Raw genomic sequence first — 72,089 nt, forward strand, 5'->3', positions numbered from 1 at the left:
TTGCTCCCCTCCATCCAGTGCCCCTCCTTCCCTCAAACAAACCCCCTCCCCCTTTAGTGCAAATAGTTCTTTGGCTTCACCCTTTCCTATGTTATTCTTAACTTCTCCTTGTCTATTTTGTACCAACCAATTATGCTTCTTAATCCCTGCACCATTTCCCCATTTCTCCCCCTTCCCTCTCCCAGCTGATAACCCTCCAAATGATCCCCATACCTATGGTTCTGTTCCTATTCTGGTTTGCTTAGTTGGATTTTATTTTTATATTTTTAGATTCAGTTTATTGATAGTTGTGAGTTTCTTGTCATTTTCATGTTCATAATTTTGATCTTCTTTTCTTAAGTAAGTCCCTTTGACATTCACATAATAATGGCTTGGTGATGATTAACTCCTGTAGTTTTACCTTGTCTAAGAAGCACTTTATCTGCCCTTCCATGCTAAATGATAGCTTTGCTGGATAATCTTGGTTGTAGGTCCTTGCTTTTCATCACTTTGAATACTTCTTGCCAGGCCCTTCTTGCCTGCAAAGTTTCTTTTGAGAAATCAGCTGGTAGTCTTATAGGCATCCCTCTGTAGGTAACTCTCTGCTTTTCTCTTGCTGCTTTTAAGATTCTCTCTTTATCTTGAACCTTTGGCATTTTAATGATGATGTATCTTGGTGTGGTCCTCTTTGGGTCTAGCCTGTTTGGGACTCTCTTTGCTTCCTAGACTTGTATAGCTATTTCTTTCACCAAATTTGGCAAGTCTTCCTTCATTATTTTTTCACATAAGCTTTCAATTTCTTGCTCTTTCTCTTCTCCTTCTGGCACCCCTATGATTTGGATGTTGGTATGTTTAAAGTTGTCCCAGAGGTTCCTAAACCTTTCCTCATTTTTTTCAGTTATTGTTTCCTAATTCTGTACTGATTGGCTGTCTTTTCCTTCCTTATATTCCAAATCATTTATTTGAACTCCAATTTCCTTCCTTTTACCATTGGTTTTGTGTGGATTTTCCTTTGTTTCTTAGCATAGCCTTCATTTTTTCCCTTATGCATTTACCATACTCAAGCATATCTGTCAAGCCTGTGAGCATCTTTATCAGCAGTATTTTGAACTCTGTTTCTGTTAGGTTGGCTATCTCCTCATCGCTTAGTTCTCCCAATGGGACCTTGATCTATTCCTGCTTTTGGGCCATACCTCTCTGTCTCCTTTTCTTGACAGGCTCCTGTGTTTGTTTTGCCTCTGTGTCTTAGGTAGAGCTGTCACACCTGTTACATTTTAAGGGGCAGAGCCTTAGGTATTCATCAGTACAGTGTGACCCATTTCACCACATTGTGGCACTGTGTGTGTGGGAGGGGTCTCAGAGGGAACAATGCCACCTGCTTAGTGCTCATCCCTTTTTCAGGCACTTCTTCCCTTCCGTATGGGACTGGTGCCCCTCTCTAGTTGTTGCTCTAGCTGTCGTTCCCAGAGTGGGTGGGTCTGCAGACGTTCTAGGACCATGGGGACCCTTTAAACAAGTGGACTCTGCTAAGAGACCGGCAGCCTCTTCCTCTTCCTGTGCTGGTTTGCACAGTCAGAAGCCATGAGTCTTTATTTTCCCCTGTGCTGAGACCATGAGCCATGCGGTCTGGTCTGATGCTGGAACATGTGACTGCACTTTCTGTTGACCTGCCGCCACTGCTGCTGCCACAACAACTCATCCTTTCCACCCCAGCTCCGCCCCTCCTACCTGTCTGGATGAGTATTTCCTTTTTATATCTTTGTTTATTGGACTTCCATGCAGCTCGATTTTCTGGAACTTCTGATTGCCTCTAGTTTTAAGGTAGTTGTATTCCTTCTTAGTTGCGGAGGGAGATACAGTGTCTGTCTAGGCCTCTATCTTGGACAGAATTCCCCTAAAGATAACTCTTAAAACAAAAATAAAAATGTACACAGAAAATATACAATTCTAGGATTTTAAAGAAATATTGTTTATATCAGAAATATCTAAATCCTCATGAATCTTGTGTGTAAACTGTATTTATGATTTACAAATATTAATTAAAACCATACAATGTTCTTTGTACTGTGCTGTGTACTATAGGACCAATTATGACTAATAAAGCCTGGTGTCTATCCTCATGATGCTTATGGTGCAGACCAGAGATTGTCAACCCTTTCCATCTCGTGGCACACTAATTACTAAAATTCTGCAACAGAACAAAAATATTTTTTTTTTGCCAATCTGACCGAAAAATAGGTATAATTTTGATTCATTCACACCCAGATGGTTATTGCTGTATTGGCTGTTGTCATTTTTTTATTTGACAATCTAAGGGAAAAGAGGTTAGTGCCCCTCACTAAATAGTCAGGTACTATTGAATATTTTAAAAGTACCTGCAGCACACTGGGTGAAAATCACTGATCTAGACTTGAGACAGCATCTGTTTTGCTACCCTGGGACTGGGCAGGGATATCTGCACATATAGCACTGTATGCCCTTAACATATATTATTACCTATAAATGCAACATACTGATGCAATTATCCTATACAATATAATATCCAATTTATCATGATGTATTTGTGCATTTTCTTTGTGTATCAGTTATAGCTCAATAAAGCTAAAAATCCAAGTCATTCGGCTAAAATATAAATGGGAAAGACTGCTAGACTTAGAGCAAGAAGAAAAAATGTAGCCTTGGGCAAGTAACTTAACCACTCTGAAGAAATTTCAACATTACTGGGTTTTGGTTAGTTTTAAAGATATACTATGCAAGAGTACTTTGATATACATATATGTATGTGTGTGTATGTGTGTATACATATACATATACATGCATATCAGCGTACTCTTGCATAGTATATATCAATACTTTGCATATATCAATACTTTAATATACATATATGTGTGTGTATATGCATGTGGTAATGTGGTACATATACATAAACACACATTCTAGACATGATTTTTATTTTAATTTACAGAAAATTATGCTTTTGTTATTTTAGAGAAATTTTTCAGAAAATGATGTATTTTCATTAAAATTTATACTTAAGAGATATAACAATAAAATGTGCTGTGGGATAAGATGTGCAAGTACAATGGTTCTATATTTAAAAATCTACATCACCTACAGCAAAAATATTGATACTACATTCATTATATACATAGCCCAGAAGAGGCTAGAAGATACAAGTTCTCTCAACTGCTTTCCACCCACTCCTGCAAACTCAACTGCATTTTACCTAGTCTTTCATTCTTTCCTCCTATCTCAGCCTGCAAAGGGACTTTCCTTCTGACTAATACTCCCAGCTCAAGGAATTTATCTGATCAATTGTCCAAAAAAGGATGTGAACTTCTCTTTGACTTTATACTGTCCCTTTAACTATAGATTTTTCTCTTTTTTCCTTCACAGCTTAGATTTTTCCACAATTTTCTTTTCACCTGTTGACCCCTTTGCCCTCTTAAACTTACTGAAATCTGAAAACTGCTATATGGGATTCCTCTTGGCAAAGAAAACCAATGACCATCTTGCCCCTAGAGTCTGTGGAAGCTTCATCTTTATCTTATTTGATTTCTCTAGAGTTTAATGATAGAATAAATATGAGGTACATTGGGGACATTCAAATGGAGATATGAGTAAGTAGTAACATTTGCAGATCTAAAGCTAAGGAAAGACAGCTGGGCTCTGGAGACAGTTTGGTGAGCCTTCACCGAAGCCATGGAATGTATATAGTGTAAGAAAGAAGAGCACTGAGAAAGCAGATCAGCAAAGGAAGTCAGTCCATGGAGAAATTTGAGGATGCGGTGTACTGGCTTTAAAATCAATTTTTGATTCTTTGATATACCCTTTTTTTCAGTAAACAGATCTTAAGTTCTCTCATCTTGAGTGTGGGCTGGACTTAGTGACTCCCTGCTTAAAAATAGAAGGTGGCTCAAGTGTTGCTAAGTGACTTCTGAAGCTGCATCATGAAAAGGATAGGTTTTACCTTGTTTTCTCAATCTCTGACTCTCTCGTTCTGATTGAAGCCAGATACCGTGTTGTGGAGAGGCCAATGCATGGAGAGGCTGCATGGAAAGGAACCAACTCACCAAGGAGATCAGTGAGCCACTGTGAAAGCAGATCTTCCTGCCTAAAGATGATTCCAAGTATTTCAGCTAGACCACAAAAATGTGAAGAAACAAACCATTCCTGCTTTGCCCTGTTTGAATATTTGACTCACAGAAACCATGAAATAAATAATTATTGTTGTTCCAAACTACTGTGTTTTGGGTGATTTATTATACAGCAATAGATCATTAACACAGAGGAGCCAGAAAGGCAGGAGAGAAATAAAGAGTGTTTGGTATGGTAATTTAAATTAATAAACAAACAAACTTTACTTTTTCTATTGTTAATGAGTTGTGGCTACACAGTGACTCCTTGTAGTTCTCTTTTTATTACATTTTTCAAAATTGAGGTATCATTACATGCAATAAACATGCACAGACCTTAAATGTTGTTCAATAAGTTGTTCAATTGTTTATACTCATATAACCACCCAAGGCAAGATATAGAAAGAAGACTTCCATCACCCCAGTGAGTTCACTCTCTTCCTTTCTAATTGGTTCTCTCATCCCAAGTCCAAATCATTTTTTAAATTCAATAATAATAAATTAGTTTTGCATTTTTATTTTTATATAAATGAAATTATGAAGATTAAAACTAGTGAAATTGAAGCAGTAATAAAAAAAAACTCCCAACAGGTGAATTTTACCAAACATTCAAAGAAGAATTAACACCTGTCCTTCTCAAACTATTTCAAAAAATTCAAGAGGAGAAAAAACTCCCAAGCTCATTTTATGACCCTAGCATTATACTAATTCTAAAACCACGTAAAGACACTACAAAAGAAGAAAATTTTATGCCAATATCTCTGATGAACACAGATGCTAAAATCCTCAACAAAATATTAGCAAACTGTGATCAAATGGGATTTATTCCAGGCATTCAAGATTTGTACAATATCTGCAAATCAATAAATGTGATATAACACATAAACAAAATAAAGGATAAAAACCACATGATCATATTGATAGATGCAGAAAAAGCATTTGATAAAATCCAGCACCCATTTATAATAAAAACTCTCAGCAAAGTGAGAACAGAGGGACATACCTACACATAATAAAGGCCATACATGACAAACCCACTCAACAGGCAACAAGACAGGAATGTCTGCTTTCACCACTCTTATTCAACATAGTACTTAAGTACTAGCCACAGAAATAGGACAAGAAGAAGAAATAAGAGGCATTCACATTGGAAAGGAAGAAGTAAAGCTGTTCCTATTTGCAAACGACATGATACTGTACATAGAGAACCCCAAAGATTCCACCAAGAAACTACTAGGACTAATAAATGAATTCAGCAATTAGCAGGATACAAAATTAACATCCAGAAATCAGTTGCATTTTTATATGCCAATGACAAACTAACAGAAAGAGAAATTAAGAAAACAATCCCATTCACAATTACCTCAAAAAGAGTAAAATACCTAGGAACATTATGCTGTTACAGTTGTCCCAATTTTTTTTTCCTTTGCCCCCCTCCACCCAGTACCCCTCTTTCTTCCAGCAATCCCTCCTCCCTTAGTTCATGTCCATGGGTTGTGCAAGTAAGTTCTCTGGCTTCACCCTTTCCTATACTACTCTTGACATTCCCCTGTCTATTTTGTTCCTACGAATTAGGCTTCTTGCTCCCTGCACCATTTTCCCCTTTCTCCCCCTTCCCCTTCCCAGCTGATAACCCTCCAAATGATCCCCATACCTATGATTCTGTCCTGGGAACAAATTTAACCAAGGACTTAAAAGAACTATACTCAGAAAATTTTAAGACACTGAAGAAAGAACTGACAAAGATTCAAATAAGTGGAAGCATATACCATGCTCATGGACAGGAAGACTTAACATCATTAAAATGTCCATACTACCCAAAGCAATCTATAGACTGAATGCAATTCCTATCAAGATACCAATGGCATATAAGAAACTATAAGAGTTAAAAAATTTTATATAGAACACAAGAGACCTCAAATAGCAATAGTGATTCTTAGAAAGAAGTACAAAATTGGAGGAATCACACTACCTGATATCAAACTATACTATAAGGCCATAGTAATCAAAACAGCATGGCACTGGCATAAAAACCAACATGTACTTGTAGATCAATGGAACAGGATGGATAGCCCAGAAATAAATCCATGCCTTTATAATCAATTAATATTTGAAAAAAGGAGGAAAAAACATACCATGGGGTAAAGATAGTCTAGTCAATAAATGTTATCGGGAAAATTGGACAGATACATAAAAAAAAAAAAAAAAAAAATGAACTTGACCACCTTCAAACACCATACACAAGAATAAACTCAAAATGGATTAAAGACTTAAATGTTAGACTGAAAACCATAAAAATCCTAGAAGAGAACATAGACAGTAAAATCTCGGACATTTCTCGTAGCAATATTTTTTCTGATATATCTCCTCACCGAAGGGAAACAAAAGAAAATAAACAAATGGTGCTACATCAATCTAAAAAGTTTTTGCACAGCAAAGGAAACCATAAACAAAATGAAAGGGCAGTCCACTGAACAGGAGAACACATTCACCAATGATACACCTGATAAGAGGTTAATATCCAAAATTTATATAACTCAACACCAAAAAAACCCCAAACAATCCAACTAAAAAATGGGCAAAGGACCTGAATGGACACTTCTCCAAAGAAGAAACACAGATGGCCAACAGACATATGGAAAGAAGCTTGCACGCGCGCACAAACACACACACACACACACACACACACACACACACGTACCACATGATCAGCAATATTTCTAGACTCATTTCGTGTATGGAGGCCAGTGAGACACATGGACCAATGGTGTTTTCAATTGTCCTCTGTGCAGTATTTGATACGTCTTTAAATCAAATCTAACTAAATGTTTCTGATATATTTAATTACACATTAAAGAGACTTGATACAGACCTTGGAACTGTAATGATTTTTCTATGAAATCTTTTTGTTCTTGGTGAGTCTAAGATTATGTGTTTAGAAATACGTTGGTTTGGAGACTACTTTAGTCGGGTTTCGGGTTTCCCAAGGACATTATGTTGATGACACAAGTTCAAAAAAAGTTACCATCTTCCCAGTTCTAAACTGAGGCATAAATACTTCAAAATAACGTTGAATTTGAGATACGGCAAAGAGAAATACTAAGTTTAATTTTGTTATTTTCCCAGAGGATCAAAATAGTCCTGAACCATATATATTAACTGCTCTCCTGCACTCTAATTTATAATCTCTGTCAGTTTTGAGTTATGAGAGCAGCCCATAGAGTATCTGAAAACACTTTGTTTCTACTCTGCCTTTCTTCCCGGTAATATAAATATCTGAAGAGGTTATTGCTTACCCTATAAAATAGAGACATTATAATTTATGAATACTTAAAAAAAAAAAACTGTGTTCATTTCTGTTAAATTATGTGACGAGCTGGAAACGGTGATTTTTCTCAGTGGAAAAGATATATTAACGGAAGAGCTTTCCTTGTATCTTTAAGGTCTCTCTGATCCCCTTTTAGCCTTGATTACTCTCTATCACTATTTTTGACAATTTTCTTCACCCCATTCTTTGCTTCTGCTTTCCTGTATCAATTAAGTGAAAATATTGTCCTCATCCATATCATCTCATGGTGTTGCCAAAGATCAGGCCCCCGCAGGCACAGAGTCAAGCGTGCAGCCGGGTATTTGAGCAGGTGAAAGTAAGGCTCCCTATACTGCTGCCTTCTTCGCTGGAAGCTGAAAATTAAAGTTGGCAGCTGTAATCAGACTAGAGGATTACAATTTATCTCGGCTGTTGCTCACTGCTACTAGTTTCAATTGTAACTTGTCTCAGCTAGACAAGTAAAAGTAAGCCTTTGTTATAAGACTTTATGTATAACTGTTTTATAACTGTAAACCTCACAAGTTCTGAAACTTAGAAACCAAACCTACAGGAACATTCTATTATTTTGTTTAACTATTCTAACTCACACCTAATTTAAGGTTTTGAGGAATAGGCTAGGAATATTTTATTCTTTACTAAACGACAGCCCAGTGGTATGGTCAGCAAATATAGCCTGTACCTAGTTATAAATTTGTAATGGAAATAATGGTCTCCATCAACTAATTTATATATTATGGTGGTGAATCAAGATATTTTTGTAAACTTCTCAGGTAGCTATAGGTTTAAGACTAATAGCTAATTCTGTGATAGATAAAATACTATCCATGGTCATCAAAAATCACAAACAGTCCATCCACTAGTTTGCCTATAGGAAGTAATTAATAAAGCAAGTAATCCCTAAGAGTTCACATTTGGTTACCTTCACCTCCATCTCCAGCTAGGCGAGTGGCTTATTAATATGGTTACTTAATAACTCTGATACTCATTTTTTTCATCTTTAGAAGTGGAAACTATAATTATAAGGTGGTTCTAAGGAATAACAGTAAAGTATATAAAACACCTAACATGTATTTGTTACAGGATAGTCAATAATTGGTAGCTATCTTATTCATAACAACAAATATTTCCAGGCAGTCAATTAGCTTCCTAAAAACATTTAGTATATTTACATAGAAAAACCAAGTGTTGTTTATTCTATTTTTGTCACTTAGGTTGTTTTCCGTCAGGCCCAAGTGAGGTGGGTACCTCGTGTTAACACTGGTCTTTATGTGAGGGTCCTCCCTAGAAATCCTAGTAGCGGAATGGCCCCAAAGCTGAAAGTGACCCTTTGTCAGCCCTTCTGCAGCTCTCGTGAGTCTGAGGGCTGTTTCTGCTGCTCTAGGTGGAGCTGGGAGGCATGGTTTGGATTCTGCTTCCTAAGCTACTGCATTTGTTCCATGGGCCACATTTTTTCTCACTGATCCAGAAGGAAGGTAGAAGGAAAACATTGACGTTCATAAAATAAGTAAGAATATATTTTATACCTTCAAAGGGATCTTTGTGTGGATTAGGCTGTTTACAAGGAGAGCTGATGACAAAAATGTATATAATTCTGAGGAAACAGCATGGAGTTAAATGTTCTTAAATTTGCTGAGATAGAACAATCTAGGAGTAGACTATTCTAGTGTCTTGGCAACAACATTTATTTTTTAAGTTTTCTGAATGTTAAAATGACCATAGCGATGTAATAAACACTGCAAAGTGAGGGGATCATTTTTTTAGTGGTTTCACTGACATTTGCTCTAAGTGCTACTGAGAAGTATGTGGGAATAAGAATAATCAGTTTTATTGATTAGTTCTGTGACTTTGGGCAGGGACAAATTCTACCTTGGACATCCTTATATTGTTGCACACTGTAGGTGCTTAAAAAATATCTTAAATGTAGACTGAGTCCTAGGTGCATAATAATCCTGCTAGGCACTGTTGGCAGATTAGTGAAGACTGCTAGGGGCTCCATGTGGAAGATAAAAGAGCTTTTTAAAAACAAATACATATGAGAGAGTTCACAATTAGCCTAGCATCTCTGTAAACAGTTGTTTCAAAAGCAAGTAACTCAATGGGAAAAATGCCTTTGTCAGTTGGATTGCAGAATTTAAAAAGAAAGAGGAGAGCCTATGCCTTTGTTGGAAAATAAACAATTTAGCTTCTGGAAATGACTTCACAGCTTGGAACCCAGCAATGCCTAATTTGGATTAAATTGTCTATTAATTAAGCTGAAATGATTTAAACATTCATCACCTTGCATTGCACCTCTCAGAAAACAAAAACAAAACAAAAGAAAAACCCTGGGGTTTGGAGTGAGGACAACAGACACCCTCTCCCCCGCCTCCCACCTCTCCCCCCCAAGCAGCCAGCCTGTTTAAAGTGCACAAGATATAAGAGGCCAAGGGACGCGCGCCGGCTTCCCACCGGCGATTGGCAAACCCTGCCGGTGGGCCCAGCAGGCGCTGCGTCCCAGCGTGTTGGCAGTTAGCGACCCCCCTCGACTCCCCCTCTGCTGCGGGCTCCCTATGGCCTTTGGAGGCTCCGCGAGTCGGCTCCAAACGTTTTCCATATTTGTTCAGCCTCCGTAATTCGAATACCAGGGCAGGCTCAGCCCGCCCAGCGCCGCGCTCGCGGCCCAGCGCGCAGTACACGCACCCACCCACGCAGCCGCCATGGGCAAGGACGAACAGCCCCGCGGCCAGCGGAGGCAGGGGGGGCCGCCGGCCACGGACGCCACCGGGCCCGACGACATGGGGCCGAAGAAGGGCAAGGGGGCCCCCAAGGAGTGCGGGGAGGAGGAGGCCCGGACTTGCTGCGGTTGCCGGTTCCCGCTGCTGCCCGCCCTGCTGCAGCTGGCCCTGGGAATCGCTGTGACCGTGGTGGGCTTTCTCATGGCGAGCATCAGCTCCTCCCTGCTAGTCAGAGACACTCCATTTTGGGCTGGGATCATTGTAAGCATCAAGTCTGTTTTGCCTAAGTGCGTTTGCCGAACAGGAATGCAAAGCCGCATGGTCGAGTCACGACTAACCCAGCTGCATGCGCCCTTCCCCAGCTCCACTCTAACTCGCGTCCTGCTTGGTGACTGATGCCTGTACAGTCGGTTTGCCCGGGGGTCAGGCCGGGCGCCTGAGGACGGGCGCCCCCCTCTCCCGCTTGTTGCTTCGAACGCCTCCAATGGGCCTCACTCCAACGCGCTCTGGAGCTGGGGAGGCTGCTTATTTTTGGTCAAATTGAACAGCTCCGTAACAAGAGATTCACTTTGGCTTTTCCCTTGTCCTAAACACTGGACCCCACCCCTGTCCCTAAATAAGTAGCAAACAGCGAAGTAGTTCCATCTCAGTAAAAAACTAGGTTAAGAAGGACCCTGTACTTGGAATTGCTCCATTGGGCAGTATTTATTTTATTCTTCACATTTGAGATTCATTAGTAAGTTTTACAAAATAATGGTCTAAAGAAGGAAATGCGAAAACAGCAAGAACAATCTTAATCTGTTGGAGTCCAAAGAGGGATAAAGCCAGGGCTCTGGTCGCGGCAGAAGTTTATTTGGGACTCTGCTAATGGATGTACTGTTCTAAGCAGAACACTGCTCAGCTGTTGTGAGTGCGTGTTGAGACACACAGCATACTTGGCTTAATTAAATGGATTCTTTGATGTAAAATAGGTGCCATTCATTGAGCACCTACTGTGTGCCTGTCCTGCTAAAGGCCTTACATGTGTTTTTTCTAATTCCCACATCATCCTGATGGAATAGTTTTTACTCCAATTCCCTAATGAGAGAACCGAGGGCAGACTCACCCAGGGTCATGAGTTGGCAGAGCTGGCAAATCAGCCAAGTTGATTTCTTTTTGCATCAAACTACATCTGCATTTTCCTCATTGAGCCACATGGTCACCAGATTTGGTTTGTAATTTTAATATATATTGCTGTAGAGTCTGATTTATTTTTTAAAAACTCTTGCATAATAAGGGTCTGGAATTATGAGAAATGTCCTACTCTGATTAATATGGCATTTTTGTAAGAATGTATTTTAAATATTATGCTATATTATAACGCCTTGTGGTTTACTAAAATCTCATTGATCCGTGAAACAACACTTTGAGCCGGGAACTGTTTTTACTCTTTAGACATGAGGAAACAAATTAAGAAAAGTTAAATGACATTCTCAAGGCCCAGAGATTAAAAGTGGCAGAGTCAGGCAAGACTAGAAACACACTTCTGGCTCCTGCTCTCATATTGCATTGTTACTGCTTTTACTGACCACGGGAGCTGTAACTCATAAAGCAACGCTTAAAATAATTTTGTATCTTGGCAGATGTTAAAAACAGCTGATAAATATGCATCAAGGTAGATATTTTCTAATTAAGATTATCTGAACTCACAAATTCTGGCAGAGTAATTTCAAACTTCTAATTTGTGTACTAAGAATTCTCACGAAATTATCATGATTGGAGTTTTCTAAATCAAGTGATTTTAAAAATAGCTTTTCACTAAGATATACTGGGTATTTTAGGTGTCCCAATGACTATCAAGATTCTAGAGGGGAAAAAAGTCTGTCCTTTAAGCTAGGCGAATTAAAAGAAAAAATGGAATGAAACTCCATCATTCAGTGGTTTTGAATATCATTTGTGAATGTGTTTTTCATCTATTTTTTTATATTTCAACTTTTAAAAGCCCAGCACAAAATTTAAAAAAAGAAAATTAGATAGAAAAAAATGTTTTGTATTGTTTAAGGCAAAACCATACAAATCATGCAAGTCTGAAATTTCAGGAGCTCCTATTAGGAGCATCACACAGATGATCCCTGGGGGTGGTACAAAGAGTATAATCTATAGCTTTGTCTCTCTTTCCAGTTTTCTAGTTTATAATGTAGGCTCTACCTGAAGTTTGTTTGTAATGATATCTGTACTGATGTTTATAATCTCAAGTTTTCTTTAGAAAACTTAGAGTATGTTTGTAAAACAGAGAAGTTAATGGAGCTGCCCCGGGATGAGTGAGGAGAGTCTTGAGGAGCCAGGCAAGGACACATGCTCATCTTGCCGGGCCCAAGCTGCAGGGGACACAGTGCTGCCTCCCACTGACACCGTGCTTATTGTCCTCATCTTGTTCTCTGTGGTTATCACTGGGCACTCTGCCCAGCTTTCAGGGATGGAGAAAGACAGGGAGGCAGGATGGCCATGGGCCTCTGCCCATGGTAAACCCTGCACCTGGTGTTGAGCCCTTGCCTGGCCATTATTCTCTGAGTAACTTTGGGCAAGTTATTCAACCTGTCTAGGTTTCCATTTTGTCATAATGAAGTCAGAATAATAATAATAACTCCTACCTCTTAGGGTTGTCCTGAGGATTAAATAAATTAAGACATGTTCTAATACTTAGAACAGTGTTGGCTAATGGTAAATATTCAGTGAGCTGGTTCTTTTCATTAACAATTAGTGAAGCAGTCATAGGTGATGGCACTCTTCAAATTAGAAGTGGCTCTATTTTATCTCTAGTCCTGCAGAATAGTCATTTTTGACTTGACACATTTCCCAGACCAGTTTGAACCCTGAAGGAGATATAAATTTGGCCATCTCACTTTTTCTCTTCTCAACCTAGTTACTATGAACAATCTTACTGGTATTAGATTAGTCCAGTACATTCTGAATCTATCTGGAGGTTTATAAAAATTGACTTGGAGGAAAGTGGCCCCCTTGGGGTCATTTTCCCTAGGAGTATGGGGTGATTCTGGTGTAGTATATTTCCCAGGGAATACTGGAAAACTTGCTCTGCTTAAGAGACCTGCTAGACCAAAGCAGTATGGGTCAATCGCTGGGGCTGAGGCAAAGTCAAACCAGCTTCCAAAATTTAGGCTGAATTCAAGTAGCATTTCCAGACTGATGCACTCACCCCACTGCAGCCTTGCATGCTTAACTCACATTACTTATTCATTTTACAAGGGTTACTATCCCCTTCTCTTGGGATTTGGGCATTGCTATTTCCACAATTGAACCTTGGTAAATGGACAAATCCACTGAGGTGACTTCTTGTTGACCAATGTTTGGTTGAATTCATGAATATTCAGTGAACTTATAGATTGAAGAAGTCCTTGGTGATCTATGATCAGATCGTTATGTCCAGTGAAACTTTATGAAAACAAATAGGTTATTCCTTGCCTCTCCATATATATGACTTCCTCATATCAGAGAAATGACTGGAGTCTTTTTACTTCAGTTACAAAAGGTTCCTGTAAAAGGAAAAAATAGAATGGAGCCACTATGGAGACTAAGTAACCTGTCAAAGTGGCATTTCTCTCTCAAAATTCTTAATAAATGGCTTATGGGTTGTAAATCATACCATAATGACAATACAAAGTGAAACAGGGTCTTTGAGGATGAACTTGGCTAGGGGCAGGGGATCCTACGATGAAGAAGTTCCCTCTGCATTTTATTCTGTCAATGGCTTGAATACCTGGGTCAAATTGGTATTTAAGGTTACTTGTCATCCTGGGATTCTTACTGATGAAAAATGAGTATGGATTGAAGTAATCTAAGAATTTGGGGGCCTTTACTTACTTCTTACTTAAATGAATTCCATTTTGGTTTGAGTGAAGCATAACATATTTGAACTTTGGCTTACTTTTCTTCATCTACTAAGAGTTGCTGGAGGTGCCCACTGCACTGGGCACTGGGCTCCAGAGGTCCTGATGGAACTGTGCCCTTACCATATCTGACAGTAATGAATAGTTCCGATTAGAAAACTTAACCTACACAAATATTTTTAAAGCCTATTTACCTTTCAAAGCATTTCACTTACAGTGATTTATTTGCTTTGGCATCTCTACTCTGAAGTCAATTTAAGAGCAAACTCTTGCCTCTCATCCCCATTTGGGATGCTTAGTATTTGTTAGTCTCTTGGCCCTTATAGGTAATATTCCCATGGAAAATGGGGATTTCTTTGCCTTGTTGTGGTTTTTAGCTTTCCTCATTCTCTTTCCATTGCTCTCATACCCCACCCAACTGGAATAAAAAACCTGAGATATATATATATATATATATCACATTAATCACATTAGAAAGTTTAAGGAAATGGCTTAAAAAGAAAGGAAGAACATTTCCTTTCCTTAACATCATTCATAAAACTCGTTGTATAAATCTGTCATGATTAAGAGTCCTGTCAAGAATTTGAATAACGGTTTTCATATGTTAACTTACTCTAAGGAATTAAAAATGCAGGTTTATTCAGATTTTTAAAATCTATTTTTAATTTGACTCAATGGACGGGAAAATTGGATGGTTATTTATTTTAAAACAGAATATAACTGAAATTTACAATTAGATATATGACATAGGACAAGTATCAATTTTCCATATAGGTGTGGTGACATTTGAGAAATTTAATCTGGAATTATATTTTAGGAATACATTGCATAGTAATACATTATTTTTTATACTGGGACTTTAATATGCTTCAAAATTTAATGTTACACATGTGGTACCTCTGGGAAATAATTTTTATTACAGCAACTGTCACAGAATTGTTAGGAGCTGAAGGGTGATAATTACATGCCCTAATTCAATTTATTATAATAAATAATGGTAGGAAAATCATACATGAAGTACTCCTAGTAAGTATTAATGGAATGTAATTGAATTAATTGCAAAATAAATAAACTTAAAAAGTATATTGAAAGAAAAAGGAATATTAAAAATTTTGGTAATATGTTTCCTGAAAGAATTTTAGGAATACAGACTAAAGAAAGAGAAAGGTTAAGAATGAACAAAATCATCTGATGCTCAGAATATTAGGAGGAATGTATTTTTACCATATTGTTAGCCTCTTACTAAGCCAGATACACAAAGGCCATAAGAGTGCTTATATAAGAAGGAGGATATCCCTGAATCTTCTTTATCATTTTAAAATAAGGAGGAGAAGGAGCAGGTCCTGATATTTTCAATCCAGCAGTATGTCTATATTCAACTCAGAAAGACAGTCTCTGGAAACTTTTGAGTTGTTGCTGATCATTGGTTTTATTTTATATCATAGAAGTACTGATGTATAGAATGTGTGGATAATCCAATAAAAATAGAGAAATTTATTCTCTTTGAGTGTATTACATGCCTATGACGCTACTCTGTATCTCCTGACACATAATGGCTACCCAAAAAGTATGGAATTGAACTCTCTATATTTTTTTATTTGTTATTATCAGAGTTTATGTTTGAACTGGTGAAAATCATTTTTAAACTGGTTTGTAGACAAATTTAAGTTTGTTGATAACATTTAGAAGAACTATGAGATAATCATAAGAAATTTGGGGGGTTCCTAGATTCCAGAAATATTCAGAACACATTAGCTTAGCATTATGGAGATGTTTACTTCACGTTTAAAAAAAAAAAGGAAAAAGATTGTTTGACTTATTTTACATTCCCCTTATTAGAATAAATTAGGACAAATTAGGATTGATGTAACTGAATGCTGGATGTCCCCCATCAGCAAAGAAAGCGATGGCATAGGTTTTTCTAATATTTGGTCTAAGAGTTTCATGGATTGCCAATATGATGTCCGCTTTGAATTTCTTCTGGGGAAATGGATGTTTTCTAGACTTTTTCTTGCCTTTAGCCTTGTCTGTGACATTTCTATGACGGGTATTCTTTAACTGGGTCCACTTGCCTGTGTTGTTCCATGAAAGGTTAGCATCAGCATTAAAGGTTACACACAAGGGCATGTGAAGAGTTCAGTTGCATATTCCTATGTTGCTGTAGGACAGGAATGGAATCTCATCATTAAACTTTAATTAGATATCATTTCACTGCAAAATACAGTTCATTTTTAGGGCCGCAATCCTGGTAAACTAGAGAAATGCTGATCCAAAGAGCGCATCAAAGTCTGTAGCTGGATGAGACCTCATGATGTTGTATTTTAACCCTGTAGATTTTACTTCTTGTGAATATTCAAGTCCAGGCTTATTACAGTAAGTTCATAAGCTGAAGGTTAACTTTTGTTTTTTAAAGAATGTTGGCAATAGTACTTAAATTATAAACCATATAAAAGCCTTTTTCAGAGGCCCATCTTTCAGGTCATTTGGATGCCACCTCAGATCTCAGTATATTGATATAAAAGTTGGCAGGAGTAACTGTCAGATGCCCAAGCAAGGCAGCTCACTTGTTCACCCTGATGAATTTTAACACTCATACGTGTATACCTACACATATGGCAATAACCAAAATACACTATTCTTTCTGTCTTGGTCTGCTCCAGCATGGCCAAGTTCTGGTGAGGGCTCTCTTCTGGCTTGAACGGGGCTACATTCCCACTGTGCTTTTTGTTGGTGCATGTGCTGGGAGAAAGGGAGAGATATTCTTTCTCTTCTTCTTCTAAAGCCACCAGCCCTATTGGATTAGGGCCCGATCCTTATCTCATTTAACTTTAATAACCTCTTAAAAGCCCATCTCTGAATTCAGCCACTTTGGGGGTTAGGGCTCAAAACGTATGCATTTGGGGGAACACAGTTCAGTCCACAGCACATTCGGTGAGGGATATAAAGTCATACAACTACTTCAGTGATTCTTAAGCTTATCTGTCTGCTTAGTCATGAAGGCGCTATGGTTTTCATGGAGCAGCTAGAAGTCAGAATGTTTCTGATGAACATTCTGAGCCAGGAGACTGACGCGTGACGGTGCAAGGAGCTGGTTGGGTCTGTGCTCACGCCAGTGGTGGAACATGTGGAGGAGGTTGTTTCACTGAGTGTATAGATTGCTTCTTGCGTCGAATTTCTATAAAAATAAAACAGTAGATTCAGCTAGTGAATACAAGTCTAAGGGTAGCCTAGGCATTTCACTTGCTGCATTAACTCTTTAATGCTTAGTAAATCCCTGCCTTCCTTTGCTGCTCCAAGGGTGACTGGCTGCCAGGTTCTAGCTAGATGACACCTTGGCTGCTGAGGCAAGGAGATGAGGGTGTTTGGCTAAGGGGTGCTGTTAGGGGGCGCTCAGATTAGCGGCAATTAGAAGAGCCCTCTGCCCTCTGGGGGCAGATGCTTGGTGTTTTTAGAATTCAAGGGAAGCCACCACTCACGTCTTCTTTATAATATGCAGCCACTGTTTTCATTTTTGATGACGAGTCTGAGAATTAGAGTTGTACTCTTGGTTTTCAGAACGGGTCAGAATAAAACCCTGGGGTGTTCCCACCTTGGGCCTGTTGATATAACATCCTTTAGTAGGAGCCTGCATCTCCCTGCTAGCTCCCCACTTTTTGCAGGCCTTCAAGGGCTTCTGATAGGATCTGTTTGTCCCGCTTACACATCCCAAACTGAGCTTTGCTTTACTCTATCCAGCGCTTCCCAAACCCAAACCATCCCAGAGCAAAAGACGAGAAGACTGACTAGAGCTGCCCAATAGGCCTCTTTCAACAGCTAGTCCAACCCCAGTTCCAAAACAAGTAACAAGGAGGCATGGCAGGCGTTCCAGAGGCCCCGTATGATAGCTCCAGTTAGACTTTGGAGCATATTTAAAATTGATGCTCTTTGATCTAATAATGTTGCTAGAGTCATTTCCCCTGCCTAACACAGTCATGAATGTACTTCAGTGCTGTGTTTTCTGGGCCCTGGCAAAAGGCCAGTAAGTGAGTGGACCTTCGAAAGCACAGGATCTGTTCATAAGTAAGCCTTCTCAGATTCTGCCCAAGAAGTTCTGTTGAGGCCTGCTTCTGTTGTTGCAGAAATAAGCAACTCCCCAGCCCTGGTTGGGAGCTCCCTGGGGCTGGGAGAGGCCGCAAGAAAGCCTGAGGGTGCTGTTTTAGCGGCATCCCACTCAACTGTTGTTTTGAAAGGGTTTGATTCAGCAGGCATTGTAATGAGCCATGAAAATCCGTTTGAGATTGGTTATTATCAAGGCCTCTCTCAGGTGGAAGATAGTGACAGGTGACAAAAGATGGGGAATTGCGAATGTGTTAACAAGACCCTGACTAGGGAGGGAATTTTAGCTTTATTACTAGGGGAGAAAAAAAGAACAAGACAAAACAACTTTCTAGCTCCTTCTCAAATATCAGGTGTGGCACACATATCAGGCTTTTAGGCTCGGGCTGAGCTTTCTCTCACATTTAGCTGTGCCAGGAGAGCAATGAAGGAGGCCTTTTCCAAGATAAGGGCAACAGCATTTCAGTCTTGATCATTTGTGTTGGAGGGTGCAGGGTGCCGCTCAATTAGGGAGAACACAGGCTGACTCTCCTCATCTTGGTGAAAGGGTGGAGAATCCAAGGCAATGAAAGGGCAAACTCAGACTCCATCAGGTGAGCACGTTATAATCTATAAAAGATCACATCTCCATGACTACAGACTGCTCCAAGACAGAATGCAACCACCCTTTTAGCTTACACGTTACTTGTTAAATACATGTATTTCTCTGGTGCTTTCAGCTAGTCAGATTCTGAACCAGAATGATCAAACTCACACAGGTTGGCTTCATCTCATAAACTTTCCATGATTGGGACACCTAGTAAAGGGTTTTGATCAGAATTAAGAGCTTTGAGGCCAAATATAATTTTAAAAATGAACAGAGGGTGACCATAACTATTGTGTTATAGAACCCTCGATAAATAATTCTCTTTCAGTCACCGAATCTAGTGCGTCACAAATTTTTCCACCTCGAGACCTCCCTGAAGCCTCCTCACTCCCTGTCTCCCTGTCCTCACACACATATCACAAAAAGCTCAGTGTCTGCCTAACCCATGTTGCCATGGAAGGGGAAGAGGAGAAGCTTTAGAGAGGCTGCAGGCTGCTTGGGGACACTGACCTCCTCATGTTGAAAAGAACAAAACACTTTTCAAAAAAGAAATAATATTGTATATTCCTTAATGTTCCATTGCATTCTGGGTTTTTTGTTTGTTTTGTTTTGGGAAAAAGTGCTCTCAATTAGAAAGCCACTTGGTAATATTTTTTAAAGGTTGAACAGGATGGTTCTGTCGTTTATACTCCTGTTACAATGTTATATAATTGAATTTATGTTGATTTATTGTATAACTGCTGTATACTATAATATTTCATAAGTTTTTATTTATTGTACTATTTCAGATATATGAACCAGGGGTATTAATGTAGAATTATCTCTCAAATCCTTTCTAAAGAGGGACCTAATTTGAGAACCTACTTAATTATACCTGAGGAATAAAATGCAGCCTATAACTAGATCCCTGGAGTAGACTAAATCCACATGTACGTGATTCCTTTGCCTTCTGAGGACTCGAAAAATCTCAGCAAGACAAAGAAACTCTAGGTGGTTTATTTTTCCCACAAACCTGGAGCAATAATACCCCTCCTGTTGATTCATAATAAATTCTGGACCACAATCTTTTTTCTCTTACATTTTTTGAAACTGGATTATTTTGCAAAGTAGGTATTTCTAGAACTTATTGATGATCAGTTTGTGATAAATCACAAGAGTCAGTCAAGGTGGTTGATAGGAAACAGGACAGAACCCTATAAAAGAAAGAGGACTTACGAGTAAGACAGAAACTTTTCACATCTTAACCAATCTCCCTTTGTCTTTCCATGTGCCAATCCAGCGCTCCCAGAAGCTCAATGTCTGGGAGAAGACACACACCTACAACTAACTACTGTACAGTTTAAATAACCAAGGGCTAAAGTGGTGCCCTGAAGGAAACAGCATCCTGGAGGGTATAATTAATCCTGTCTGGGGAAGATCAGAACAGGCAAGGAGATGGGGACTGAAATTGTAGGAGAGGCTCCAGCTTTGTGTGGATAGACAGACTCCTGGGTCTACCAGTTTGTAGCCATTTCAAAAAATTTGGGTTGTGATCTTTATTTTCATTATTGTGAAGGTTTGAATAAGTATGGGCAATTCTATGATTATTTTTAATTATAAAAATTTCTAAGTCTATAATAGCTATATTAAGAATAATAAAACAACCTCCTACTCATACACAAGTTTGTCAAGTTTTAATATATTGCCATACTTGTCTTTTTAAAGAAAGAAAATACAATACATTGAAGTTGCCTGTCTCCTTTCTCAATCATAGTCTCCTACACCACCCTCTTTCTCTGGAGGTATCTACTATCCTGAATTTGGTATTTATCATGCCTGTACATATTTCTTTATTTTTGAATTGGTATATATTTATAACCAATAACTAATATAGTTTTACATGTTTTAAATTATATATAAATGGTAGCATAATATTTTGAATGTTATTTTTGTTTATTTTATTTCTTTATTCTTAGAGAAAGGGGAGGGAAGGGAGAAAGAAGGAAAGAAACATTGATCAGATACCTCTCGCATGTGCCCTGATTAGAATCAAATCAGCAACCTTTCGCTTTGCGGGATGACGCCCAAACAACCAAACTACAACACTCAGGGCTTTGCTCATTGTTTTTGAGTTATTTATAATAGTACATGGATACCATTTATTCATTTTTGCTATATTGTATTTCATTATAGGAATATACAACAATTATTCATTCTCCTAGTGATGAAAATTTAAGTTGTTTTCAAAAGAATTTTTTTTTTTGCCATTATAAACAGTTTTGCGATGAACATTCTGTTTCATGGCTCCCTGTGCAGATATTCTGAAGTTTCTTTAGGGCATATTCCTAGGATTTCAGCTTACTAGATATTGACTAATCAGTACCACAAACCCAGAATTGTATTAATCTGTACTCCCACTGACAGTAAATCAGAGTTCTCATTGATGTACATACTTCCCAACATTAGTAATGTGAGACAATTTTAATTTTTGCCTATTTTATTTGTGTGCAATGATATCTTGTGTTAATTTACATTTTTCTGATTACTGCTCAGGTTAAACATATTTTATATATTTCTTGGTCATTCTGTTCTGTTTTCTATCATTCATTTATTCAACAAATATTTTCTGTGGGTAATTTATCTCTTACTTACTGACTTATAGGATTTGTTATCTTTGTTACTTAACCTTTGTGGTTTTAGGTACGGCAAATATATTTTTCTAGTTGATACAATGTCTTTTACTTTATGTTTTTGGTGACTTTGCCGTGAAAAAAGTTTAATTTTAATGTATTTATATTTATCAATCTTTTTATGGTATGTGCCTTGAAATATTTTAAAGAAATGCCTCCCTATTCCAAGATCATAAAAATATTTTTATATCATTTTCTAAAAATGTTGAAGATTTGCTTTTGTATTTATATTCTTAATCAAAGTGGTCTAATTTTTTTGCATATGATGTGAGGTAGGGTCCACATTTTGTTTTTTCTCTTACGGATTGTTAATTATTCTAGTGTCATTTAATAAATAATTAATTCTTTCTATTCGGAAATGCTGTGCCCATTTATCATCTATCAGTTTCCATATTAGATTTGAGGATTGTGTTTATGATTCTCTTCAATTTAATTGTTTTCTCTATCACTGTGCCAATATCACATTGTCTAAATTAAAACAGCACTATAGCCCTGGTCGGTGTGGCTCAGTTGGTTGGAGTACCCTCCTGTAACCAAGGGGTTGTAGTTTGACTGTTGGTCACGCATATGCTTGGGTGGTGGTCCCACCTCAAGATTTTCAGTTGGGGCGCAGTCCCAGGGGCAGTACGTGCATTTGGGAGGCAGCCAAAGTTTCTCTCTCACATCAGTATTTCTTTTTCTTCCTCTCCCCATCCTCTCTAAGCAATGAAAAAATAATGTCCTTGGTGAGGATTTAAAAAAACAGCACTATGATGCACCTTGTAATAAAAGTGATAGCATAAACAACCCACCTCCACTCCTCCCCACCCCCACTCCTTATTCTTCTTCAAAATTGTCTTGGTAAGTCTTAGTCATATTATTTTAGAATGGGCTTTTAGGTTCCAAGAATATTTCTGGTATTTTTTTTTTTTTTTTTTGTATGTTCTTTACATGGGGGGAATATGTCTTCATTTATTTGATGTTCTACAATGTTCTACAGTTTAGCTACAATGTGTCTAAATATGGATTTTCTTTTTATTTATCTTACTGGGGACTTATGTTTCCTGAATCTAAGATTTTTGTGTCTTTCATGAATTCTGAAAAAATTTTAGAATATGTAAAATATTTGAAAATTGTATATGTGTTTTTTCAAATATCACCTGTCTTTTCTTTTTCTTCTCTCTGGGATTGCTATCAGATAGATGTTTGGATTTTGTGTCATCTTCCCTTTTCTTAATCTCTTCATTATGTTTCATCTCTCCAATTCTCTGTGCTGTATTTTGGATTATTTTTCCAAATTTATCTTCTAGTTCACTATTCCCATTTTCAGTTCTGTTTAACCTGTCTACACATGTCCATTGACTTTTTAATTCCAATTATTTTATTTTGCATTTTTAGAACTGGTATTTTGTTTTTTGTTTTTTAACATATCCCTGGTGGGGTTTTTAAAGTGTATTTTATTGTTTATGTTGTTACAGTAGTCCCAATTTTTTCCCCTTTGCTCCCCTCTGCCCTGTCCCCCTCCTCCCTCCTGCAGTCCCACCCTCCTTAGTTCATGTCCATGGTCATGCATTTAAGTTCTTTGGCCTCACCCTTTCCTATGTTATTCTTAACTTCCTCCTGTCTATTTTCTACCAACCAATTATGCTTCTTAATCCCTGCACCATTTCCCCATTTCTCCCTCTTCCCCTCTCAGCTGATAACCCTACAAATGATCCCCATACCTAGGATTTTGTTCCTATTCTCATTTGCTTAGTTGGGTTTTGTTTTTAAGTTTTAGATTCAGTTGTTGATAGTTGTGAGTTTGTTGTTATTTTAGTGTTCATAATTTTGATCTTCTTTTTCTTAAGTAAGTCCCTTTGACGTTTCATATAATAATGGCTTGGTGATGATGACCTCCTTTAGCTTTACCTTGTCTGGGAAGCACTTTATCTGCCCTTCCATGCTAAATGATAGCTTTGCTGGATAGAGTAATCTTGGTTGTAAGTCCTTGCTTTTCATCACCTTGCTAGTCCCTTCTTGCCTGCAAAGTTTCTTTTGAGAAATCAACTGATAGTCTTATAGGTACCTCTATGTCGGTAACTCTCTGCTTTTCTCTTGCTGCTTTTAAGATTCTCTCTTTAACTTGAACCTTTGGCATTTTAATGATGATGTGTCTTGGTGTGGTCCTCTTTAAGTCTAGCTTGTTTGGGACTCTCTGTGCTTCCTGGACTTGTATGTCTATCTTCTTCACCAAATTTGGGGAGTTTTCCTTCATTATTTTCTCATATAAGTTTTCAATTTCTTGATCTTCCTCTTCTCCTCCTGGCACCTCTGTGGTTCAGATGTTGGCACGTTTAAAGTTGTCCCAGAGGTTCCTCAGCCTCTCCTCATTTTTTTTAATTCTTGTTTCTTTATTCTGTACTGGTTGATTGGTTTTTCTTCCTTATGTTCCAAATCATTGATTTGAACCCCATTTCCTTCCCTTTATGAATGGTTTTGTGTGGATTTTTGTTTGTTTCATTTAGCATTACCTTCACTTCTTCCCTTATGCATTTGCCATACTTAAGCATATCTGTCAAGCCTGTGAGCATCTTTATCACCAGTGTTTTGAACTCTGCATCTGTTAGGTTGGCTACCTCTTCATTTGTTAGGTTGGCTATCTCCTCGTCACTTAGTTCTCCCAATAGAACTTTAATCCATTCCCCCCTTTGGGCCATACTTCTCTGTCTCCCCATCTTGACAGGTTTCTGTGTTTGTTTGCCTCTGTGTCTTAGGTAGAGCTGTAGCACCTGTTACATTGTAAGGGGCGGAGCCTTGGTATTTGTCAGTAGAGAGAGACCCATTTAATCGCGTTGTGGCACTGTGTTTGGGGAAGGGGTCACAATGCCCCTTTTCCAGGCACTTCTTCCACTTTTGGGACTGGCACCTCTCTAGTTATTGCCCTGGCTGCTGTTCCCAAGGTGTGTGGGTGGGTCTGCAGATGTTCTAGGACCGGGGTGGGTGTGGGGGTCCTTTAAACAAGCAGACTTTTCTGAGAGACCAGCATTTTCTTCCTCCTCCCCAACCCCCACTGGTTTGCACAGTCAAAAGCAATGAGGCTTTATTTTCCTCGGTGCTGGGACCGTGAGCTGCGCAGTCTGGTCTAGTGCTGGGAGTGCTCCCCAGGTGTCCATCTCAACTTCTAAAACATGTGAGTGCACTTTCTGCTGGCCTGCCGCTGCTGTCGCTGCCACCACCACCACACTGCGTCCTCTCCACCCCGGCTCTGCCCCTCCTACCTGTCTGGATGAGTATTTCCTTTTTATATTTTTATATAAATGACTTCCATGCAGCTCAGTTTTCTGGAACTTCTGGGTATCTCTAGTTTTGAGGTAGTTGTATTCCTTCTTAGTTGTGGAGGGAGATGCAGTGTGTCTGTCTAGGCCTCCATCTTGGCCGGAAGTCCCCTGGTGTTTTAAAGTGCCCTATTCTTTATTCATGTTTTCAATTCCTTCTTCCATGTCTGTAGTTTGAATATACTTTTTTAATAGGCTCCACTATTGGTTCTATCATTTGAAATTCACATGGCATTAATTCTGAAAGACAGAGAGAGAACATGCACTTGCTAATATACTGGCCTTCATTAATGAATTGCTTCTTCGTGTGTCTCTATAATTGGTTTGTGAATTTATTTTCCAAGAGGCTTTATATGTGATAATTTGGTGTGGCCTATTGGATAGTATAACCCTTCTAGACAGTTTGTCTTGCCAGGTGTCCCAATGGTATCATAGGCCAAGAGCCACTTTTTCCCCCCTTAACCTGTTTATTACAGAAAATTTCAAACTACACAAAAGTTTAATATAATTAACCCCAGGTTCTTATCACCCAGCTTCAATAATTATTAGCTTATAACCAATCTTGCTTCACTTGTATGCCCCTATGCTCCATCCATACCCATACATTACACAATGGATTATTTTGAAGTAAATCCCGGATGTTATATCTTTTCACTCATAAATATTTCACTATGTAAGTTGAAAAATGAAGACTGAAAATAATCAAAATCCCAATCACACCTAACAAGTTAACAATTTCTTAATAGGATCAAATCAGTGTTTAAATATCCATGATTAACTCATGAATATTTCTTCATAGTGTATCAAAATCAGGACTGCAATAAGATCTATAAACTGCAATTGGCTTATATAGTTCTTGTGTCTTTTTTACTCAAAGATTTACTCCTTCTCTGTGATTTCTGTTCCATCTCTCCCACTCCCTCTCTCTCTCACCCCTACAACTTGTTTGTTGAAAAAACCCAGTAGTTCTTCCCCAAGATTGTTTTCATGTTATTTTCTACTTTCTCATCTGAAGAGGTTCCAAGACCACTCTCTCACATAGTAGAAAACCCTCAAAATCTTCACCCCACCATCAGCCGAGACAGAACCATATTCTTGATGATGCTCAGTGCTAGTGGGTTCTTTTGTAGTCATGTAAGGATGTAGCCATTTGAAGGGCCTACCTTATGCAATTGTCTTAGCGCCTTCTTTTCACCTGTAGAGAAGCTGAGAGCATTTTAAACTGTTTTCTAGAAAGAAGGGTTCCACATCATTTGGTTTTTAATATTATATAGAAATAAAATTTCTTGATGATTTAAAATTTTTTTGCATCAACTTGCAAGTTTCTTAACCTCTCTGAGTCACAATTTTCTATAGACTAGGGTAATTTTTTTTTTTTTTTTTTTTTTTTTTTACTTATTGCACTGTTTTAGGGAATAAATGAGGTAATGTATGTAAAGTGGTATTACATTAAAGGTAAATTTCCTGGGTAGAGGAGATCCTTGAGCAATGTTTGAAGAATAAATATTACTGGATTCAAAATGATTGAAGGAGGAGTACCATAACTGAAGGATAAAGAATTAAAAAACATTTTAAGTCAAAGGCACAATTCATGTCTTATGACTATTCAGCTCAGTTTTCATCCACAACCAAGTTAATTACTTCATAATTCTGTTGTTTGTGCTTATTGTCTTTTGAGGGTGTAATTGCAATAATTCCTAGCAGTTCCCATAAAATTTGAAACTTAACATGGGTATACAAATCTGTTATAGTATTAAAATAAGGCAAAACCAAAAGAATTCTACTGAAATGTCTCCATGATAAGTCATACAATAGGATAGTTGTCAGATTTTCCTTTCAGTTTTCTGAGTTGAAGAAACAGTTGTGAGATTCACTGATTTAAAATGTGAGCTGTTTGCAATGATTTTCAAGCAAGAGTTTGGAGCTTACGAATTATAGCAACTTTGTGCTGGTACATCTCTCGCATATGTCCTTAGCTTTCCAGCTTTACTTTGGCAGGAACATCAAGGAAAGCTCACTGTATTCGTAGGATTTGGGGGAGTCACATTTTCTTAATCTGGCTTCTGGTCACAGGTTCCACCTTCTTTTTATCAATTTCATCAAGAGAGTTTTCTACTATCCTATAAAGCAACAGACGAGATAGAAGTGAACATCTGCAATGCAGAATGTGTACTGAGAAATAGCTCAATCACTTAACAGGCACATTTTCCTTCCCACAGCTCTTGCTAAACTGCAGGGCAATGCAAATTACAGTGCAACACTGGTTAAGAAAATTAAAGATATAGTTAATATATAAAAAGATATATAATATATAATACATATATATAAATGAAAATTGTGTGTGTATATATGTATTACTTTGTGGATGACGTGTATATATAGTTAGGCCTATGATGATTGCTTCTGTACTGAACATGTAGAGACTTTTTTCTTGTCATTATCCCTGAACAATACAGCATAACAACTATTTATGTTGTGTTTACATTGGCTTAGGTATTGCAAGTAATCTAGAGATGATTTAAAGCATACAGGAGGATGTATGTTGGTTATGTGTAAAGACTATGCTGTTTTATATAAGGAACCTGAACATCTACAGATTTTGGGATCTGTGAGGGTCCTAGAACTAACCCCCACAGACATGAGGGAGATCTGTATATTTCTGGTTATGGGATAGTTTTAAATCATGTTAAAATCTGCCACTTTGAATTAGAAAGGATGCATCTTACCACACAAAGGATTCACCAACCAAGCAGAGCTTTCACCACAACAGAGCAGGTCAATCTACTCTCATTGCCGACAATTACATGAGCAATAATTTCCTTAAGAATTGCCTCATAAATTCTTAGAAATTTTACTTTTACCATTTATTTTCCAAGGAGATTTAGATTTAGCAAAGTTCTAAGTAACAAAAAGTCTGCTATTGTTTTTCAGTTCAATTAATATCACATAAATAATTTATTTAAAATCCATCTGAATGTCTTTGCATACTCATATGTGAAAAGCCTATATATTTACAGTAATTCAGATATGGAAATGGCCAGGGATCAATTCTTCAGGCAAAAGGATAATTATAAAAGGGGAACAAAAGATTGAGTGGATATTACAGATGGATATTATAAATTTAGGTGTGGTTGAACAAGTGTCTTTTCTCTTTGGACACTAAAAAGAAATAATTTTCTGGGACAGAATTGATCTTCTAGAATTCCATTTTCACTGACATATTTTCACCTGGATCTCTACTAGCTTTTAAAAAAATCTCTGAGATCATCTTTGCAAAGTAAATATTACAAATTGTTCTCTCCAACCTCCATTGAGAGATGTGGAAATGCACAGATGGGGTGTGTGTCATAACCCGAACTCTTCCTGGGCCAGGTGGAATTTAGTCCTTGGATAAACAGAGCATTTCTGCACTAGCGTTCCCTAGAGACCATTTTTACTCCAAAGAAAAAATAAAGAGTAAATCAGTGAAGCTTTAGGCAAATTGAATATCGTCCTGATATATGATAAGCCAAGCAAAACAATTCTAAGCAAAAGTTGCTAGCTATAAAAAGTGTTGCTAGCTATATTTTTGTTTGTAGTGGAAAATAACTTACTAGTTTGAGCTTGGTTTAATAAAAACCATCAAAAAACATTTAAAAATTATAATTAGTGTCCTGGGTGCTAATGCCTGTACATAATGTTTGTGAAGTTTAGAGACAGATAGTTAGTCTTCTCCCTCAGCTTGATGGTCAGCTCTGCCGTAGATTTTTTGGTTGATTTTGAATCTTTATATTTACATGGCTATTATTTTTGAAATTGCCCATTAATATCTGTGCACTTATTTTGGCTGAAACAATTATGCTTTTGATGAAAAAGTAATATTAACTTTGGATCTGTTATGAACAGAAAACAGTTTTAGCTAAACAGCATTTTTTTTTTCCAGAAATTGAATGCTTGTCTTTGTAAAACCACAATAGTGTAATCAGAGAGACTTATACAGTGTGGCATGGTTACCAAGATTGGCATTTCCTGGATAGTAGATAATAAATAGGCTTGTAACAGAAAGAAAAAGAAGCAGAAAAAGAAGTTTTATAACTCTTAATGTTTGCAAAATCTTTATGTCAACATTATTGGAAAGATTTTTGAAAAGTGGTCCTTGCTCTGAAAGCAAAAGTAGCCCAAGGCACTAAATGAAAGGGTTCATTTATTTATCAGACAAATATGTACTGACTGCCTCACATGTGCTGGGTGCTATACTGCCCTTTACACATGCTGTCTTATGTAATGCCTCACATGTATGAAGTAGGCATTATGGTTATCATCCCACAAATAATGAAACTGAGTATCAAAGAGGTTAACTTGTCCAAAGCCAATAGCTAAAAGGGGTGGAGGTGGGTTTTGAACCCAGGTCTGTCAGATCCAAAGCTAAGATATATTGCCTCAGTCTCTGTGTACAGGTATGTGGCCCATTTTGCTCTAAAACTTTATATACTTACTCTCTGTTGCCACTTCTCTGGGACAGGTAGATTTTAACTAACTTAGAATGGGTATGTGTTGTTGAAATAACAGAACCAGCAAGGCTCTTATAAGAAACAACCATGAGTCCACCATCTTTTTTTTTAAAGGTGTTGCTGGGCATTCCCAATTCATTTTATTAGAGGGAACATATCATTTTAAGGACTTAATTGTATGTTCCTAATTACTATGTATCTTGTTTGTGGGAAAAAGAAACTATGATGATAAATGCCACGTTCTCCATGGCTCTTCTCAACAACTGACAGGTATCTACTTATTTGTTTATGGTCTACCTCTCCACTCTAAAGCATTGGCCCTATGAAGGCAGAGATTTTTGTCTCTTCTGTTCACTGTAGTATGTCCCGAGCCTCAAAGAGAAGCTGGCACATTTTGGTAGGTACACAATGAATATTTGTAAATGAACAGAATGAAATTATTTCTAAGATGTGATAGAGGCCTACATTAACGTATTTATTTCCACTCAAATTTCAGAGTAAGTTACACTAGCACAATTTGAGGTCATATAAGATGAAAAAAATAATGCCAACTATAATTCCAGGCACATAATTTATGATCCTTAAATTATAAGCAAAGTATTATTTTCTCCATTTTGTAGATGATGAGACTGAGTCTCAAAGACAGCTTAGACAGTTGTGTGGACCTCAGACACTGTTTTGTATACTCTGTCTCAGAAGTGGTGCTTCAAGCCACTGAGCACAGGAGAGAAGCAGACGATGGAATATTCTCCAAATCTCTGCACTTCTCACTTCACTGACAGTGCTGTCAAAATTCCACCAGGGAGACAGCCAGGCCATGTCATGGTTAAGAGGTAGGCTCTGTACTTTGACAGGTACAGCTATCAGCCCCGTATTTGCTATGTGATCTTGAGCATCAAAACTTTCTCAGCTTTAGTTCCTCACCTATAAAATGGAGCTAATAATAGCAATTACCCCATAGGATGTAGTATATGAAGACCAAATAGGATACACTATATAGAATGCTTAGTTTAATGCCTGGCATGTACAGCAGTCCCCCTTGTCTGTGGTTTCAGTTTCCATGGTTTCAGTTACCCACAGGCAATGCTAGTCTGAAAATATTAAGTGTGAAATTCCAAAAATAAACAATTCATAAGTTTTAAATTGGGTGCCATTCTGACTAAAATGATGAAATCTCATGGCGTTCCACTCCATTCTGCCCGGGATGTGAATCATCCCTTTGTCCAGCGTTTCCACGTTGTAGACACTCCCCACCCATTAGTCACTTAGTAGCTGTCTGGGTTATCACATCCACTGTTGTGGTATTGCATTGCTTGTGTTCAAGTGACCCTTATTTTACTTGATAAGGGCCTACAAGTGTAGTGATTCTGGCAATTCAGATATGCCAAAGAGAAGCCATAAAGTGCTTCCTTTAAAGTGAAAATTTTAAGTCCTTAACTTAATAAAGAAAGAAAAAAGTTGTATGCTGAGGTTGCTGTGATTTATGTCAAGAAGAAATCTCCTATCCATAAAATTGTGAAGGAAAGAGAAATTCGTGCTAGTTTGCTGAGAGAGACCACATTCACATAACTATTATTACAGTATGTTGTTATAATAGTTCTATTACATCATTAGTTATTGTTAATTTCTTATTGTGCCTAATTAAAAATTAAACTTTATGATAGGTGTGAATGTATAGGAAAATACATAGTATATATAGGGTTTGGTATTACCCACGGTTTCAGGCATCCACTGGAGGTCTTGGGAGGTTTCCCCTGTGGTTAAGTGGGGACTTCTGTAATCACAAACTAATCTCATGTGGCAGCCAGATACTTCTGTAAGAAAAGGGACTCAGAGAAGGTAAAAAATGTGGTAGAGGTTCAGGGTGTGCTAGAGTATCTCTGATGAGTTTGTGAAAGCCGACTGGTACACATCTCTTCCCAGCCCTGTGCTCAGTGACAACGTTGGTAGCTTGACATCAATCATGCTATAGATATCAGCTCCTGCCCCTGCAGCAGGCTGTTAAACATTTCCCAGCACACCACTGGACAGGTAGTCCAGTTTTGGAGGTGATTGCTTTCCTTTGGTTTGGGGTGGAGTGAGCAATGCTTGCCAATGGCAGCTGACTGTCACATCACACACACTAACTGATGATTGAGAGAGGCTCCCCAAACCACCAAGCAGATGCACAGAGGCTACGGGCTCTTGGATGAGGTCATATTTAAATAGCAATGAAGACAAAGGATCCCCCCCAATTTTAAGGACTTCTACAATAACAAAGGCTGAATTTCTTTTGGGGGAGACTATTACTTTTACATCTCATTACTACTTGTAATAAACAACTCATCCATAGGAAACTCCACTCATCAGTGTTTTAATCTAGCCCTCTAACCATTCAGATAAACCGCACACCAGACATCAGCATTTAGAAGACTGTTCTTAGCTCAGACTAGTGGTTCTCAAAGTGTGGCCTCAGGACGAGCAGCAACAGCATTACCTAAGAATTTGTTAGAAATGCAAATTCTAGGTCCCTACCTCAGACCTACTGGATCAGAGATTCTGGGGAGGGGGCCAGTTTTTACCAAGTCCTTCAAGTGCTTCTTGACCGGTGGCCTAGAGTTTGTCTTGCCATAAGGCAGTGCCATAATCCAGTAAAAGTGCTGAAGTTATGCTAAAATATTCTCTTCCATCCTTCTGAAATTTTGATCCAATAAACAGCCTTTAATAGATCCTCATGAAATGTTCTTTTGTGCATGAAGTCTCTGACACACTGTATGTTAATCAGCAATTCCCCTGAGTGAGACTGCATTCAGCTGACAGATTGCAATATATTTATAATTTGTTGAAAATGATTTCTAATAGTCTAGCTTAAATTCTATTAAGTAGATGGAAATCCGTAGAAATTCTCTTGAGAAATATCCAGAGGAACATTTATAGTTCTGCCGTATCTCTTGTTGATCAATGGGGTTGTGCAAACTTGAGAAGAGAGTTCATCTTGTTAATATATTGATGGAATTAAAGCACTTTAACTACAAAGATGAAAATTCATTAACTTACAGAAATAGAGTCATATTTTAGGTACACAAATGGGAGGGGGGTGGAGGAGAAGAAAGAAGGAGAGAAACCTTGAAAGGCATTTGACAAGGGACGGTTGTATTCCCCAGATAGCCCTGTCAGGCAGCTCTGCTGACAACATAAAGGAGAAAACAAATAAATTGGAGGTTGTGTGAATGTCACAAGACTAGAATATAAATACGTATGACACCAAGAGAAGTAAGTAACACAAAATATCACAAAATATTCAAGGGTGATACCTTCTAGCTCGGCCAAAATGAAAAAGAAAAAATAATATGTAGGTAAATCTCCAAGACACTGGGACAGCATTCACCTTTTATTCATAATACCAACCCTCAGAAGACACCACTGTAGGTACAACAGGCCAAATAACAAAAACAAAGGCAATGCGTGACAAGACTCAGGACTCGGACATCTAGAAACGGATTTAACATTCAGAGAACATTTCAAATCTGTTTAACTTTCTAACTCAGGAAAGAATGCAATCTTCACTCGGAGCAAAGAATATCTTTGGAAAAAACGTAGAATTCAAGACTTAGGTTTTCTCTTTATACTAAACGAATTGTAGAAATGTGCATCCAAAAATAGGTTAAAAACGATGATTGTCATTCTCTTTCTATTAAAAAGCACATTAAGTTTTTCTTCGTAACGTAATTATGCATCTGTACATGAATTAAATCTTAGCAAACTCTTAAAGGCTCGGAGCCCTTTCAGTACTAGTTTTCCTAATGTCACCCAGTCCACATATGACTTTGGGCTCAGTGACACCACCTGTCTGCCCTAGGCCTGGTCCAACAAATACCTTCTTGGAAACCTTACATAACTGCCTTTTCCCTATTTCACAGGCCTCACCTCACCTCACCATACCTAAGCTGTGGCCCAGAATCCAGGGATGTTGTTCCAGATAGGCCTGGCAGATGTCACAGCTCATTCCCATGAGGTCTCCCTCCCCTGCCTGGGAAGCCAGAGTACCCTGTCTTCCTAGTGCATCCAAATCCTGTCAGCTCAGGAAACAAGTCATTTAGTCTGGCATGAGAAGTCTGGTTTCCTCCCTATGGCCATGAAGACTTCATTTTTAAGTATTCAGTAAATACTACTCTTCTAGAAGGTACTTACCCTCAACCCTCAGTAAAACCTCTGTTAAAGAAGTATTGCTTTGTCATGCAAAAGTGGTAGGTAAAAAAAATGAAACACCCACTCCTATATCCTATGGAGCCCAAGAAGGCCAAGAAATTGCAATATGTCGAATTAATCAGGCTTTGTAGCACATACCCTACACAAAAACCTAGAAGTGAAAAAAATCCAAAAAGATGTTCCATTTCATAATATTTAGACATGTCATGATGTACAACCTAAAGTATAAGAAGTGTATTCGAGGTGCTTTCTATTCAAAAGAGTCAGAGGTTCTCCATAACTGGGTAACTAACTGGGCCCTTTTCTGTTTTCAGTAGACTCTCTGGATGGTGCAGCCTTTCCAATTATTTCAATTGCTTTACATATGCTCATGACTAACAAGTGCTTCTCTCCAGCACAGACCTTTCTCCTGAGTCCTAGGCCCATGTGGCTGAGCTTTGAGTTCATGTGGACATCATCCTTTCCCACTCCCTTTCTGCTCCTCCTCTTTTATCTCATGTCTTATTGTCAACACCACCCACTTGGCTGCTCAAGACAGGTAGCAAGCACCTTCCTGACCCCGCCCGCTCCTTCAGCCCTCACATCTAGTCAGTCCCTGGAGGCTGTGCATTCTACTTCCTTCCTGTCACTCAAACACACCCCTCTTTATCCCTGCTGCTGCCTGAGCTTCGGCACTCATCATCTCTCCATAGATGAGCAGCCTCCTAGTTGGGCTTCCCTTCCCAATCCATTCTCCATGGCCAACAGGACCATAGGAAAAGGAAAAGTTGATCACACCCTTCTGCTTCAAATGAAAATAAATCCTCTGTGCCCTGCTTCCTGTCCATCTTTGTGAGCACATCTTTTATTTTGCCTTTCCTCCTCTCATCCTCTGAACAGGAGCTGTAAAAGTCTTCAAATGTTTGTCCTGTGTTTCCTCCATGCTTTTGTATCTATAACTACTCTCTCTACTCTTCCTCACCTCCTTCTTCTCGCTAACTTCTTCTTCTCCTTCAAAGCCTATCTTCCTCCTGAAAGTTTTCCCACGTTATCCTCCAGTTAATCACCCCTTCTGTGTATCACTGCAGACAGGGCCCTAGTACTTACACAGTGTTATAACTTCAATCTCCTTTCTTTCCCCACTGGGCTGAGAGCTCCTCAGAAGCTGAGACTGTGTTTGCACTTCTCAACTCCCAGAGCCGCACACAGGGTCTGGCTATTGAATGTCCTCAGAAAAGTTCTGTCAATTGACTAATTGAAATCCTCTACAATGAGGTTACATGCTCCTGTACAACTTCTTGCTGGAAACCAGCCTAGGTTAAGGTACAAAGAAGTAGATTCTACTGAAGTGGGAAAATTTGTTCAAGCAAGGCACAGAGTCAGATTTCTAAGATGCTAGTCAGTGAGGCCTGATTATTGGAATGTGTCTGTCATAAATACAAAGAAAAAAGTTTTGGCAATTGCCAACTTCAGCACAGCAGCTCCGGGGGACAACAGCGTCTATGTGAGAGAGAGCCTGACTTTGTGCACCTGCAGACAGACACTAATGGGGAGTGCAGGCACTTGCTTAGGGCTTTAATGATTCCCATAGAAACAGGTCTAACTGCCTCCATCTGGTTGGTTGCCAATAAACAAAATGGAGATCTTTTTTCCCCATTGTTTCTGTTCCGTAAATTCTTAACATGAGAACACATAGTAGGCCCTTACAGTCCTTATTAAACTTATACCTCAATTAGATATTTTTAAAAATGAGTTTTAAGAAAGAACTTCATCCTTGACTTGGAAACATCAGCCATGTTATGGGCTACACAAACAACTTAGTATCATTATTTCCAAACCTTCCAGTCCTCTGCTGAAAACCTGCCTCCTTGGGTCCTATCTTTTTCACTTTCTTCTTGGACTTCTCTAGCCCATGCCATGCTCACATCTTTTCAATCTTTACCTCTCCACTGGGAATGTCATCTACTTACTGCTGTTAGACCATGCACCTCGTCCTAATGATGGAAAACCTTGCAAACAGCCTCTCCCAAAGAAGCCTTGGCTTTTCTGCTTCACGGCCCAATAGAAACCTGAACAACTGCCAACCTGGGAACCCAATAGGGCATAAGCAACTTAGTGATGTTGTAATCAAGGAGAGAATAGGGTAGATAGAGGCCTTACCTTAAAATGCTATGTTGGCTTGTAAGTCAATAGCTCTACTACTCTAGCAGGGATGGTCTATAGTTTGAAGCTGGCCTCAGGGGTAGGAGTGATGAATATCACCAAATCAGTCATTTAATGACTTGCTAGGTGACTCACAGTCACCCTTCCAACATCTCTAGGAAAACTGTACTTATAAGAAAATGCAATACTGTTGCTTATGTTTTCCTACTCAGGTTTCCAAACTTGAGTAGGACTAGACATTCTTTGATTAGAAATTCTACACAACAATTAAAACAACAACAACAACACCACAGTGCACGAAAAAGAAAATCTGGTTTGACTAACCAGTTGAGTATCTTTTTTCTCAAAGTTGCCATTCCTCCTACCAGCCTTCTTTCAGCCAGGCACATCCCCTCTCTTTCCATCACAGATGCTCCAGAACTTGGAAATTGCTTTCTATTTCTCCTTCTCCAGTGTCCTTCCTTCACCCATGCTATAGCCAAGATGTACAGATTCTGCTTTTGCTACACTTCTCCTTTCCGCCTTTCTCTGACTTTGCCTGTCACTGTCTGATCACTGGCCCACTTGGTATATTAATCTTGCTTTGGTTAGTAAAATAATATCCTGATGGTCTCACTGCCAGCCCACCTGACGCTGCTGCTTATTTTCCTGAAACATGTCTTCTTAAAAATATACACTTTATTGTTCATGCTATTACAGTTGTCCCAATTTTTCCCCCTTTGCCCCCCTCCACCCAGCCCCCACTACTCCCATAGGTAATTCCCACACCATTACATGTCTTTTTGTAAAAAAAAAACAATTTATTTATTCATTTATTTTAGAGAGAGAGGAAGGAGAAAAGAGAGAGAGAGAAAGAGAGAGAGAGAGAGAGAGAAACATTGATTTGTTGTTCCACTTAAGCATTCACTGGTTGATTCTTGTATGTGCCCTGACTGGGGATCAAACCTGCAACCTTGGTGTATTGGGATGATGCTCTAACCAACTGAGCTAACAGGCCAGGGACTGGAATGTGGCTTGAATTATGAGATTTCCCTGCTCAAAAATTTTCAAGGGTGCCCCACCACTTACTAAATAACTCCTACAATGCTAGATTTTCAAGCTACCTTTTCTAGTAGTTCTGTATTTTAGTATTTTTTCCAGGTAGCTCTGTATTTTATTATTTCAACTTTGGATACATACTGGCTGCTCTTTCCACACAATTTGTGTCATCTTGGCCTTGTACTACTGCTCATGCTGTTTCACTCAAGCTACCTGGTTTGAGTGCTGGTTCCATTATTTACTAGTTTTGCACTTCTGTTTCTCTGTTTATGATATGACAATCATAATAGCACCTACTTATATAGGGGTTTGTGATAATTATATGAAGAAATCCATACAAAGCCCTTAGAAGAGTTCTGGCACAAAGTAAGTATTCAGTAAATGTTAGCAAACATAATTATTATCATCATCCTTTTAAGGACCATTTCAAATCTACCTCTTCAGTCAAGTCTTTTTTAATCGTCCGACTTTATGTTATCTTTTTCCTCTTTTTTTTTTTTTTTTTTATGCGTCTCTGAATAGCATCTGACATATAATGCCCTGCCTCAGAATAGTGTGTGTGCTTATCTTGACCTGGACTGGACTGTATGCTTATTGAGGTTGAGGAACTTTTATTCATCATTGGAAACTCCAAAGGACCTTATATAGCACCTGGCACATCGAAAGGACTTAATAAATACTGGCTAAATTGAAATAATTTGATCTTACTATTTTTAAAACTCTGTGCCACACGTTGAAAAAAATAGCAAATAAAGATAAGTACATGAAATGGACACCTTGATAACAAGGATGTTACTGGTGCAAGACACTGAGATTAATGCCATTAGAATGCACGACTTGCCTGATAACATCCTCTCCTGCCTGTTCTCCATTGCAGGTCTGCTTAGTGGCCTATCTCGGTTTGTTTATGCTTTGTGTCTCATATCAAGTTGATGAAAAGACGTGTATCCAGTTTGCTATGAAAGTAAGTTGTCATTTTTCTTTTTCTTTTATCGTCACATAGAAAGAAACATAAGTACAAAATAAAGGAGTGCTTTTTAAAGGAGCAGCATATCTGATTATTCCAGAAATTGCATTTTTAGGCAGGCCAAAAAATGTTTTAGGAGGGCATTCATCCAGACTCCAAATGTAATGCTAATTTTTTTTAAAGTCTTGATTTCCATGAACTGGGTTGGCACGGAGCATATGAAGTCTATCCCTCAATGCCCTTAAAAGGAATATTGAAAATTCATCAGTTCAACAAAACATTTTGCCAGTGAAAAGATGCCTATATAAGTGCCCACTTCCATGTCTTGGGGTTATTTGAAATATTTTAATAATGAAGCAGTCTAAATGTATTTCCTCTTGTAGGTGGGATCACTGAGACATAAAAGGTACACTGGGTGCCTCCAAATGATCTGTGCCAAGAGTCCGAGGGCAAACATGGCAAGGGCTGGGATGTGCATGGTTTAGCGTATGTGTGTATCTTTTAAAAAATTTATTTATTTTTATTGTTGTTCTATTAAAGTTGTCCCAATTATTCCCCCTTTGCTCTCCACTGCTCCACCCACCTCTTGTTCTCAAAATCTATCCCCACCCTGTTGTCCATGTCCATGGGTCATTTATACATGTTCCTTGACTAGACTCTTCCCCTTTTTTCCCTCCTTCTCCCCTGCAACCCTGGTTGCTGTCAGTCTGTTCCTTGTCCCCATGCCTCTGGTTCTATTTTGTTCGCTTGTTTGTTTTGTTCATTAGGTTCCTGTTATAGGTGAGATCACATGGTATCTTTCATGTGCATGTAGTTTTTCTCTTTTAGAGACAGTGTGCTCAGTTGGAGCCAGTTCAAGTACACAGCATGTGCACCACACATAGAATCTATTCCAAAGGGAAATATGGGCACACCCTTTCAGAGTGTAGGGAGATAAACACGCAACTTAGCAATCAGGGCTAGTAGAAATCAAATTTCTACATTTTCTTTCAACTGCTGTAGCAGAGAACAAAAAGCTTTCTGTAGTTTTTTGTTTTTGTGTTTGTTTTTGTTTGGTTTTTAATTTTTTTGGTCCACTCACATCATTTACTTCTCTTCTACAAGAAAATACATAAAAACTTGATACTCCTTTTTTCACAAAAACAAGAAAGCATAAGGCATAAGAGTAAGGTAACTATATTATTTGGAAATTACAAAGATGCAGAAAATAAGATGTTATTATATTCTAGTATAATTGAAGCTGTTGACATTTAAAAAAACAAATTATTGAGATATATATATATAATGTTATAAAAAGTAATTATTAGAATAAAAATGCTCACATTATATTAACTACCAAAAAAGCTGGCTAAACAAATATGTATAGCATGATCCTACAGGAAGAAAGTAGCTCTATATGCTTTAAAAAAAATAGTTACTTATGAATGGTGGGATTATAGTTGCATTTTGTAGTTTTTTTTCTCTAATTTTTAAATGTTATTCAGTTAGATATTACTTTTCTAATTAAGAAAAGATTAATTTAAAAAATGGTAGAGTTAGAATTTTGATGGATATGCCTACATTTGGAAATTTTACTCTTTTTGAGGGTGTTCCTTAAAAGAAGGCCAGATAAAGCAGACATCAGCCCATGTTTAATTATTTTGTAAGGCAAGACTTGGTGATGATTTTTTTTCAAAGGCCAGAAAGCCCAGTAAGAAATGATCTGTTAAATTACAGGAACTTCATTCACCAGGTTAAACATGCTCTAAACTAGATTCATCAATGTACGTGAAAGGCCTTCATTTCCTCCTCCAGATGATCCTAGGACCAACAGAGGCAAAAGCATCAGCTTCACAGAGGCCCCCAAAAGCCATCTCAACATCTGCAGGTAAAATAAGGAGCAAGGGGAAAACAAAAAACAAAAAAAAAAGTCACTGCCAATGTCCACCAGGCTGAGAATTCCCCACTAGGAACATCTCATTAGCTTTCTTTATTTTCCCCCACCTGTGACAGATATCGACAAATACTGAGGCACTTTTCTCCTGCATGTGACCTTTAGTGATGCTTCCTGCCAACTCTCTAAGATGCCCGCTATATTATCTTCAGTTAGAAAACGACCTTCAGTCATGCTCAAGGTTTTCCAAAGGCACAACAGGTTACAGCCGACTTCCCTTGTTCTTCTCGCACCATTTTATGGGGAAGGAATGAAATACATCTTCACGTGGTGTTTCTCACTAGCTTAACCATATTTTAGTGCCCCGTATAGAAACCTTGGCCTCAGCTTTGAGAATTTATTTCCTCTTATAGGCAAGCAATCAGGTGAGGATGACAGCATCTTATTGTAGCCTGCACAAACACGCACTTTTTCTTAAGAGGCAACAGCCACGGGGGCTTGTCTTGTCCTCCCAAGCATCAGGGGGCATTGGCAGGCCCTGGACGCCACCAGCACGTTCCTTCTCTCTCCTGGGGCTCTGCCCCTGGGCTTGGCAGGCCATTCCGTCATACATTGGGCCTCCTGCCTTTTCTGTGGCCCGGCTTTCTAGGAGCTCACCTTGATGATTTTCAGAAACGTGTCTGGTTCACGTGCCTGCAGAAGCACTCCAGGGCACATTCCCCGCAAGGGCATTTAAGGCTCAGTTGCCTCATGCCCTCATCCAGGAGGCCCCTAGGCTGCAGCTGCCGTCTCCTGCCTGCCACCGGGGGAAGGTAATTAAATCGAAGCCCAGCCGCCCTCCTCCCGAAGTCACCGAACATTGAAGCTGCAGCGGGTACCAATTAGAGGCAGACAGCGCGCTGCGCCGAGCAGCGCCTGGGCGCTGGGTTACATAAGCGCCTGGGGCCACCGCGCCTCCGCCCGCCCACCCGCTGCCCAGCGCCAGACGCACACCGGCAGGACAAATGCGTCCCCAGCCAGGCTTTTATCAAGATATATCTGCTCAAACTCCCAAGGTCATCGTAAACACTTTCACTGATAGTTTATTCATGCTGGATAGGTAAAACAAGCCACTTGATTTTAAATTACAGATTCTAACCCAGAAGCTTGTTGCTGTCAGATGAGCTAAAGCCATGAAGGAAAAATGCTACAGCGCTGCAGATGTAGCCCATAGGCTTTGGGGGATCAAGTACATATTTATGTCTTGAAATGGATAAGAAACTTGATTCTGTGGCTCACTCCTGTTTACTTGGCCAGATGCTTTCACGGAGTGGGGGAAGCAGAATCACAATGTGTGAGATGCCACCACTGAAAATGGTAAGGGGCATGGCTTTTGTTTGTGCTCTCCCTGGCTGCTAGCACATTTAAGGTGCTCAGTTAAAACTGAGCCATCTCCATGTTTGTGTAAGTGTTTACATCCTTTCCATAAGCTAAGTTTGCATTGTCATTCCCACATGACAGAGAATAAGACAAAGCCAATAGATTTGATAGCCTGAGTCCTGAGAACTGACAGTTTTTCACATCCCTACTAGTTTGTTTATTTATTTTGCAAATACTTAAATAGTGCTACTGTGTATCAAACCCTGTTCTAAGTCCCTAACAGATATCAACTCTTTGGATCCTTATAACAGTCAAGTGAAGTAGATGCTATTATGATCATCATTCCAAGTTTACAAATGAAGACACAGAAGTACACATGGGATTGCTTAATGTGCCCAAGGTCCATAGCCAATGAGGACGGAGCCAGGATTTGAACTCGTGAAGTCTGGTGCCCTGGTCCACGCTCCTAACTACCACCCAGTACTGCTGTACAGTTATTAAATGTCTTGGGCAAATCTTTTGACCCCTGTGCCGAAGTTCATCTTTTTCAAATAGACACAGTTCTGCCGTGGCTGGTGTGGCTCAGTGGATTGAGTGCTGGCCTATGAACTAAAAGGTCGCCGGTTCAATTCTTGGTCAGGGCACATGCCTGTGTAGTGGGCCAGGTCTCCAGTTGCCTCTGATCAATGTATCTCTTGCACGTCTATGTTTCTCTCCCTCTTTCTCCCTCCCATCCCTTCTCTCTCAAAATAAATAAATAAAATAGACACAGTTCTCATTTTAGCAAATGGATTTTTGTGATGGTTATGACAATATATTTTTGCAACTATTTGAATTATTTACAGATTGAGAATGGGGGATTATCTCAGTTAATTCTAGCTATTGCCCCAATGAATGCTGTAGAAATGTGCTATCTAAGGATGTGTGTGTATGTGTTGGAGGTAGAAAAGTTATTACAATACCCATGCACTCCCCAGTTCCCACTGATGGCAATAAAATGTGCAGAGAAAACTCCATTTGGGACTGTTCTAATAAGTAGATGACTCTCAGGTGGGAGATTATTCCTTTAATCTGGGCTTTCCCTGCTGGTAAACACATAGATGTACCCATCCATGTTCCCAGAGCAAATAATTCCAAGATCTATGTTGGCTGCATTGGAAAGGCAGCTACAATGGGCACACACACACACACACACAGCACAGCCCGGACAATTTAATTTGGCTCCTGGCACCAAGAGTTTGAAGTCGGTCATCAAGCTTGAATGTTCCAGAACAACCCAGAATATTTTGAATATTCTTCCCCAATGGCCTCTCAAAATAAACCCATACTTTTTATCCTAAGCATGCCAGTGTTTGCAGAATGTATGGCTACTAAAAATCTTGGGAATAGGGCCAAGGCAATGGCATTCAATAACACAAATTAAATATTTCCTTCTTAAATTTTGTAAAGGTGTCATTTTGTGTTTATCTTGTTCCCTTTCTCCAAGGGAGACTAAACATGCTGGGAATAAGTTATGCCTATTGTATCCCTGAGATATAAGATGTTTCAATAAACTGTTTCACAGGTGGAAAAATGTGGCTTATATTTGATATTTCCTCAAGTGATTGGAAAATTAGAAATAGTGTACATGGTTAAGATAGCTTTGAGGAGAAGATCCAAAAAGTCCCTACAATCCTTGCTTGTCCATTTGTTGCAGGACAAAATGGTGTTAACCACTGTCTTTCTGTGCTCTCTGAGGTACAGTCTAGGCAAATCAGATACATGCTTAGGCACCACAACCACATGTGCGTGTGCACACATGCACACGCATACCCACATGCACATGCACACCACTCAAAGAAAAAAATGAATTTTTAAGTATTCTATCTTTAAGATTTGGAAAAGCTTGAAATTGTTAATGTGTGGAAAAGCACTCGTTTGGAGGACTTTCGTACATATAATCATATATGTATATTTTTATTTGAATTACATACAGTTGGAGGTAGGAGGAGGGTGAAATATTTTTAGAGCTACTTTAATCTGAACTTAGACTTGAGTGGAACTAATTTTACATTGGGAAGTTCACATTGACCAGAACTGCTCCTTGTAAGGAACAAGTTTTGACTATAGTAATATAAATCTTGCACTGTGTTGAGTATACTAGTCCCCAAAACTAGGGACTCTTTCTCTTATTTAGATCTTCAGTAGGCAAAACTATGATGAGAAATGTGTTCGGTTACTGAGATCAATCACAAGAACATTTTTTGTTCTATAAAGTGGTTTTTATTGTGGGCATGTCAATGAGCACTCACAATTTTTGATCCAACTACCTCAGGTGTAAGCTAAATGTTTGAATTGTCTGGGATTCCATGTTTCTTTAACAGCAGAGTTAGAACTTGAACCAGATTTTTCCATCCCAAGGCTAACATGTAGACAGACCAATAGTGTTCAAACTTGGTGCCTGAGGGACAATTCAGAGTTGGTTTTCATGCTCAGGAACTATATAGTTATAGTTAAATTTGGGATGAGACTTGTAGATGATGAAGCTGACATCAAGTCACCTACCTTCTAGAGCCATAATTTTTTTGTCTCCCAGCAACCACTTACTGGAGATCCTGGCATTCCTGGACACAGTTTGGCAACCATACATTGAATATAGTATTTTTTCATAATCCATGTTGCTTGTTCAACCACTAATTGCCAGTTTTGGCTGACATAGTCTTTACATTATAGAAATGTGTTCTTTACTTTCTAGCCTTGTTTTCATTTTTATATCAGCAGCTCTTGAGGTCAAAACAAGCATAGCATGCCTTTCAGGGGTGTCTCTTGTGTTTGGGATTTATCTAAGCTACTTACTGCATCCATACACCAACATCCCACAATCAAACAAATATTGTTGGCTCAGTTCATGAAAAGCACCCAACGTCTGTAGGGCAAATGAAAATAGGATCAGCACTTAACGATTCCTCCCTGACAAATGAACACAGAGCCATTTCCATATCTTGGGTACTACGTTTCTGGGGAGAGACAGCCCTTCCACCAGGGAACTTCCGGGGAGAGAAGAGAAGGAACAGCTTTTATTCATTAGCTTTCTCAATAGCCATTCAACGCCCTTTGTAACCGGAAAGGTTTTCTTCTTTCCCACAGTTATTGTACTTTCTGCTGAGCGCCCTTGGCTTGGTGGTCTGTGTGCTGGCAGCTGCGTTCGCGGCCCACCACTATTCACAGCTCACCCAAGTTACCTGTGTGACAGCGCTGGACTCCTGCCACTGCAAACTGCCCTCCTCGGAGCCCCTCAGCAGGACCTTTGTGTACCGGGATGTGACTGACTGTGCCAGCATCACTGGCACTTTCAAACTGTTCTTACTCACCCAAATGGTTCTTAACTTGGTCTGTGGCCTCGTGTGCTTGTTGGCCTGCTTTGTGATGTGGAAACACAGGTACCAGGTCTTTTATGTGGGTGACAGGATGTACTCCCTAACAGCCTCCGAAGGCCAGCAGCAGAAGGTCTAACGTTCTTGCTCAAAAGGGGAGAGAAAACAGCACACTGACTAGCTGAGGTTAAAAAGAAAAGGAAAGAAAGGGAAAGAAAAGGAAAAAGAGAAAGAAAAGGAGTAAGAAAAATAAACTTTGACAATAACTAATAGTCACTGTTCTAAATGAATATTTTTATATTTTTCAGGAAATGAAAAAGCATTTCTTCACATTTCTGTAGTATTTTTTTTACAAATTTTTATGGGAAAAATAAGATCCAAATTGACTTTGGGATATTGAAGGGACACAAATAGGGAAAGAATAGCATAGATTTATCTTTACACTCGGGAGTTTATTCCTAATCCTCATTTTACCCATCACTTTTCTAATCTTTCCTGTTACTCTACTTTGATGGTGTGAATTAGCATTTCAGGCCCACTTGCTAAATTTTGCAGAGGTTCTTCTAGGCCCTCCTGCCGCCCACCAGGACATCCTCACTATGTCTCAGAGAAATGCAGTGGGTAGGGAAAGAGCTGAACAGCCAAGTTGACTCTGTTTTCCCTGGTAGAGATGCCTTCAGGCCATGAAACAAGTTAAAGGAGCAGAATAAAAAAGGAGGAGACTTTGCAAAAGACTAAATAATTATGAACACCTGGGCTGGGGCAGTGGCCTTTTCTCCTCCCCTCCCTTGGCTGGGTTCTGGAAGTAGATCGCTTACTAAATGCTTCAGGCGATTGTCTAGGTCTCAATAATTGAAAGTTGGTATTAGTGGTATTCTTAATGATATAGAAGGCTTAAAATAATTACATTATGCTTCTGTTCTATCATCTAAAACAAATCATTAAAACCAATTTCTAGCTAATTGTTAATTATAATTATGCTCTGAAGTCTATTTAATGAGCCTGGTTGTACTTCCGTAGCACAGTCAGTATTAGGAGACACAACTCGCACAAGAGAAGAGGCTTAAATGCTGTTTCTTCTGAAAGCCAAGCATTACAAGGGAGAAAAAATTTTTTTATTAATAGCTCAGGTTAAATATACTCATTTAAACAAAAGGAGCAATTGTAACAGGAATGTTTATACAAATATAATAGTACATTTGTGATATGTTGTAAAGTATCTCTCTTGGCAGCTAAATACTTTTGAGAAAGATTGGGTGATGTCAATGTGCTACATTCATGAAACTGTCTTTGATAAGCAATCCTATTATTGATTTGTATGCACAATCAACATAGAGGCAAAAACTAATGTTTTGAGGTTCTTAGTTGAGCATGTGCACATTGACTTGGGTAGGTTTTAAGTAATTGACATAAAAAAAGCACAAGTTTCCTATGGTGGGACTTTTCTCTCTTATTATTGCTACTATTAAATTTAGACCAATATCAATATTTTAGGAAAGGAGCTCAGAATGCAAATTCATGAAGCATAAATGTTATCAAAACCTTCTCTCTTTGTATGCTCTGTTGAAAGCAGAAATCCAAGATAATTGACTTCAATTTGCCTTTCTACATTGCTTATATATTTCACTAATCATGAAATTCTATTCTAAAAAACATTTTCTTGCTTGCCTTAGAAGACAGAGGAATAATTCCACTGATTATGATAATAGTGTTGATTTAGACAATGTAAATACCCAAATAAATAGAAAAATATTAAATCAGTTGGAGGATTGTAAATATCTTTTATGTCCTCCAGATAAAACACCCGATTAACAGATGTTAAAACCTTTTTATGTATTGGCTTGCTTTTTAAAAATGGCCTTCCTACACAGTAGCTCAGGCCAAAAAGGCACACTGGAGGGTTTCGAGGATAATACTCCGGAGCAGATCTTTGATCACACACAAAAATTATATCGACAGAACACCAAGCATTCCAATGATGACCTGAAAAATACTTTGTGCTCTGTTAAAAAAAAAAAAATCTCAATAATTGAATCCATGTGATTTTGGCAGTTTTCTGTGTAAAGAAGAAAATGACTGAGAATCTGAAATGTTGTAGGCTGTTTTTTAAAGAGTGAGAAACTAGTGCTTTAATACTGATTACTATGAATTCAGCACCAATAGAAGCACACCCAGAATACCTTTAACAACATTTTATAGCAAACACTATAGATTTTTATATTCAGAAATTAGGATTCTACAGAACACTAAGGTGCTGTATGCTTTACAAGTGATTCACAGGGTATTTCAAATAATAGAATACTTTATCTGATGGGCTTCCTTTTTGTAAATAATGCAACCAGTAAGCACTGACATGGCGACAAGCTTGACAATAATCAGGATATTATGTATATATGAACAGTGGTTTTGCTATTGTGTAATTGAATCATTCTTAAATCCCCAAAGAAAGTAAAAGTAAAGAAAAGAGCAAAGAAAAGACTCCTGTTCTGTGAACTCAATGTGTATTGATATGTGTAAAAACTGTGTCCCATGAATAACAAACTGCTTTGGGCTTGATTTGAAGTATTTTGAGTTTCTGTTTTGCAAATATTGAAGATACAATAACGGCAACAGAAAAGGAACAGATACACAGCTTTACACTTAGCAAAATGTTACATTTAAAATCTGACAGGAAGCCAAGATGGTGACTGTCTCCTCTAAACCATAACACAGTAAGATTCGTGCAATCCTCCGCCTCTCCCCACTCCTTCAGGAGAACTAAATGAATCAAGCCTTTGGAAAGAGGGGAAACAGCCCAGACTTGGCAATACTTGAAAAAGGAGGAATACAGCAGCCTGAACGTACAGACTTCGTCACTGAGCCCACGCATTCAGTCTGTGCCTTCACGTGACCACCATCTGTGCCTCCCGCACTCCATGCAGATTTGTGTAGGCAGCTCCTGGGAGCCCTGATTAAAAATATAGCTACCCCAGGCCCTAGAAACTGTAGTCAACTAACAGGCCTACCTTTGCTTCTTCTTTGGACTAAAAGTCTATATGATCTCTCTTAAAGGGTTTCCAGCTCACAACATCGATGTGTTGTTCTGACAGTGAGAGCCAATTATATGTGTGCTCTCTATTCAAGTCCAGGACATCAGACTCTTTTATTACTCATGTACTCCCCCTCTTGCATGCAGTATATCTTGAATATGTTTATAGATTTCTAGCAAAGGGAAGGGCAGAGGGTATACAAAGAAAATTCTGAGGGACAATGTAAGCAGTATTTAAAGAAAATCAGAAAGGAACTTGAAAGAAATCCTGAAAAACCAATCACATCCTATTGTCAAGTACACCTTGAGATTTTGTAGGAATTGTCTCTGAATTATTGCTATATAGCCATAAATTTTTATAAATCATGTTGGCTTTCAGTTATTATTGTTCTCAAATAACTTTATCGTGTTTTTAGATGGACACTGTATATTCAGGATAATGTTTAAAAGAGCTGATGGCCGAGTATATTGACTCACAGTGGAAACATTCATTTGGATGACGACTCTGATTCAGCCTGTGAAATGAATACCTTGATTTGTTTCTTCTGACTTCCTACTACTTGGTTATCTCAAATGATTATCCCTTTCAAAAACACTGGTCTGTACTTTGGTGTTGCGATTTCATTCTCTGGGCACTGATGAAACAGTAAACAGAAAGCACAGTGTTGCCTATATGTTTGAGGTGGTTGTTCTTAAAGGCAATGTGTATCATGCAGATTTTCTTTGTTAATAAAATTTTCATAACCTCTGAAAACACCGTGTTTGGTCGTGCTTTAAAGTATGGTACATTGCACATGAACTGATACAGTGTATGTAAAATCTGTCCAATTAGTGTTTACTTCAAAAATCTGGCTTTGTAATAGACCAGAACTAATATTCATTTTGACTCCTTTCCTCCAGTGACTGTCTGTTTTGATACACTGCATCCATCGTAGAAATCGAGGTGGTAAATGCTCCCCAAGCAAAGGGAACCAGAGCTGGAAAATATCTTGCCAAAAAGTACTTAGAATACTGACCTTAATTTATATCCATTAATGACAAGTAAAGCTTGATCTAAAGAAAGGGATACGTGCTGAGCCTCACATGTTTGATCACATTATACATTTCATTACATAGACAATCAGATGGCCTATTTCATTTCTAACCTGAACAGAGGAAATCCTTACTGACTCTGAGGCAATTTACATAGCTGATTATACTGTCAAATGCAGTGATTGTTTTTGTTTAATTTAGTTAGAAAAGTTTATAGAATGCAAAAGGAAAGAGATGACGATTTAGGGCACAGGCTCTGAACTGGGTTTCCTGTCCTTATTGTCAAGGCTGTAGGTCTTAAGGTTGAAAACCTGCCACTTTCTAGCTCTGTGACTTTGGATAAACCATATAGTCTTTAGCTTCCTCTTTTATAAAGTGGAGGAAAATATCACTGCCTCACAGCGTCATGGGGAAGTTAAATGAAATAGCATTTAGCCAAGTGACTGGCTCATAGAGGGAACTTAATAAAAATTTGATTTCTTCCTTCTTTTGCTAGTTTTACACAGTTCATGACACTTCTCATTGATTCAGGTTCCTGTTCCACATCCAAGTAGGAAAGTGGCCCTGTTTTGCTCCCCTCTCCCCATGACTTTCTTTTTATAAACTAGAAACATTATGGACCTCAATCAAAAATTCTGCTTTTACTGTAAGGTAGCACCAAGCCTTGCTGATGATAACTCTCAGAATTATGTGCTGTCTGGGTCCCTACTTGTTGCTTTACACATCTGGATGTTTTTGAATGTGGCTATCTTCTCTCAATTCTTCTCCCAGGCAGAATTAGAAGCTGGGACAGTTCTCCTGATTTTCATATTACTTCTAATTTAATGTAATAGAAGCATGTGTTACCCCAACTTTAAAACGGAACTTTACGGAGCATTGGTGCATTATCAGTCCACTGTATATTAGGTTGCAGTATACAAGCCCTTATTTATTTAAAAGTCAACCATCAAGAACCGTCAGTGTGCTTGAATCTGTGGGTCACTGATTCTCATTTTGGAATCGTAAAAAGATTTATTTTTGAGCATAGTCAGGAAATACCAACTGGAGCTTCACTCTCCAGGCTGGATATGAAAGCACTCACATGAATCTTTACATTTGTGGCAAATTTAATTATCAAAATTTTACAGCCAGGAATCTACTTTTTCCCTTACTAGAATCTATTTTATAGGTCATAATAAATTATTGTAAATTATTTTTTCATTTCATATATTCATATCTTTTGAGTTTGTCTTTATGACAAACTCATTATATTGGTTATGGTATTTTTTAAATTCAGGTTTTAAGCAACTGACAATAAAACTAATGTATAGGGATGCCAATTTGGAGACAATTCACTCTGCCATTTCTTTCCAACAAATATTTATATATGTTTACTCCAAAGCATGGGTTCTTAGAAGAAGTCTTGCTATTACTGTTCTTGTGTTTCTTTTTGTTTGGGAAGATCCTTTAACCAAAGGGATATGGAATATACACTCACCTGTTATTCTAGGGAAAAAGCAGATACTCGAGCAATAATTCAAGTACAAAGATTTCAACTGAGACGTGAAGTCTTCCATTTAACAAGATTCTCTTACTGGGAGAGGGCGGAGGTCTAGAGATTCATTTGTGGGATCTCTGTTTGTCCTTCCTCTTTCACATGGAAACCTGCTGGAGAAGGAGGCAGAGGTTTCTGAGGTGGGCACCAGGGCCACCTGCTGCGGTCAGGAATGGCAGAGGAGGCTTGGATCGTACCTGATCACACCACGGAACAATGAGATATCAGCGGGCACTCTGGGGTCCTTAAACCTACGGACTTTGGCCTCTGTGTGGGGAGTTCCCCTTATTCTGTTTGCATTCCTACTCACACCCTTTTCCCCAGAAACTCTCCCTGGTTAATCTATGCCTGACCAGGTATGACTCTTCAGGACCACAAGGAGCAGTGGCACTTGTGACCAGAGAAAATGACTATAACCCCAAATTAGTGTCTCTACATCTTTTTAGGCATATGTTTATTAGACCATTGGCTACCAAGGGAATCCCTGTAAATGGTGTGCTGGCCAAAATGGATTATCAGAAATAGAGAAACCAGAATCTGAAAAGTATGTGATTACTAATTTCAATGCATGTTTTTATTCTCTTTCACTCAGGAAAGAATTCACACACTCTTATAGAATAGATAATGTTCCCTCAGATATGTTTATGGGCAAGAGCAGACTTAAATTTTTATCAATTTTTTTCCTAGATTGCAACCAAAGGGACCAAAGGATGGTTATATAATTGAAAAAGAAGATAGAGCTTACTTTATTTTAATACAGAAGTTTGAGAAATGAGACATTAAACTTGGCTATTTAGCCAATGGCTAGGTATGTGCACTTAAGCAAATGGGGGAGGAATGACTTCCTGAGTTTATCTGAGGCTGGTGTAAGGTGGCCACAGTAAAACCCTGGATTCTATCTAGCCTAGCTTGGGTTAGAGTAAAAGCAACCAGCCTGGTACAACCTTCACACCCACTGACACCCAAATTTTATTTATTTTTAAGGGGTTTTATTTGTTTATTTTTTAGAGAGGGGAATGGAGGGAGAAGGAAAGGTAGAGAAACACTAATGTGTGAGGGAAACACTAATCGGTTGCTTCTCGCACGCCCCCAACTGGGGACCTGGCCTGCAACCCAGGTATGTGCCCTGACTGGGAATCAAACCGGTGACCTTTCAGTTCTCAGTCTGGCACTCAGTCCACCGAGTCACACCAGCCAGGGCAACAACCAGATTTTGAAGTTGTTCTAGGCAGCTCTGGGTAGAATGACCAAGAAGGCCACCTCCACTCCTGGTCTCTCTCAATTCTTCTAGAGAAGAGACTGCCATTCCCTCTGCCCCAACCTCATTTCACAGCAAAATCTGCCCCTCCTTCATCCCTTGTCCCATTTGTAGAAGACCCAACTATGGTATTGTTAACTCAAGGGCTGGAAGTTCAGACTTGAAACACAGACAGCTCTATAAATAATATTGTTTCCATTTTCTAGACTACCATAATAGTCATCATTTTCCTCCCTTTTTTATTTATATTTTTTGTTGACACTATTACAGATGTCCGCATTTTCTTCCCCTTTGCCTTCCTCCATTCAGCCCCGCCGCCCCCCCACCCCCATGCCTCCTCCCACCCCTGCCCCCATTCCCTCTAGCCGTCAATACACTGTTGTCTGTGTCTCTGGGTTATGAATATATGTTCTTTGGCTAATCCCTTCACCTTCTTTCATCCAGTCACCCCTCCCCCTTTTCTCTCCCTTCCCCCCTGTATCTGTCAGTCTGTTCCATGTGTACATGCCCTGTTTCTATTTTGTTCATTAGATTCCACATATAAGTGAAATCATATGGTACTTGTCTTTCTCTGGCTGGCTTATTTCACTTAGCATAAAAATCTCCAGGTCCATCCATACTGTCGCAAAAGATAAGATTTCTTTCTTTTTTATGGCCACATAGTATTCCATTGTGTAAATGTACCACTAGGCTTATTGCACTTAGATATTATATTAGAAAAAATTAGAAGAATACATAAATCTTAAAATAGTGATCATGATGATAAAAGCAATAATTTTAAAAAGTAACTGATCTTAACTTTTATCTATTTAAATAGATGAAAGTAATGCCAGAATATATTAAACAATTTGGAAAAATAGAAAGATATTTTAAAGGTGACTAAAAAGCATTCATAGTTCTACAACTTAGAGAGAACTTCCGGTATATTTTTATCTTGATTAAAAAATACATACATATAAAAATATTGCTTTCATTTTACTAGGATATTACTAAAGATCAGAAGATTTTTCAGGCTCAGAGAAATGAGGCATGATGCTGGGGTGGGGAGACCTGCCCAGTAGTCCCTTCAAACCCAACCATGTAGGTAGCCACCTACTCTGTCTGATTAGAAGATTCAGTTGCAGAGCTGGTGGAACTTGGAGAGCATTTCCCATCAGCCCCTGCTTCCGCTGACACTTGGGAACCTGTGTGGGTCTACAGCTGAGCAGGCTGCTGGTTACAGCTGAGCAAATCTCTGCTCAAATTGGTTGAAGAGAAGCATCCAGACCTCTGAGGGAAGGGGTTTTTGCTCCTAAAATTTCAGAGGACATTTTATTGTGGACGTCGGAATGAGTAAGAGAAATTCATGAGAACCTCTTTGCCCCCAGTGTCGGGCTGCCTGAGCATTACTTGTGACAACTCGCCACGGTTGACTAACTTTGCTCAGACCCCCGGGCCTCTCTATTCATCCCACACAGAACACCCTCAGAGGCTGGCTTGGCTTCACATTGCTGCCCAGAGGAGGACGTGTCAGGCAATAAGCAGGAAAAATGCTCATTTCTTGTTGAAAAAGTCCCAAATTGTAACTTAACAGTGTAATCTTTTTTTTTTTTTTTTTAATTTCCAAAATGTGCTTTTCCCTCAGAGTCCTTGAGCACAGGCCTGCGGTTTTCTCTCTCCTGGGTTTTATAGTCTATCTGCCTCAAGCCAAGAGACTTGGCTCTGCTCCCCCTGAGTCAGAGTCTCGGCTGGTAGCTGAACCCAGGAAGCTCTGGCCCCGCGTCTCTCCCTGGAACCACCAGACCACACAGCCTCCTGTACTCAATCCTTTGGCTGGATGTCCTGCCGCCTCTTTGTTTGGAAAGAGATGTCTTACATAACTGCACAACCTCCTAAATGCTCCATTGTCTTCCACTTGGGAGAACTGAAAATAAACTATTAGTGACTTATGGCTTATCACAAAGATAGAATCTATCACCACGTATCCACAGCCCCCATGGAGTAAGCCTCACCTATTGTACTTAAATCAATAATCAGCAACAACTCAACAACTGTGGTCTTTGGATAATTACGAGTTCAGGACAAAATGCAGGAAATACGAAGCCTAGTTCATCTATAGGTCACTGTACTTTGCTCCAGCAGCACATGAAGTCATTTGTAATTCAAGATTAAGACAGGTATAAACAATTCTGATCTCATTATTCTTTTATTAATCTGATTTTGATAAACAGCTGATGAAAATGGAAGGTGTCTGGTCACCAGAGGAGAGATGCCCAGGCAATGAAATCAGTTTCTCTTATCTCACGGGACAGAGATTAATTTCGAGACTCCTATTAATAGCCCACAATGCCAAGAACTGTGGTCATTGCCCTGGACTGCAAGAGCCTTCTGAGCAGAATGACAGAAACCCACTGGGTAAGGTCTTCTCCTCCATCTTTATTTTCTATGAATTTCTGATTAGCCCTATTGGGACTTCTAGCAATTACTTGAAGCTGGCATTTCTAGGGAAAAAAAAAATATATATATATATATACCTCTCAGGATTCAATTAAAAATGAAAAGAACCTCTGCATGGTGTTGCCAAGGAGCTTTCACTGTATAAGGCAGGGTGTGGACCAGGAGGAATAAAACAGCATGAGGTGACATTTCCATCTGGTTCTGCTGCCAGAGCAGCCCTAGTGGGAAAAGCTGGACAGAGAAGGGGGACAGCTTGCTGCAGCTGCTTTCTCCTCCCCATGGACTTCCTAGTCTTTCAAGGATCCCCCAAGAGCTCCTACTTAGTTATTTCTGCAGCAGACATTTGCTCCTCAGGGACCAGCTACGTGATTAGTTTCAGGTAGAAGTGCATTTCGTTCCCTGCTCTCTGACACACATGAGCCCTCAGCCAAGCTTTCAGAAAGGGCTGCTCCCTGAACTTGGGCAAGTGCAGCCATTTCCAGCCGCCTCGTGGAGCATACCTGGGCAGCAGAGGGAAAAGAGGCGAGGTGCTATATCCCTCCTGCATCTTCCCTGCCACTTCCCTAATGCCTCTGTTCCATGTACCAAATCACCAAGTTCAGTGCATGGATCTTTAAACAGTGGCAGCCAATATGGGCATGTAAGAAATTTTGCTGTGCTGAGTTTTGTATATAAATGTAACTCAGGTCTCATTGTATTTAATTCATTGAGTTAGAAAAAGCTGAGAGTAGAAAGGGGCTTCCATTCTAGCTTTAAAAGAGTGATTTCCACAAGGTCCTCTGAAGCCTAAGCTTCTTGCAGGAGTTACTTGCCTACAGAACGGGGGAAATTTTTCGGGCATGTAATTTGAAAAATGCACCAACTTTGAAATAGTAAGAAAAAAAATCTACTTTTGGTTTCCTATTTCCAGAAGACAAGGTAGAGTTCAAGTCCACCTCAGGTGAGAAAATGGAATAGTTTCCATTTTATCTGAGTACAATCTACATCCAAAAATGGGTGAGGACCACTTATATTGCAAGAACAACTCAAAAGGCAGTGGTCAGTGTAGCCCAGGGAAGTGTCATTATAAATCTGTTTTCCTTTATCATGCTAATTTGCTGTGTAAGGAGGATTTAGAATACACAGTAGGAAGAAAGTCCCAATTACGGATGTGTAATATATGAAAGAAATCAGCCAGGGAACTTGTAGAATCCCTATCCCTGCATAATAATCTTATCTGAAGATTAGTTATAAAATAGAACACAACCTTTTTTAAAAAAGAATGAATTCATTCAAATTCTACCTAAAAGCTACAAGAAAAATTTCTTTCAACTGGAATCATAGGAATTTACAAACACACACACTTCTAATTGTGGCAAGATCTCTGCTTCTGTGTCACCTGGCCTCTTTTATGCTTTAAAATATTTTTGGCTTAGGTCGTTTTGGAGACAGAGTCAAAAATAGGGAAAGTAAAGGACAGTAGAAAAAGAGTAGAGTATAAATATCAATAAACTATCACTTCAAGGTAGCAATAAATATAAAATATATAGCAATAAATTCTTTGAAAATAGACTAGATAGCCCATCAGTAGATGAGTGGATAAAAAAAAAGCTGTGGTATATTTACACAATGGAATACTACTCAGCTTTAAAAAAGAAAGAAATCTTATTTTTTGCGACAGCATGGATGCACCTGGAAAGAATTCTGCTAAGTGAAATAAGATAGTCAAGAGAAAAGTAAGTACAATATGATTTAACTTATATGTGGAATCTAATGAACAAGATAAACTAACCAACAAAATAGAAACAGACCCATAGATTTAGAGAACAGACTAACAGCTGTCAGAGGAGAGGGAGATTGGGGGGCTGAATGAAAAAGGTGAAGGGATTAAGCAAAGAAAAAAAAGAAGACCTCATAGAAACAGACAACAATATGGTGATCACCAGAGGGAAAGGGGGAGAGGGGAGGTAGAATAGGGTAAAGGGGGATAAATGGTGATAGAAGGAGACTTGACTTGGGGTGGTGAACACACAATACAATACACAGATGATATATTATAAACCTGTACACATGAAACATATATAATTTTATAAACCAATGTCATCCTAATAAATTCAATAAAAATTTTGAAAAAAGATAGACTACATATTTTAGCTTATACATAAAATAATATGCAAAAATATGGTCCTCGTTAGCTAGACTTGGAAAATCCCAAAATGTTATATTAAGGACCCTTTGAATTCATGCCTGTATGTATTTGAGAGGCCATATATTATGGCCATTTAAGAGTATGGTTCTGGAATTAGACGGCCTGGGTTTAAATTCCAATGTGTGATGTCATGCAAGCCTCCCACCCTCTGTGCCTCCCTCCCTACCTCAGTTTCTTCATCTGAAAAATAATAATATGGCTTTTGTGAAGAATAAATGAATGAATGGATAGATGGATGGATGAATGGTTATCTGCATTTGATTTAAAATAGAATCTATGGTCAATGCTCTGTAAGTGTTTGATGACAACGGTGTCGATGAAAATAAACTGTGAACAAATTAAAATTCAAGGGCACATCAGGAAACCAGGTAAACAGTGCTAGCACCAAAATTTTCTATTTTTTATTCTATTAGTTTATCCAAGCAAAGCACTGCAAAAACACACAGATTAATAGATTTTATCTTCTGGAACCTAAGTATAAGCCCATAATCCCTTTGCGCTAGCAAACATTGCAAGTGCAATACAGATAATTTTCTTGTGTTTCTTCCCCAGCCCTGATCTCCATTCGGTGAGCAAACTGGATTAGGGCTTCAAAGTCTTGGTATCTGAGAGCCCTGGGGCTCACTGACCTGAGGGAATGCTATGCTAGGGGCAGAGTAAGAGTTCCAGAGCCCAGAGCCATCCCATGGGCCACTTCCTGACTCCCATAGTCACAGGTGACTCCAGGTTATAATAAATACTTCATGTAGCCTTTAAGGGAGTAACAAAGTCACAAAGAGCTTCAAGCAGTGGGCTGTATACACTGGAAAGGGCAAACCTTCCACCTCTCCTTTGGAGATACTGGTGGATTTATGGATTCGTTGTTTTCACAGATACATACAGCTTCTTTCTTCAAACCTAGCTGGTTCGTGTTCTGTTTTGTAAGAGGAATTAGACTTCAGGTGGGTTCTTTTTTTAATGAAATTATCATACTTTATAATGCTTTTTATAGATCATATTTCTCCTTTACCCCCCAGATTATAGTCCCACTCCCCCTCTACATCTGTGCATTTTTCCAAGCTCAGTCATGGCTCTCATATAAAGCAAAGAGAAGTATTTTCCTGCTCTTAAGTTTGAAATTCTGAGTCTTGTTATTTACAATCAAAGTTATTTATTACCTTGGTATGACTATAATAAGGAAACATAAAAATGGGGGGAAAATGTTTCACAATCTCTTAGTTTACTGCCAGAGCGTTCTCCTTAACATGTACTTCTTGTGTTCAAACCATGGTGTTAGAACTGGAAGGGATCCTTCTCATCCAGCTTGCTCCCCTCGCAGGAGAGCAAACCGAGGCCCAAAAGGAGGGAGTGACGTGCTCAAGGTTACTTGGTTCAACCTCTTTTTCCTTCTTAACGTAAACGTTGGGCATAAATTCTCCTTTCACTTTTTTTTTTTTTCACTTTGCCATACAAATTAAACTATTTTACTGTTTGGAATCTGTAATTACACAACGCTCTGATTTCACAAAGTTGACAACCTCTGCTCAATATTCTCAAGGATGCTAAGGAGGGTCTCATTTATTTCTGAGACAGGGAGAAAACTACATTCATTTCATTAATATATTCCAGGACATTCCTTTTACTTTCTTAAAAGAATAAAACAAAGTAATATAACAGTTACTCATCTGCACCCAACCTCAATGACCCTGAGCAAGTAGAGAAATGGAAAAGGTGATTCAAAGAACCTAAGACCCTGTTTGCAGAGGAGTGGCTATAAGCATGCCTGGGAAATACAGACCAACGCAGCTTCTTTGAGAGTGTGGTGATTACTGTACATGACACTGGGAACTGAAATTCCTGAAGGAGCTTCCCCTCTGCCTTGGTTAAAAATATTGACTCTCAGAGGGAAAAGAAATTGGGACAACTGTAACAGTATAATCAATAAAACATATAAAAAATAAACTATTAAAAAAAAAAAAACATTGACTCTCAAACCAGTCAGATTGTGAGCAGTCCAAGTCTAGCTTTTGCTACCATTTACTAGCTATAGACACTTGGACAGATTCCTTAACTACTCTTTACCTAAGTTCCAACACCCATAAAATTGCAGTGATAAGAGCACCTGCCTCACGGGGTCATTGTGAAGATCACATGAGTTCATATCCCTAATGTGCTGGAAATAGTGCCTCGAAGATTCTAAGGGCTCAATCTATGCTCATCGCTAACATCACCTATTATGTGTCCCAGCCCATCTTTGAATCTGAAAATACGGGCCCAAGGCAAAAGAGAAAAGAAATTGTTTTATTACGTTTGACCAGGTGCTCAAGAAAACAGCCCAGCTATGGCTTGACTTGGCAGTGAGAAACCCTTTTTCCTAGCCCTAAACCCAACCCTAGCCATCAAGGCATACTCGCTCACTATTAACATTCAAAATAGACAGCAGTTTCCAGAATATGCTTTCTTAGAGAACTCCCTAGTAAACTTCAGACTTTTAGATTAAAAGTCTGGTCTTTGGTTAATGTAACAATGCTCTCTGTAACTAATAGGCACCAGGTGTTCTCATTTTCCCGCTAGATCTGCAACAAGGGATGACAGTCCCGTCAACTCCAAATCTTCAAATACAGGATTACTTTCAGACTTTAATGTTCCTATTGCCAATAAGCATTAGCTATTCCTTCCCAGTCACCATCCTGAGCCATTGGTAACGTCATTTTCAAAGGCAGACCTAGCCTTTAGGGAGCTCCGTGTTGGTACTTCTAAAGAGCGCCAGGATTTCAATGCCACACCTTCTAGATGCATGAAAAGGTTCAGTGTGCAAGTGATAAGACATTTCAAATCAGATCATCAGTCTCTACAGTGTTGTGTCAATCCTTTTGCCATTAGTGGGGCTGCAATGGACCTCTCAGGGGGTGTTACACAATTATACCAGCACACAAGAAAAAAGTAAGGAGGGGACCTAACGAAAATTTCCAGTGGCAATTAATTGGCCTGACACTAATCCATTCAGAGGTCCATCTGATGCTGAGAAGGAAAATGGTCCTCTGGGAGTCACTGACAATGCTAATGGAATCATGCTGCAGGAAAACCTCCCACCATTTCTGATTTTTTTTTCCTGTGCCTTTCATACGACCACTAATGAAAAAACATACAACGCACACACAGCAACTGAAGAATCTGGTGGATTGTGTAACTCCTTCCAAAGCAAAGCCTTGTTCCTCCCCTCCTGCAATAGCAGCAGGGATCAAAAATATTCAACCTAAAGCTAACAAACATTGGACTCTGAAGTCAGTAGGTGAAACAGAAGTAAGCAGCATCATTCATTGGTCATGCCGCCAGAACAGGTAGAAACATTCTTCACCTGCTCAGCCTGAGAAAAGGACCAGGCTCCTGCTCAGCGCCTGCCCAGTCAGTGACTAATGTGAAATCAGCCGTGGGGAAGCCTGCCGTGGCCTCAGCACAGGCTCCTCAGCAACGTGAGGTGCCCTTGGCAACGCCACGGAAGGCTGCAGGCGCTGGGAGAGGTCGGACCAGGGAAAGGAAAGAATGGTATGAAATACGATGCAGCTGCTGAACTTTCTTTTCATTAACTTTAAATTATAGCAATTTCTAGACTTTTGGATAACTACTGAAAGGAGAAAAAAAAAGACTAAAAAGACAATCTGTCTGCTTCACTCAAAATGAGCAATAATGAAAGCAATTCAGCCTGGGGCGGAAAGACAGGACCACCTCTCTCCCTGTTCTCTGCCTTCCAATTCTATTTAGCTAGAAGTTTCCATTTCAGCTCTCCTCCTCTGAGGCAAGAAAAACACATCTCAAGAAGGAGGCCGCCCCTGCAGCCTCTTCTCTGCCAGGCCTTACCCCGAGCCCAAAGTGATTCAGCAAAGCAGCCCATTCCAGGGTGGGGACAGGGCAGCACATCTATAATGTGGCTGTCAGTGTGTGCCATCATCCCAGCTTTCTTATTCATGCTGTCCTGAAGCACATCTATTAGAAATAGCCACTAGCACCAGGTTATTAAATTATTTACGTACTCCATAATCCAAATGTCATTTGGGGAAGAGGTGGCCAAGAAGATATTTCTTGGCTGCGCTAAGCCTGCCGAAGCTAGGGTGGGTGGATAGTAATGTGGTGGGTAGAGAAGCAGGTATCAGCTCTCATCTCCAAATTCCCACGTGTTCAAGATCCCAACACTCCAGTCCTTTCTCTGATCTTCTGCCCTGAGGTATTGTACCTTTCGTTAGAATCAGGTCCAGAGACTTTTGATGGATCTGAGCTTCTCCAGAATGGCTGTACCTCTTGGTCACAAGATGAAAAATGAAGGCAAAAGGGAAAGGAAATGTAAAAGATTCAATGCTCCAAGACATGTTTATTGAGTGCCTATTGTGTTAGTCATCATTCTAGGATCTGGATGTATAGAGGTCAGTAAAGTTCACATTCATGTGGGAAGTAGTTTTGGAGCCACTGAAGTATTTATAAGGAGTGAAAAAACATGAAGGGTATCCCATCTGTTTTCCACTCCCACATATGACATACACACGCACAAACAGGGAAGATACATGACTAGGCTAAATACTGAGTTTGGATTGTAAAAATATTTTATGTTTTTATAATTCAATATTACTCTAGATTTTATAGTTAGAAGGATGAGCAATTTCTCAGACATGGACGTGGAAGAACTAGGTTGGAAAATGAAGCTCTTTTATAAAATGAATACCTGAAATGGAACAACATAATTCCCATGCAAGTCATGCTAGACATCAATCTTTCAAAGCCTACGTTTAAGATATTTTGTCATGGCAAGAACAGAGACATAACAGGGACTTACACATCCATTAAGAGAAAGCATGACTTAGTTTAAGAAACCAATAACCAATAATTTACAAGTGGTGTGGTTTACCTATATTTGCACGGAGTACCAGGTCCCCCTCTGAGACCCAGATGGGAACCTTTAGTTTTACCCATTTGCTTAACCACAACGGTCTCTCTTTGTTCCAGCACATTGACACCACTCTGGAAGACCCAGTCAGTGAAAGGACTTGGAGAATAAATGTTTTGAGGGGTTGACCTCTAAAACTCCTTCAAATATTCTTTTCCTATGTGACTTTTTTTCTCTTTCCTTCCTTATTTCCTTCCTTCCTTCTTTTCCTCCCTTTCTTTCTTTCTGTCTTCCAAGAATTTTAAGTAAAAGAAAGGAACTCTGAGAGAAAAGGGAGATGATTTTTTTATGAACTCTGTGATTATGTCTAATATGGCTAAAATTACATAATATTATTCCTATAAAAGGATGGAGTTTTAAACACCTAGTGATTAAAAGCATTCTTTCAGACTACATGTAAACAGAGGCTGCATATCCACAGAACTTCTTGTTGTTTAAAGCAAATATGTACAAAAGCGGAACAAACACTTAAAAAATAAAGTTAATGTTTGAATAAAACTATGATGGACTTGGGAAGTTACTAACAAAGAGTAAATAAAAACATGAATTACTTGTAGATATATTTTTATTCAGTTCATCATATTTATCCTCTGCCAACTTGAAGACACAATTTAACAAAATATTTTTTTAAAGTAAAGAAAACAGAATTCAAATACTAAATAAGATAGGGAGAACATGTGTAAAATAGTAAGAGAAGCTACTATAAGCAAAATACTTAACTCTGAAAAGTGTGGATACTTTCTGCCATTACATATTTTACTTTCACAATGATTCCAAGGCCTTAAATAAAAGATAATTTCTTCATTTGGATGGACATTGGGAGTTACCTCAATAATAAAAAATCTGAAGAATAAAAGTATGAGAAACTGAATATTGGGTCTCAAAAGATATTAATGTTCTAATCTCTGGATCCTGTGAATGTTTCCTTATATAGTAAAAAGCGACTTTGCAGGTGTGATAAAGGATCTTCAGATGGGAAGATTAACCTGTATTACTCTGGTGGGCTCTAAATGTAATCACATTAATTCATATAAGAGAGTCACAGGAGGAGGTTTGACACATAAGAGGAGAAGACAACATGACCATTGAGGCAGAGATTGATGTGATGTGGCCACAAGTCAAGGAATGCTGACAGCCACTAGAGCTGAAAGAGACAAGAAATGGGTTCTTCTCTAGAGCCTCTGAAGGAAGTGTGGCTTTTCCAGCACCTTGGTTTGGGCACGGTATGAAACTGATTTCAGAGTTCTGGATTTCCAAAGTGTGAGAGAATCAGTCCCTGTTGTTTTAAATCACCCAATTAGAGCTAATGTGTTACAGTAGCCCTAGGATACAAATACAGAGAGCTGTTCTGAATTAATACTCACTGACATCTTAAAAGAAGTAAAAAATAGCTAAGAGCGTATAGAAGAATTTTTTTTAATGAGGCAGCATTGAAAAGTCTCTGTATTTCTATATCAAAGGAGTAAACACAGGACTTGTTTCACTGACATGACTTTAAAGAAAAACAGGTAAAATTCAGCTCATATTGGCTGGTAAAGTTTTATTATACTCATATAGGGAACAATGATTCTTCCCTTGTTGAAGAAGCTACAAACTTAAACATTTCTGTAAGTCAACATAATACATGGACATTGTGAAAGGAAGGAAGGAAGGAAGGAAGGAAGGAAGGAAGGAAGGAAGGAAGGAAGGAAGGAAGGAAGGAAGGAAGGAAGGAAGAAAGAAAGAAAGAAAGAAAGAAAGAAAGAAAGAAAGAAAGAAAGAAAGAAAGAAAGAAAGAAAGAAAGAAAGAAAGAAAGAAGAAGGAAGAAAGAAAGGAAGGAAGGAAGGAAGGAAGGAAGGAAGGAAGGAAGGAAGGAAGGAAGGAAGAAAGAAAGAAAGAAAGAAAGAAAGAAAAAGAAAGAAAGAAAAAAGAAAGAAAGAAAGAAAGAAAGAAGAAAGAAAATCAAATAGCACAGAGAGGTTAGACCGAGAGCTAGTTCTACTCCCCCAGCCTTCACAGCCCCCCGACTCTTCCTTGGAGAAGCCACAGTAACCCTTTCTGACTTCACTGCTCCTGATGATTATGTCCAGAACTCTGAATAATGTGGTATAGCTTGATTGTTTTATTTCATCAACTTCAGGGAAAAACAAAAAATACTACTAACTCTCCCTAAGAAAGATGAAGAGTTAGCTCAGCAGTTTTCTACCCGGCTGCATATTAAAACTCCCTGAAAAGCTTTAAAAATATTTCTATAACTAATTTCCACCCCTAGAGGTTCTGATTTAATTGGTCTTGAATGAGACCTAAGCATCAGTCATTTTGAAAGATATTCAGGTGATTCTGTAGTGGTCAGGGCAGAGAACTACTACTTTAACTCACTGTTAGTCCCCACATTCTTCTCTTTCTTCTTCCCAATATTTGCTAGTTATATTACATATTTTCTTTCTTTTTGGTTATTCTTACAGTTAGGCATTATTATATCTTAATCTTTATTCATTTAATCATTCTTTTAAATAATATCATTAAATATCTATTTATTGACCATCAACTTTGGATGCTGTTTTCTGATTCCTAAATGTAGTAGGTAGAATTCTAAGACAGCCTTTAAAATTTCCACCTGTATAATCCCATTCTCTTAATTGTAGAGAGAACTTGTAACTATGAAGGCACAGTTATAGTTGATTTTGAGTTCATCAAAAAGGAGACATTCTCAGTGGGCTTAACTTAAGCAGGTAAATCATTTAAAAGAAGGTGAAACAACAGAGATATGCTTTCCTGTTGGCCTGGAATAAAGCAAAAAGCCTGTTATAAACAGCCTGTTGAGTGTTCTATGGAGGACACCAATGCTATGACTAATAGGAACTAAAATAGGCCATAACCAGTAAGCTTGGAAGGGGACTCCAGCCTAAAATCAGATCACAGACTGGCTAGCTCCTTGATCTCAGCTGGGGAGACACTCAGCAGAAAACATAGCTAATCTGTGCCAAGACTTCTTTACTACAAAATATATGAGATAATAAATGGGCATTGTTTTAAGTGGGTAAGTCTCCAGTAATTTGTTATGCAGCAGTAAAAAAAAATTAATATACTAACCAAACAAGATGAGGATGTAGTCACACTTACTATTTCCTAATACCACTTCTTTGTTTCCTGAATCCTAGTTTCTATCAAACATGTATTTATTTTCACCTTTTCGAGGTGAATAACATTTATATCTATTCTATAACAATAATAGTGTTGTAGTAACAACAGAATCTGTAGCAGACAGGCTACATTTGAGCCTGGTTCTACTTAACATTAGCTAATTAAATTTATATAAACAAAGTAATCTCTCCATAGCTGTTTTCCCATCCACATTGTAGAGACAGAAAGATAAGTCCTACCTCATAGTGTTGTTGTGAGAAATAAATCAATGCATGTAAAGCATTTAGGAGAGTGACTAGTACATCAGCAAAAGCAGCAGTACTTAGTAAGTAAATCTAAAAGACAAAAACAAACTAAGCAAATGGCTAGGGTAGAAGCAGAGTCATGTACATGGAGACCATATGGAGGGTTGTTAGCAGGGAGGGGGAAAGGGGAGAGGTACAGGGATTAAGAAGCATAAATGGTGGGTAAAGGATAGACAGGGGGATGTTAAGAATAGTGGGGGAAGTGGAGAAGCCAAAAGAATTTATATGCACAACCCATGGACATGAACTAATCTGGGGATTGCTGGAGGGAAGGTGGGGTACTGGGTGGAAGGGAGCAAAGGGAAAAAAATTGGGATAACTGTAATAGCATAATCAATAAAATATACTTTAAAAAGTAATGTTACTATTATTACTGCTGTTATTATATTTCTTTGTAATTTGAATATGTATATTCTAAAAGTTGAAATCCAACAAATTGTATTTACATAAATAACACTGAGTATTTTTCACAGCAGTGTCAAATAGTATGTTAGCATTAAGTATCCCTATCTACAGGTTCAGGGTCATAACTTATGGACTATCTGAAGGAGAATGTTCCTACAATCAAAGTAAAATGGATACGATCTTTTTTTTTATCCTCACTTGAGGACCTTTTCATTGAATTTTTGGAGAGAGGGAAAGGGAGAGGAAGAGAGAGAGAGGAACCTCAATAAGAGAGACAAGCATTGATTGGTTGCCTCCGGTATGCAACTGGAATGGGATTGGACCCGCAGCCTAGTATGTGCCCTGACTGGCAATTGAACCCGCAACCTTTTGGTATATGGGATGATGTTCCAACCAACTGAGCCACACTGCCCAAGGCATATCTTTTCTTGTATGTCATCAATTTCTCAAAACTTTGTCAAAGTTTAGTTTACTTTGTATTGGGCAATAACTTCCTTCAATTTTATTTTCCTGACAAAAGTTTTCTCTTATACTATCTCAAAATTACCCAGTCTTTTGATAATTAAAATATTGAAAGGTCTGCTTTCTCTTCAGAGATATTCTTTCATTCCAATCTGGACTAGTTCTTGAAGCTGTGAAATAGCAGTCCACCTGGTATTATGATAAATACTTGAATGCTTTTTAAAATTTATTAATAAAAATAAACCAAAAATAGTTGTATAAGATATATTTCTTTTGAAAATTCTGTCAGTGTGATAATCACAAATCAATAGCAATCCCATAAGAAAGATGACCAGCTCTGAAATCAGACCCTCCTGAATTCTAATTTTACCTCTATCACTTCCTCTTTGTGGGAGCATAGGCAAATGATCAACTTTTCAGAGCCCCAGTGTCCTCATCTTTAGAATAGTAGTGATATATTGTATATGGCTGATAATTCTGCACATGCGGATTAAATGAGATAGTGAATGCAAAGCTCTGTGCATGATCCTGTTATGATAGTCAACTCTTACTCAATGGGAGCTATAATCATTATCAAAGACTGCAGCTAATCACTTGCTCAGCACTTAACTCATTTGAAGAAAATTACTTATTTTTAACTTTTAAATGCTGTTATATAAAACACAAAATAAAAGACACACAAAATGTAAATGTCCAGTTTAACTAATAATAGAAAAATGAATGCAAAGATGACATACACATTTTTAAAAATGCATTCCCAGCACCCAGCAGTCTTCACTCCCCTCCCTACCTTATTCCTTCCACATCAGAAATACTCACACTCCCAGAGTGACTGCTAATTAATTTTAATTTTTAAATCCTTAATTTATATGTTAAACACTTCCCCACTTTGTTGTTTAGTTTTACCACCTAAATGGAGATACCTCTAGCAAGACTTAGATAACTTATGAGTTGCCCAAGAAAGTTTGGTGGATTAATTTCACATGTAGTTAGAGACATAGTTGTGCAGAAACTATACAGGAACTAATAAAGTGGTATGCTGTTTGTTCACCAGCAGTTTATAGCAATGAAAAATAAAGCCATGCTGCCAGCGACCAGTTTGCTTGATGGCTCTTATGCCACTTTCCTATGGAGTATAACAATATTTACCAGAAACAAAAGTAATATCAGAAATTGTTATTTTCACAATTGTTTTCAAAGCCAACTTTGTACCTAGGATCCCATAACACGAAGAACGGGGGAACTTGGAAGGGGTTCACACTGAGTACCTGCTACATGCTTTGCAATGTGATAAATTTTTCCATTTTACTTATTAATTATTTCAAAAATCTAACATGAGAGATATTATTAACCCTGTTCAATTTCTATGGAAATTGAGGCAACAGCTAGGAAGTCAGGACAATAAAATCTTAAAGATGAAAAGTGATGAGACTTTGATGATGCTACATCAGGAAGATATAATACTTAATGCAACTAACAATAGAGCCACGAATTGCATTAAATAAAATCTAACACAATTAAAAGATATTGGACAAGTCAACAATTATAGTTGGAGCTTTCAAAACCTCATTCTCAGTAATGGATAGAAATATTGGATAAAAAAATAACAGGAATATGGGAGACTTGCCAACACTAACTGTCCTGTGCAGACTTTCTACCCAACAACTGCAAGTGCGCATTCTTTCAAGCACACGCGGTGAGACAAGGGTCAGCCACATGCTGGGACCTAAAACACGTCTCAGTAAATTGTAAAAGATTAAGTTTATGCAAAGTATGTTCTTCAATAACAACAGAATTAGAAATCAACAACAACAACAAAAATCTAGAAAATTCCCAAATATTGGAAAATTAAACAACATACTTCCAAATAACCCATGGTCCAAAGAAGAAATCACAATGGAAATTAGAAAATATTGTAACTAAATGAAACCAAAATATAACATATCAAAATTTAAGAGATGCAGCTAAAGTAGTGCTTAGAGGGAAATTTATAATTTTAAATACCTATATTAGAAGAGAAGGAAGGCTTCAAAGCAATAACCTAAGCTTTTACATAAAGGAAATTAGGAAAAGAAAAGCAAACAAAACCCAGAATAAATTTTTAAAATACAAATAATAAATATTAAAGAAGAAGTCAATGAAGTGGAAAACAGAAAAACAATAGAATCAGTAGAGGAAAAAGTTGTTTTTTAAAAATGATCAAGAAAATTGACAGACCTTTAGCTAGACTGACCAAGATAAAAGGAGAAAAGATGCAAATTACTGAAATCAATAATGAAACTACCAACCTTACAGAAATTAAAAGGATTGTAAGAAAATTTTAACTGTATATCAACAACCTAGACAACTTAGATCAAATGGACAAATTCCTAGAAAGTCACAAATTACAAAAATTGACAGAAAGAAACAGCAAATTGGAATAGGTATACAACAAATAAGGAATTGAATTTATTAACTAAAAATATTTCTGCAAAGACAACCCCAGACCCAGAGAGTTTAGCTGGTGAATTCTATCAAATATTTACAGCTTAACCTTGAAGAACGTGGGTTTGAACTGCACAGACCCACTTATAAGTGGATTTTTCAGTTCACCAGTACAGTTTAAGCCCAACTTGTTCAAGGGTGAATTCTGAGGACAGGAATCCAAGTATGCAAAGGGCTTACACAGATTTTTGATTGGTCAGCACCCCTAAAACCCACCTTATTTAAGGGTGAACTATACAAAAATAATAATAGCCTTTCATAAAATCTTTCAAAAAATAGAGGAGGGAACCTTTCCTAATTCATTTTATGAGGCCAGTATTATCCTGATACTAAAGTAAAAAAGAGGCATCTCACACACACACACACACACACACACCCTAACCTACAGAACAATAACCTTCATGAATGCAAACAATAATCATTAATACAATTTTAACAAATTGAATCCAGCAACATATAAAATTAAGACAAAATAAGATTTATGCCAAGAGTGCAAAGTTGGTTTAAGATCTGAAAATTCATATAAAGTATAAAAGACAAATGCCACATAATCATCTCGATAGAGACAGAAAAAGCATTTGACAAAACATAACATCCATTTATGATTAAAAATTCTCAACAAATTAATAACAGAAGGGAACTTCTTCAACCTGTGGATGAGGTGCTTAGTCAACTCCCTAAATTAACTGTAGTTGCTAATTATATATATACAATAGATACATTTTATTATATATACCTCAGTGTAGCTATTATAAAGATAAAAAAAAGATCTAAGGTATTTAATTGTTATCAGAAGTTGCCATTGACAAGAGTATATCTTTATTATGTTTTCTTTAGAGTACGGTTCATTAAGATTAACCACATTCCGTAGACTATACAATCCATAGCCTGGCATTCAACTTGCTACATGTCCTTGTCACAACTTATTCTTTTTTATTTACTCTATTTACCTTAAGTGAGTTTTTGTATCCACTTTTTATCTCTTTGTTCACCTTGTATTTGGTGGTACGTTGGCACTTGTAGCTTCATTGCTATTCAGAACAGGGGAGACATGTTGTGTAAACAGGCCATTTCTTAGTTGAGTAGTCACAAGCAGAAGAGGGCCTGTATCAGGTATAACTAGGTAACATTCATAGAATAAATATTTTCCTTTTCCTTATCAAAAGTTGAGTATGAAGGATCTGAAGTTTCAGAGTTTTTCCAAAATGTGGGTCCCATGGGCTATGTACACACAAAGCCAACCTTACGAGGGAGCAGGTGGGCAGCAGCACATGTAAGGGGGCTTCACCCATTAACTCCTCAACTAGTATTTATTGAGTGCCTGCTCTGTGTTGAGCATTGTTCTAGGTATGAAAGGTACAGCAGTATACAAAACAAAGCTCCTGCCCTCATGGGGTTTCCATTGTAGCTGGGGGAGAGATAGCCAATTATCAAATAATTGCTGATGTTATTCTCTTAGGGCTTTGGAAAGCCCTTAAAAGCAGCAAGTGAAAAATGTGAAGAGTGAAGCTGGCAGTCACCACTGGATGTGGAGTGGAGGGCCACAGCTTTTCTAACAAGGCAACATTTAGAGCATCTGAAGGAAACAAAGGAGGGAATCATGCAACTAAATTGGGAAAAAGCAACCCAGGCAGAGAGAACACAATGTGTAAGGAAGGGATAGCAGGCAAGCACTTCTTGGTATGTGCATGTAAAGGGGCAACTGTGGGAGCAGAGCGCAGCATTAGGGGGTACCTGGTAGTGATAAGTTCACAGGTAGAGGTGGTGTGGCTTATTTGGCATGAAGGACCTTGTGGGACATGTTAAGGCCTTTGATTTTACTGAGCAAAACAAGGGCTATTGAAAGACTTTGAACAAAGAAGTGGCATAATCTGACTTCTGTTTTAAAGGGATTACTCTGACTTCTGTGTTGAGATTGTCTATAGTAGAGCAGAAGCAGGAAGATGAGTTATGATGCTGTTGCAACAATCCAGGCAAGAGGTGATGGCGGCTTAGATAGGGGTATTAGCAATGGAGGAGATGAAAAGTACCATATTTTGCATATATTACTTTAAAAGAGCCAGCAACATTAGCTGATGATTAGATATAGGATATGAAAGTGAAGATCCAAAGATAATTATTTATCTTAGTCATTTAATAAAAGTTTATTTAGTACTAATTATATGCCAGGCACTATTCCAAGTTCTTGACAAATATTGACTCGTTTCATCTTTGTAACAGCCCTGTGAGATGGGTACTATTTTTGTTCTCATTTTCTCACTTTCTAGGTTTTGGTTCTGAGAAGCTGAGAGGATGGAATCGTCATGGCAGAGAGAGGGAAGAGTACGTGAAGAGCAGGTTCAAGTTAATATGTTAAGGTTGAGTGGACTGAAACAACTGTGTAAAGATGTCAAGCAGGCAGTTGGTTATGGAAGTCTGAAGTTAAGAAAGGTGGTCTGGGCGGGAGATACACACTCAATGGTCCTCTTTGTAAAGATGGTATTTAAAACCATGGAACTGATGAAATTTCCAAGAGCAGTGATACAGAAGAGAAGAGGACCAAGGACCATGTTGGAGGCCATCCAGCATTTAAATAAGAGGGCATGAGGATGAACTATCAAAGAAGACAAAAGAATGGCCAAAGAGCTTGGCATCCTGGAGCCAAGAGAAGAAAGTATTTGAAGGAGGAGAGAGCAAACAACTGTGTTAAGTGCTACAGATCTGTCAAATAAGAAAGAATGAGAAATTTTTTATAGGTTACTTTGAAAAGAGCTGTTTTATTGAGTGGTAGAAATGCAAATTTGAGTGCAGTGGGCTCAAGAGAAAACAGGAGGAGGAGAAAATAAGGTGGTAAAAAAGGAAAACTCTTTTGAGATATTTTCCATAAAGAAGAATAGAGGACAACGGCGGCAGCATTCAAAGAAGAGTATAGGGTTGAGAGAGGTTTGTTTTTGTTTTGTTTGTTTTGAGGCAGATAACAGCATATTTGTATGGTGATGGAAATGATCTAAAATAAAAGGAAAAAATGTTGATACAAGAGAGAAAAGATTAAGTGATGTTAATGAGCTGCTAAGAGAGGCTGATAAAGCACAGGGCTTGGACTTAGAAGGCAAGATATGTGGGGACAGATATCAGTATGTACAGAAATATGGTTGATATTTGTGGAAGTTCTCTTCTGATTGCTTCTATTTTTCAGTGAAATAAGGAAAAAGTCCTAAGCTGAAAGAGAAGCTCTGAAGAAGTACTGGCATGTTGAGGAGAGCAAAGGTATGAAAATGAACATCTAGGAGAATGGGGACTATTGTCCAAAACATGGGCCCAGCCACAGGCCATTGCACCGTGACATCTCATAAGTGGGATCTAGAAAAGTTTAGTTTTCAAGAAGTCCTTATTCAAATGCAAATACATAAACCCCCTAGTGCTTTTCAACTGGTTTTCTTGGATGACACATCTGTATCCGAAGACACCTGAGTTGTCAGACAGCTAATAGTAAGATCCCTTAGATCATGATGTTTTTAGTCTGTTTTTCCTGGGAAGTCTAAATTTCATTTTTTTTATTTTTCAATAAAAGTAAGTTAAGTGTAGAACTAAATGTAATTCATTTGGAAAGTTTTGTAAGATTTAATGTAATTAAATTTACATATTAGAAAAATAATCAAATCCATTGTCTCAATTGTTTTCCCCTATAGAAAATAAAAGACAGAAGTCCAAGCCCTTGGGAAGAATTAAAGAGGCGGGATAAGGAAAGATACTTGTTCTTAGGAGGAAAGGGGTTTCCTACAGAGGTAGGAAGTTGTTCCAGATCAGTAATACATAACAATTATAAAGGGCTTTCTCTAGTATATCAAACCTAAGTATATGTTTTTTAAAGTAAAACCTCTCCCAAATTAATAAATGCTGAGTAGCAACACATACATATTTGTTCTCTCCCCTACTATTATGACCAATAAAATTGTATAGAATTTTCTTTTTTTTTTTTTTCTTAAATGCACAGCTTTGGGCCACTCAGGTTAGCAAGAGAAAGATTTATAAAAGGCACACGGGCTCTGGCATGTCCCTTATGCTTGAGTTAGAATCCCCAGCCTGCCACATCCTAATTTTGTGATACTGGGAAAGTGATCTGCACTGAGACACTTTTTCTTCTATAAATCATGGGCTACTGATGAAGCTTGTTGTAAAATTAAATGAAGCAATGTGTCATAGTGAACGCGCAGTACATTGTCTGGCACAAAAAAAGGGCTATTATTTTTATTTGTATGTTGCTAGACTCTTAGGCGTTATCTTCTTTTTTATCTGGGGAAACCTCTAGAGAATTTCTGTTTATACTCAATCCAAATATCCAAATACCACTAAATGGAGGGAAATAAATGGAGAAGAGTTAGAAAGAGAAAAATGTACAGGCTAGTTTTGTTTTTTTCTTAGAAATAATTTTATTACAAGTGTTACCTTTCTGGGAAGGGGTATGGGTCTGGGACTAGATCTCACTTTTTAAAAAAAAACAGATAAATTGACATATAACATTGCATTAGTTTCAGGTGTACAACATAATGATTCAATATAAGTATATATGGCAAAGCAATCAATAAGTCTAATTAACAAGTTAACATCCATCACCACACATAGTTACAAAATATTTTTTTCTTGTGTTCAGAACTTTTAAGATCTATTCCCTTAGCAATTTTCAAATATATAATACTATATTATTAACTAGAGACACCATGATGTACATTACATCCCTGGTGCTTATTTATTTTATAACTGGAAGTTTGTATTATACCTTTTGACCACCTTTACTCATTTTGTTCACCAACCACTAATAAGTGAGATCATATGGTATCTGTC

General features: G+C 38.4%; 1 protein-coding gene across 1 annotated transcript; it reads left to right on the forward strand.

The window, feature by feature from the left end:
• The first annotated feature begins 10,085 nt into the window (after positions 1-10,085).
• Positions 10,086-47,879, forward strand: SSPN (sarcospan). Its single transcript, XM_090272939.1, has 3 exons — positions 10,086-10,418; positions 37,423-37,509; positions 43,871-47,879. Exons 1-3 carry the CDS (start codon positions 10,140-10,142, stop codon positions 44,234-44,236), a joined length of 732 nt encoding a protein of 243 aa, XP_090129065.1. The 5' UTR covers positions 10,086-10,139; the 3' UTR covers positions 44,237-47,879.
• Positions 47,880-72,089: the final 24,210 nt, after the last annotated feature.

The sequence above is a fragment of the Furipterus horrens genome, unplaced genomic scaffold (genome assembly GCF_987537825.1).
Source record: "Furipterus horrens unplaced genomic scaffold, mFurHor1.1.pri manual_scaffold_4, whole genome shotgun sequence".
NCBI lineage: Eukaryota > Metazoa > Chordata > Mammalia > Chiroptera > Furipteridae > Furipterus > Furipterus horrens.

What these genes read in the sequence shown, in the direction of transcription:
- SSPN (XM_090272939.1), top strand. Translation starts at nt 10,140, where the DNA reads ATGGGCAAGGACGAACAGCCCCGCGGCCAGCGGAGGCAGGGGGGGCCG. An exon ending in CATTTTGGGCTGGGATCATT is followed by an intron (nt 10,419 to 37,422) that starts GTAAGCATCAAG and finishes TCTCCATTGCAG; the next exon opens with GTCTGCTTAGTGGCCTATCT. An exon ending in GTATCCAGTTTGCTATGAAA is followed by an intron (nt 37,510 to 43,870) that starts GTAAGTTGTCAT and finishes TCTTTCCCACAG; the next exon opens with TTATTGTACTTTCTGCTGAG.